We start from the raw sequence: 72,089 nt of genomic DNA, 5'->3' as shown, positions 1-72,089 counted from the left end.
CATGCGCACTCACATTCACATACGCACTCACATGCACACACACTCTCTCTCATGCATTCACACATATAAGTCTATGGGGTGAAGTTTCATTTGCAGAATTGTATTAGCAGATACATTCTATTTTGCTCAAAAAGCACACAATCTGCAGGCAGTCAATCCAAATAACATTTTATAAATTCTGACTTTGGAAATAGAACCAGTCTGACTCAAGATGGGACTGACAGACTCTAACCTCACACCTTCAATGACTTGTCTGAGCTGAGATGTCTTTTTTTTAATAAAACCTTAAATTACCTTGAGAATGTGACTTAAGAGAAGTTCTGGGATTTACATATTAATGACCCGAAACTTGCAACCCATTCAGAAAGACTTAACAGCAATCTAGGTTTGTTCAATATATCATTTCAGGTGCATGACACTGTAATCTTTTGCTATAAATTCTGTGTCTTATGATCCTGCTCCACAGCTACTCAATGAAGGAGCAGCACTCCAATAGCCAGTACTCTCAACTAAACCTGTTAGACTATAACCTGGTATTGTATGATTTTCAATTTTGTCCACCCCTTTCCAACACTGGCACCTCCACATCATGTTATGAGAAATATAATGCTCTGAATTCACTCTCTTGACTTGAAAAGTAATTTTTGAGAGTTGTACTCTTTATATGTTTATAATAAATTGTAATGTGTAGCCAGCAATGTAACTACATGTTTGCAATTAATATTTGTAAACCTAACACTTTATGCTCAGAGGTTAAACTTAATTGTGGAATAGTTCATAGGCTTTTATTTCTCATGCATTTTCCCTTACACTTTAGAATTAGAGTTAAGGATTTATTCAAAAACGTCCAAATCAGTGTCCTAATAATGCCTGTTGTTATGGTTTGGCCTATTGATAAAATAGCGAGGTTGGCATCAATTCCCTTATTTAAAGAAAACCTACACTACTTGAGTCTCTTCCCAATGTAAATAGGATCATAAAAGCCAGGAGGAGACCATTCAGTCCATCAGTCATTGTCAGCTCTCCAAAAGAGGTAACCAATTAATTTCATTCCCCTTTTATCAGTCACCTCAGTTGAGCTTCCTCCAGTTTTACCTAACAGACTAAATATTTCCTTTGAAGCAAAAATATTTTAGAGTTACCCTCAGCAGCGATAGAGCTTCTTTATTCACTAGGACCAGAGAGGAAAGAAAAGTAATATAAACACATTTCTTGGTGGATAATGAAGGTACTTGCAGCATTTAGGCAAAAGTGGTATTGATAAAAGAAAAATAAGCAATAAGCCCATCACAACCTGCAAAGGCAAATGCTGTGATAACTCTAGACATAGGTTACACGTCAGACAGGTTTTGAAGTAAGCATTCAGTAATGGGGTTAAGTCCAATATCCAAATAAAGGGGACAGTGAATACTATGTAGTTTGTTGCTCGCAAAGGCACCTGGATAACATTATGATTACATGAATTAGGATGCAATCTTCCACTTTCAGAACACTTTTATTCCTTATTTCTTCTCATTCAAGACATTACTTGTGGAAGACATTGATAGAAAGAAGAATCAATTGCAAATACCTAAAGGTCTCATGCTATGAACAGCTGCTAGCTGTATCTGAGCCATATGTGAAATATCAGGTCCTGTTAGACAATACAAACACTTAATCAAACCTATATGCACACATTTATATGTGTCATAGCATTTTTAATTAATTCACAATCTGATTCTGTTTTAGGCAGCATTTGTATAAGTTGTTCCTGTTGAGTGTCTGATTATAAACCATATTTTACTTCTCCTTGACTAATTCCATGCAATAGGATTTCATTGTGTATACATCTGTTAAGAATATTTGAGGAGCTTTAACAAGTTCCTGCAAGTAGAAAAAAATACAAGTTCCTTCAAAAGCCAAGGCTGCCATCGTCAGACTGGACGAAGTAATTCTAATTTTTTTCTGTTATAGTGCAATGACAAATGAGTTCACGCATGTCTCTGACAGACTCAAGAATATTCTGTACAAGCTGAGCTAAAACTATAACTGATGCAGCTCTGACATGGTCTTCTCAAAGCAGAACTAGTTGATTGATGAGTAAATGGGTAAAGCTGTTTTAAAAGAGCAATATCTGACATTTTTGAAATTGTTAACAATGTAGAACACTGCCGACAATGTAATATACTTCCAGAACATATAAAACATATAGTATTTCCATGAAACACAATGAAATGTATTTGTCATTGTCTCCTGTCACATAATGCAGTGCTGCTCTGAATGTTGACATACTAAGTCTTGAACACAGTTTTAAGGCCTAGAGTATTTTCCCTACCTTTCTTTTGTAGTTCATGATATTATTTAAACTGCTTACACACTTCACTTTGTGCAAGTTTTACAAGAGCTTAGTGATTCTTTTCTGTCAAACCAGGTCACATAAAAGACTGTGCTCTTGCAGGATTTTAACCTACAGTATAAGGTAGATGTGACACATGTTAATACAGTATTGTTGTGCAGTCATTGTGACACAAAAGGCAAGCTATCTCTAATCTTTCCAAAAACGCTCATGTGTTTAGCATATGTTTTGATAGCACTTCATTGCATCTCACAAATATTTCAAATCTATCCCAGTATGGTTAAACAATAGTGACTATAATTGGGAAGACACAACAAGACTCCACAGGCAACAATGAGTTGAATGACGAATTTCTTGTTTCTAAGAGTCATACAAGTTCAGACAGATTATTAGTCAAAATAATGTAAATATAAATAGAATGTAAAATGAACTATGAAAGTAAACATCCCATAGTGCGAAGAGAATGAGGAGAAACATTAGGAAGATATGGTCTATTCAGTTATTAGAGCATCAGATTCTTTGCCACAGGGAATGGTTGAGACAGTCATCATTGCACATTAGAGTAAATAATCATTTGAAGCCAAGTTGGATAAAGGTTTAAAGGAGAAAATAGAACAATCCAATTGGTTTAAGATTGTTCCAGCAAAGAACAGGTACAGACATGACGAGAAACTTTAAACAAATAAGGCTTACAAATCAGAATCCTGATTCCAAGCCATCTGCCTCTACTGTTAACTGAGCCTGGAATGTGAGTGGGTGACCAGTCCATACCCAGTAGGCAGGTTGGTACTTTATTTACGATAATGAAGCTGCTAGCCTCATCGTTGTTTCAATGGAACCTTGATGGCTGGGTCTCCTGAGTGCTGCACCCAGATCCAGGTGGTCAGTGTCAGCAGATTCCGTGGTGTCTGCCTGGGTATCACCCGAATCGGGCAGCCTACCTTCTCAACCATACCCACAACCTCCTACTTCTCCCACTCCTGAAGCCTCTGGTTCCAACCCTTAGCACCTGATTTCTATTTCCCAACCCAAGGCCTCCAATGCCCCACAGTTTCTGAACTACATCCATCCTCCACTCCAAGCTCCCAGTAAATCAGATTAAGTTAAAACTAAAGGCCAATGACCTGAATGTTCCATTCTAAACTGTAAGCATCTATGTTACTATGGAGCAGTATATCCATTATTAATTTTGTGCTTATGGCACTTTTTCCAAAAAAGGAAAAATTCATTTCAGCTCATTTACAATGTTCATTCGGTTGTTATGCAAACGCATTAAGGACTTACATTCTTTCTTATTGCATTGAAGCACTTGTCTGTCCTTTAAATTCTGTTCCAAATCCATTGTCTTCTCATATGTACTTCTTCTCTCATTGCTCCATTTCAATGAGCAATCACTACTTTCTTTTATATTGATATTTATTTTCATAAAATGCACAGATATTTGATTTTAAAAATCAAACTACAAATGGTCAAATGAGATTTGAGTGAGTTAAAATCTTGGCCATGGTGTGATAGAATTTAAAGAGCTGCAAAATCAGGGGTTCTGAGAATACTGAGAGGTAGTTGGGTGGGAGTGGGGTGGCTTGAATGTCAAATCAGAAAATTCAAATGTATTCTTATTGTCAAGAACGGTTCTATTGTGACATGTCACTATTTTTGTGAATGACGCTCAAACCAACTAGTTGTGAATGTGACACTTTTTTTAACAAGTATGACAGAGATTAAATGCAAAGCAAACACTCTGAACAACATATGATGCAAACTAGTAAATGGGTACAAATTGAAAACAGAACAATGGCAATATGGAAGTAAATTATGGAGCTTGTTCAAGTGCATTTTTTCAGTTCAAATTTGTCAATTAAACCTTGACACAGAAAGCATTTCAGACAATCGTATTTCATTTGCTGAAGCATAAACTAAAGCATGATGTATTTTCCATATCCTATTATTTGATCTGACCACATCCAGTTAAATATTTTAGAATGCCACATTCATCCTTAACTTAGCATTAATATTTTACAATGTAGCAACTAAACAATATACTTGCATAATGCTGTCCAACAACAGAGATAACTTCACAATTGAATTGATTTTAATTGACGAGGAGGCATTATTCTAACAACAAATGCCAAACAGCGAGATGCCTTGATGTTTTTGAACAGCACAAAGCCCCATAGAAAGGCACACAATAAGGTTTCTATTTTGTTCCTGATTTTTGTTGCTATGTAATGAGTTGCATATTGAGCGCACCTGGATGTTTATTAAAGTTTGCTATATTGAGAGCACCTGACATGAAAGCAACTCAAAATCCTAATGGTGTGTGTGTAGGTGGTGGGGGGTAGTATATAGGTCAGGGATAAAAGAAAACATTGAAAACAAATTACTGTATTTACAAAAAAAAATTGTTATCCTTCTAAATAATGAGTTAAAGCATCTTCAATATGGAACTACGAAATTCCACTTATTTGAAATCAACCCAGATCCACTTCAAACATTGGCAGGCTTCTTATCTTGCTTTAATGATTCAGTTCTGGCAAGTTCTGAGTTTTTAGAAAGTTTAGATTCTTGTGAAAATAGATGAACTTAAGATTTAAAAGAACTTGCACTGATATTGCACTTATAACATAGTGCAATATCCCAAAATATTTAGCAGGAGTATGAACAATCAAATTTGACACCAAACTATGGAATATTCTGTTCAAATCAACACCAGGTTATAGTCCAAAAGGTTTATTTGGAAGCACTAGCTTTCAGAGCGCTGTCCTTTCTCAGGTGGTTGTGGTGTATAAGATCGTAGGACACAGAATTTATAGCAAAAGTTTACAGTATGATGCAACTGAAATTATATATTGAAAAAGACATGGATGGTTCGTTAAGTCTCTCATCTTTTAAACTGATTCATGTTGATTTCAGTTCTTCCATATGTAAATCCTAGAACTTCCTTTTAAAGTTGCATTCTCAAGTTAACGTTAACAGTAGGTACCATGTCAGCTCAGATAATGCATTGAAGGTGTGAGGTGCCCTGTGTGATTCTATTTCTAAGAAGGGATTTAAAGAATCTTACATGGATTGATGTAGTTTTTGAGCAAAATAAAATGTAATTCTGCAAGCACAAATTCACCCCACAAACTCCTCTGTGTGTATGTGTGTGTGTGTGTGTGGGGGGGGGGGGGGTGTATATGTGTGTGTGTGAAAGAGAGAGAGAGAGAGTGTAGTGCAGTGGGGTCACCTGTAGTGTGACATGAACCCAAGGTCCCGGTTGAGGCCATCCCCATGGTACCGATCAGAGGCTGATAGACAAGCTCGGTATCCATGGGGACGGCCTCAACCGGGACCTCGGGTTCATGTCACCCTACAGGTGACCCCACTGCATTACATGCTCGCTCTCGTTCTCTCTCTCTCTCTCTCTCTCTCTCTCACACACACACACTTATAAGTTTGTGGGGTAAATTTGTACTTGCAGAATTACATTTTATTTTGTTCAAAATCTGCAAGAATCCATGTAAGATTCTGTAAATCCTTTTTTTTAGAAATAGAATCAGTCTGAACACTGGGACACAGACAGTCTCACACAGGTCACCTCACACCTTCAATGCATTATCTGAGCTGATATGGCACCAATTATTAAAGTTCACTTGAGAATTTAACTTTTTTTTTAAATCTAGGATTTCTATTTGAAAGAACTGAAACCAACATGGTTATTCTAAAAGATGAGAGACTTAACAAACAATTGAGGTCTTTTTCAATGTATAATTTCAGCTACATCACAGTGTAAATATTTGCTATAACATCTATGTCTTACGATCTTATACTCCACAATCATTGATGAAGGAGCAGCGCTCCAAAAGCTAGTGCTTCCAAATAAATCTGTTGGACTGTAATCTAGTGTTGTGTGATTTTTAACGTTGTCCTCCCCTGTCCAACATGGGCTCTTCCACATCATGGAATATTATGGTAGATGGTAAAAATCATGGTCAGAGCTCACTTTGATGGGATGTTTAAAGCAGGAAAAGGGATAGAACAGTGAAAAGACTTAGGGAAGGGAAGTCCAGAGAAAAATAAATGTGCTTATTTTCGCATCTCTCATTTCATGTGAAAATCCATAGAAAATTAAATCTAATGCTACAGCAGGTATCAGCAATTGTCAAAAACCAAGCCATGAAAACACAAGTGTGCCACATTCCTACAAACAGTGGTTATTTTCTGCCACCTAGTGGTGCATTTATATCAAAAGAAAAATACTCTCATCCAAGCACAAGAAATCTAAATATTTATTAAGCAACTTGATTATACTGTACTTAAGCTATCTCAGTGATTTCAAAATCAGTGCAAAAATCATTCCAAATTTCAGTGCAATCCTTTTTGAATTGTCAGGTATATTTTAATGTTGAGAAATAAGATATTACACACTTTGGCAGAAATAATAGAGGGACTGAATATTATTGAAATAGAGAAAGGCTTCTTAAAGCTGCAGCACAGTGAGATTTAAGGGGTCCTTATCTCAAAAAATAAAAACTAGCCAGTATACCGGCATGGCAGGTAATAGGGAATGCAAATAGAATACTGACCTTTATTTCAAAAGATATGAATTATAAAAATAATTTTAAAAAGCTGAGGATGCTAGCAAAGCACAGCAGATCTGGCTGCATCTGCAGAGAGAGAAACAGAGTTGACATTTCAAGTACATTATGTGACACTTGAGATACTGCAGATCTGCTGGGTTTCGCCAGCACTCTGTTTTAAGTTCAGATATCTGGCATTCGCAGTACTTTGCTTTAAAAAAAAAGGCAATTCTTGCTTAATCTACTAAAGACCCTAGTTAGAACACTACTGGAATACTGTGAAGATTATTAGTCCCCTTATCTAAGGAAAGCTGTACTGGTGTTTGAAGGCAGTCCAGAGAAGGTTCACTTGCTTGATCCTCCATATGATAGGATTATCTTATGAGAAGATGTTAAGAAGATTGGGCCTGTAGTCGTTGGATTTCTGACAAATGAGAGGAGATCTTATTGAAACACATCATATTTCTAAGGCATTCTCCAAGATAGATGTCAAGAGGTTACTTCCTCTTATAGAGTCATAGAGTCATAGAGATGTACAGCATGGAAACAGGCCCTTTAGTTTAACTCGTCCATTCCGACCAGATATCCCAACCCATCTAGTCCCATCTGCCAGCATCTGGCCCATATCCCTCCAAACCCATCCTTTTAAATACCCATCCAACTGCCTTTTAAATGTTGCAATTGTATCAGTCTCCACCACTTCCTCTGGCAGCTCATTCCATATACGTACCACCCTCTGCGTGAAAAAGTTGCCTCTTAGGTCTCTTTAATATCTTTCCCCTCTCACCCTAAATCTATGCCCCTACTTCTAGACTCCCCCACCCAAGGAAAAGACTTTGTCTATTTGTCCTATCCATGCCCCTCATGATTTTATAAACCTCTATAAGATCACCCCTCAGCCTCTGACGCTCCAGGGAAAACAGCCCTCACCTTTTCAACCTCTCCCTACAGCTCAAACCCTCAACCCTGGCAACATCCTTGTAAATTTTTTCTGAACCCTTTCAAGTTTAACAACATCTTTCCGATAGGAAGGAGACTAGAATTGCTCACAGTATTCCAACAGTGGCCTAATCAATGTCCCGTACAGCTGCAACATGACCTCCCAACTTCTATACTCAATACTCTGACCAAAAAAGGAAAGCATACCAAACACTGCCTTCACTATCCTATCTACCTGCGACTCCACTTCCAAGTAGCTATGAACCTGCATTCTAAGGTCTCTTTGTTCAGCAACACTCCTGAGGATGTTACCATTAAGTGTATACATTCTACTAAGATTTACTTTCCCAAAATGCAGCACCTCACATTTATCTAAATTAAACTCCATCTGTCACTTCTCAGCCCATTGGCCCATCTGATCAAGATCCCGTTGTAATCCGAGGTAACTTTCTTTGCTGTCCACTACACCTCCAATTTTGGTGTCATCTGCAAACTTACTAACTATACCTCTTATGCTCACATCCAAATCATTTATATAAATGATGAAAAGTAGTAGACCCAGCACCAATCCTTGTGGCACTCCACTGGTCACAGGCCTCCAGTCTGAAAAACAAGCCTCAACCACCACCCTCTGTTCTGTATCTAATTGGTGAGCTCTCCCTGAATTCCATGAGATCTAACCTTGCTAACTAGTCTCCAATGGGGAACCTTGTCGAACGCCTTACTGAAGTCCATGTAGGTCACATCTACTACATTCCGCTCATCAATCCTCTTTGTTACTTCTTCAAAAAACTCAATCAAGTTTCTGAGCCATGATTTTCCATGCACAAAGACATGTTGACTATTCCTTATAAGTCCTTGCATTTCCAAATACATATACATCCTGTCCCTCAGGATTGTCTCCAACAACTTGCCCACCACTGACGTCAGGCTCACTGGTCTATAGTTCCTGGCTTGTCCTTACCACCTTTCTTAATCAGTGGCACCACGTTAGCCAACCTCCAGTCTTCTGGCACTTCACTTGAGACTATCGATGACACAAATATCTCAGCAAGAGGCCCAGCAATCACTTCCCTAGATTCCCACAGATTTCTAGGGGATACCTGATCAGGTCCTGGGGATTTATCCACTTTTATGCGTTTCAAGACATCCAGCACTTCCTCCTCTGTAATTAGGACATTTTTCAAGATGTCACCATCTATTTCCGTAGGTTCTATATTTTCCATGTCCTTTTCCACAATAAATACTGATGCAAAATACTCATTTAGTATATTCTCCATCTCCTGCGGCTCCACACAAAGGCCACCTTGCTGATCTTTGAGGGGCCTATTCTCTCCCTAGTTACATTTTAGTCCTTGATGTGTTTGTAAAAATCCTTGAGTTCTCTATTTGCCAAAGCTATCCTCTTTTTGCCCTCCTGATTTCCCTCTTAATTCACTCTATCTTGTCTACACCTGACATATGCTTCCTTCTTTTTCTTAACTAAACCCTCAATTTCTCTAGTCATCCAGCATTCCCTACATCTACCAGCCTTTCCTTTCACCCTAATAGGAAAATACTTTCTCTGGATTTTCGTTATCTCATTTCTGAAGACTTCCCATTTTCTAGCCTTCCTTTACCTACAAACATCTGCTCCCAATCAGCTTTTGAAAGTTCTTTCCTAATACTGTCAAAATTGACCATCCTTCAATTTAGAACTTCAACTTTTAGATCTGGTCTATCCTTTTCCATCACTATTTTAAAACGAATAGAATTATGGTCGTTGGCCCCAAAGTGCTCCCCCACTGACACCTCATTCACCTGCCCTGCCTTATTTCCCAAGAGTAGGTCAAGTTTTGCATCTTCTCTAGTAGGTACATCCACATACTGAATCAGAAAAATTTCTTGTGCACACTTAATAAATTCCTCTCCATCTAAACCCTTAACACTATGGCAGTCCAAGTCTATGTTTGGAAAGTTAAAATCCCCCACCGTAACTACCATATTATTCTTACAGATAACTGAGATCTCCTTACAAATTTGTTTCTCAATTTCCCGCTGACTATTACGGGGTCTATAATACAATCGTAATAAGGTGATCATCCCTTTCTTATTTCTCAGTTCCAACCAAATAACTTCCCTGGATGTATTTCTGGGAATATCTTCCCTCAGTACAGCTGTAATGCTATCCCTTAACAAAAACGCCACACCCCTCCTTTCTTGCCTCCCTTTCTTTCCTTCCTGTAGCATTTGTATCCTGGAACATTAAGCTGCCAGTCCTGTCCATCTCCGAGCCACGTTTCTGGAATTGCTATGATATCCCAGTCCCATATTCCTAAGCTTGCCCTGAGTTCATCTGCCTTCCCTGTTAGGCCTCTTGCATTGAAATAAATGCAGTTTAATTAATCAGTCCTACCTTGATCTCTGCTTTATCCCTGCCTGCCCTGACTGTTTGACTCACTTCTGTTCTCAGCTGTACCCGTCTCAGATTGATCTCTTTCCTTACTATCTCCCTGGGTCCCACCCTCCCACCTTACTAGTTTAAATCCTCCCAAGCAGTTCTAGCAAATTTCCCTGCCAGTATATTAGTCCCCTTCCAATTTAGGTGCAATCCGTCCTTCTTCTACAGGTCACTTCTACCCCAAAAGAGATTCCAATGATCCAAAAATGTGAATCCTTCTCCCATACACTAGCTCCTCAGCCATGTATTCATCTGCTCTATCCTTCATTTCCTGCCCTGACTAGCTTGTAGCACCAGGAGTGGGAGAGTCTTGGACCAGACAGCAAAATCTCAGAATAAGGGGTCATTAATGAGGGGAGTGAATCTGTGGAATTCTTTACCACCGAAGGTTGCAGAAGTTGGGTCATTAAGAATATTCAAGGCTGAGATGGAAAGATTCTTAATCTGTCAGGTAAATGAAGGGCATGGGGAAAAGCCAAGAAAGTGATTTTGGGGATAAGCAGATCAGGCTTGGTCAAAATGAATGGTGGAACAGACTCCACAGGTTCAATGGCCTTCTTTTGCCCTCTTATTATAGAATTCCCACAGTGTGAAAGCAGGCCACTTAGCCCATCAAGTCCACAGCAACCCTCTGATGAGCATCTAACCCAGTGCCATCCCCCCTACACTATTCCTCCAATGGCCAATTCAACAAAGACATCTATTTCAAACCCATTTACTCCCACAGCCTGCTGGACTACACCTCCTTCAACCCTCAGTGCTTTAAAAACCCGATCCCTTAGTCCCAATTCCTCCGCCTCCAATGTATCTGCTCCAAGGAAGAGCAATTCCTCTCCAAGACATCCCAGATGGTCATCCTCAGATGACCGCAATACCCCCTTATACGTGATCAACAATGCTCTTTAGCACATCTCCTCCACTTCCCACACTTCTGCCCTTGAACCCCCAACCCTTCAACCACAACAAAGATAGAACCCCCCCCCCCCGAACCTCACCTTCCACCCCATTAATCTCCAGATGCTCCAGGAGCTAGTGTATGGGAGAAGGATTCACATTTTTGGATCATTGGAATCTCTTTTGGGGTAGAAGTGACCTGTAGAAGGACGGATTGCACCTAAATTGGAAGGGGATTAATATACTGGATTAATCTGCCGTTTTTGTCATCTACAATCAAACGCTACCACAGACATTGATTTCCATCCCCAACCCTATCTGCATTCCGCAGAGACAATTCCTTCCATTACTCCCTTGTTAGGTCCACAACCTCCATAAACCCACCCTCCATACCCAGCACCTTCCCTTGATTTTGCAAGAGGTGTAAAACCTGTGCCTACACCTCCCACCACACCTCAGTCCAAGGCCCCAAAGGATTTTCTTGCACATCCATCCATGGTGACCTACCGTATACGTTGCTCTTGATGTGATCTCCTCTACATCAGGGAGACAGGAGACCAGCTCACAAAGCATTTCAGGCAACATCCCTGGAGCACACGTGCCAAACAGCCCCTTCACCTTGTGGCTGACCACTTCAACTCCCCCTCCCACTCTACCAAGGACATGTAAGTCCAGGGCCTCCTTCACCACCAAATCCAAGCCACCCAACGACTGGAGGAAGAACGCCTCATCTTTCACTTTGGGACTCTTCAACCAACGGCATCAATATTGACTTCATTAGTTTCCAAACCTCGTTTTCCACACCCCCAACCTTTTCCCAGGCCCAACCGTCCAACTCGGCACCACCTTCTTGACCTGTCCTATCTGTCCATCTTCCTTCCCACCAACCTATCACAATCACTCTCAATTGCATCTATCTACCTATCGTCTTCCCAACTACTTTCCCCCCAAGTCACCCATGCCACCCCCACACTCCAATTTATGTCTCAGCGCCCTTCCTCCTCTACATTCCTGGTAAAAGGCTTGTGCCTGAAACATTGACTGTCCTTCTCCTCAGATGCTGCCTGATCTGCTGTGCTTTTCCAATGCCACACTTTCTGACTTGGACTCTCCAGCATCTGCAGTCCTCAATTTATTCCGAAGGTAGAAGAATTATACTGGACTCAAAATGTCAACTCTGTTTCTTTCTCCACAGATGCTGCCTTACCTGTTGAGTGTTTCCAGCATTCTCTCAAACTGCGTAAGATTATACAAATAGGGTGGAAGAATGAATGGCTATAAATCTTATGTTACTCATGTATCATCTGTTATGTAATGTAACCCATTTTTTAAAATGCCATTTCATCTTTTCAATGGCAGAGGCATGTGAACACCGTGTCATAGAGACATAGAGTCATAGAGATGTACAGCATGGAAACAGGCCCTTTGGTCCAAATCGTTCATGCTGACCAGATATCCCAACCCAATCTAGTCCCACCTGCCAGCATCCGGCTCATAACTCTCCTCCAAAACCTTCCTATTTTTATACACATCCAGATACCTTTTAAATGTTGCAATTGTACCAGCCTTCACCACTTCCTCTGGCAGCTCATTCCACAATGTATCCCCCTCTGCATGAAAAACTTGGCCCTTAGTTCTCTTTTATATCTTTCCTCTATCACCCTAAACCTACACCCTCTAGTTCTGGACTCACCCAACCCAGGGAAAAGACCTTCTCTATTTACCCTATCCATGCCTGTCATGATTTTATAAACCTCTGTAAGGTCACCCCTCAGCTTCCGCCGCTCCAGGGGAAACAGTCCCAGCCTGTTCAGCCTCTCCCAAATGCTCAAATCCTCCAACCGTGGCAACTTCCTTATAAATCTTTTCTGAACCCTTTCAAGTTTCACAACATTCTTCTGTTAGGAAGGAGACTAGAATTGCATGCAATATTCCAAAATTAGCCTTACCAATGTCCTGTACAGCTGCAACATGACCTCCCAACTCCTATACTCATATCTCTGACCAAAAAAGGAAAGCATATCAAATGCCGCCTTCACTATCCTATCTACCTGTGACTCTACTTTCAAGGAGCTATGAACCTGCACTCCAAGGTCTCTTTATTCAGCATCACTCCCTAGGACCTTACTATTAAGTGTACAAGTCCTGCTAAGATTTGCTTTCCCAAAATGCAACACCTCACATTTATCTAAATTAAACTCCATCTGCCACTTCTCAGCCCATTGGCTCATCTGATCAAAATCCTGTTGAAATCTAAGGTAACTTACTTCGCTATCCACCTAACCTCCAATTTTGGTGTCATCTGCAAACTTACTAACTATACCTCTTACGCTCACATCCAAATCATTTATATAAATTACAAGAAGTAGTGGACCCAGCACTGATCCTTGTGGCATTCCACTGGTCACAGGCCTCCAGTCTGAAAAACAACCCTCCACCACCACCCTGTCTTCTACCTTTGAGCCAGTTCTGTATCCAAATGGCTAGTTCTCCCTATATTCCAAGAGATCTAAACTTGCTAACCAGTCTCCCATTGGGAACCTTGTCGAACGCCTATCTGAAGTCCATATAGGTCACATCTACTACATTCCCCTCATCAATCCCCTTCGTTACTTCTTCAAAAAACTCAATCAAGTTTGTAAGACATGATTTCCCATACACAAAGCCATGTTGACTATCCCTAATCAGTCATTGCCCTTCCAAATACATGTACATCCTACCCCTCAGGATTGCCTCCAACAATGTGCCCACCACTGACATCAGGCTCACCAGCCTATAATTCCCTGGTTTGTCCTTGCCACCTTTCTTAAAATGTGGCACCATATTAGCCAACCTCCAGTCTTCTGGCATCTCAACCTGTGACTATTGATGATACAAATATCTCAGTAAGAGGTCCAGAAATCACTTCCCGAACTTCCCTCAGAGTTCTAGGGGACACCTGATCCTGGGGATTTATCCACTTTTATGTGTTTTAAGGCAAACAGCACTTCCTCCTCTGTAATATGGACATTTTTCAAGATGTCACAATCTATTTCCTTCCATTCTATAGCTTCCATGTCCTTTTCCACAGTAAACACTGATGCAAAATACTTTAGTATCTTCCCCATCTCCTGCGGCTCCACACAAAAGCTGCCTTGCTGATCATTGAGGGGCCCTATTCTCTTCCTAGTTACCCTTTTGTCCTTAATGTGTTTGTAAAAATCCTTTGGATTCTCCTTAACTCTATTCGCCAAAGGTATCTCATGTCCCCTGTTTGCCCTCCTGATATCCATCTAACATATAATACACCTGTGCCTTCATGCTCTTCTAAGGATTCACTCGATCTTTTCCTGTCTATACCTGACATATGTTTTCTTCTTTTTCTTAACCAAACCCTCAATTTCTCTAGTCATCCAGCATTCCCTATACCTACCAGCCTCTCCTTTCACCCTAACAGGAATATACTGTCTCTGGATTCTCATTATATCATTTCTGAAGGCTTCCCATTTTCCAGCCATCCCTTTACCTGCAAACATCTGCCCCCAGTCAGCTTTTGAAAGTTCTTGTCTAATACCATCAAAATTGGCCTTTCTCCAATTTAGAATGTCAACTTTTAAATCTGGTCTATCCTTTCCCATCATTATTTTAAAACTAATAGATTTATGGTCGCTGGCCCCAAAGTGTTCCCCCACTGACACCTCAGTCACCTGCCCTGCCTTATTTTCCAAGAGTAGGTCAAGTTTTGCATCTTCTCTAGTAGGTACATCCACATATTGAATATGAACATTTTCTTGTACGCACTTAACAAACTCCTCTCCATCTAAACCCTTAACACTATGGCAGTCCAAGTCTATGTTTGAAAAGTTAAAATTCCCCACCATAACCACCCTTATTTCTTACAAATAACTGAGATCTCCTTACAAATTTGTTTCTCAATTCCTGCTGACTATTAGGGGGTCTATAATACAATCCCAATAAGGTGATCATCCCTTTCTTATTTCTCAGTTCCACCCAAATAACTTTCCTAGATGTGTTTCTGGGAATATCCTCCCTCAGCACAGCTGTAATGCTATCCCTTATCAAAAATGCACCCCCCCCCCCACCTTGCGTCCCTTTCTGTCCTTCCTGTTGCATTTGTATCCTGAAACATTAAGCTGCCAATCCTGTCCATCTCTGAGCCATATTTCTATAATTGCTATGATATCCCAGCCCCATGATCCTAACCATGCCTTGAGTTCATCTGCCTTCCCTATATGGCCTCTTACATTGAAATAGATGCAGTTTAATTTATCAGCCCTACCTTGTTCTCTGCTTTGTCCCTGCCTGCCCTGATTTTTTGACTCACTTCTTTTCTCAACTGTACCAGTCAAAGATTGATCTCTACCCTCAGTATCTCCCTGGGTCACACCCCCTCCCATCTTACTAGTTTAAATCCTCCCAAATAGCACTGTCAAATTTCCCTGCCAGTTTATTAGTCCTCTTCCAATTCAGGTACAATCTGTCCTTTGTGTACACGTTACTTCTACCTCAGAGGAAATTCCAATGATCCAAAAATGTGAATCCTTCTCCCATACATCAGCTCCTCAGCCATGCATTCATCTGCTCTACCCTCCTCTTCCTACCCTTACTACTCATAGCACTGGGAGTAATCTAGATATTACTACTCTCGAGCACCTCCTTTTTAAATTCCTGCTTAAGTCTCTGTATTGTTCCTTCATAATCTCATCCTTTTCCCTACCTATGTCGTTGCCTCCAATGTGTACATTCACCTCCTGCTGGACCCCCTCCCTCTTGAGAACATTCTGCACCTTCTCTGAAACATTCTGGATCCTGGCACCAGGAAGGCAACACACCATTCTGATTTTTCGTTGCTGGCCACAGAAAGGTCTGTCTGTGCCTCTGACCAGAGAGTCCCCAACACAATCGATGTCTTGGAACCTGACATACCCTTCATTGCAATAACAATACCAATAACAGGGCTGTTCGTGCTACATTCCCCTGAGAATCCATCACCCCCTACATTTTCCAAAACAGTATACTTGTTTAAAATGGCAATAGCCACTGAAGACTCCTGCACTACCTGCCTACCTCTCTTACCTTTCCTGGAGTTAATCCATCTATGTGACTGTGTCTGCAACTTTTCTCCCTTCCTATAACTGCCAACCATTACACCCCCTTGCTCTTGAAAATTCCTCATGCCTCTAACTGTCGCTCCAACTGATCCATTCGGTCTGATAGGATTCACAACCAATGGCATTTATTGCAGATATAATCCTCTGAAACATGTAAACTCTCCCTGAACTCCCACATCCGATAAGAAGAACATATCATTCCACCAAGGGCTATTTTTGCTTCTTTCAGTCTGCAGACCCAGAAGATAGCACCATCTTCTTCCTCTACAAAACACTGCTCCAGGCTAATTTAATACTTATAGCTTATATTTTTAAGTTTAATCAAGAGACATATCTCAATAAAACATATAATCAAGAAAGAATTTTGTGGGCGGCACGGTGGCACAGTGGTTAGCACTGCTGCCTCACAGCGCCTGAGACCCGGGTTCAATTCCCGCCTCAGGCGACTGACTGTGTGGAGTTTGCACGTTCTCCCCGTGTCTGCGTGGGTTTCCTCCGGGTGCTCCGGTTTCCTCCCACAGTCCAAAGATGTGCAGGCCAGGTGAATTGGCCATGCTAAATTGCCCATAGTGTTAGGTAAGGGGTAAATGTAGATGTAGGGGTATGGGTGGGTTACGCTTCGGCGGGGCGGTGTGGACTTGTTGGGCCGAAGGGCCTGTTTCCACACTGTAAGTAATCTAAAAAAACCCACTCTACTCATGACTGCAGATTTACAGCAAGGGCCCAAGGCCACACTTAAAACTATTCACTGATCTGTCTCTGTGTTGTGACCTCTCCCAAACAGGTTCCTCCGATGTCCAGGGATACATGAATTCAACAGCAAAGACAGTAATTGTGCAGCTTCACTGCTATGTCAGGGAGTAGTACGGGGTTCTTTCTCTCTCTCCTGCACATTGTTAGAAGAATTATGGTCAACAATTTAAAACTCTGAATTAAATCTTTTTTTTTCAGGTAGCGTTTCTGTTCAGGTTACAAACAACGACATTTAATGACAGAAATATGTTTTTTTACTTTGAGTATTTTTAATTGTGGACTGAAATGAGAAAAAAATTGGTTTTAAGTACACCTCTATGACTATGATTTTTGCATTGTTTGATAGCAAGGAACATGATACACATCATGAACAATGTTTGCATATCTGTGGCTTACAACAGTGGTTGTAGATGAACTGGACCTGAAGGGTTATGTACAAATGGAGCTTTGGTTAACAGCAGTAGCTGGATAGATTGTTGACCAGTGACCAATGAAAAGGGTCTTCTGCCTGCAGAAAACAATTATTTGTCTTATGTCAACTTGGATCTAAAAGATGGGTAAATTATTTACTTTTTAAAATCTTTATCTTTTATAATAACTCGGTATAGTGGGGCTTGACTTACAGCACAGTCTCAATGAGATGTGACGTTATTAATTTGTTGAGAAATAAATGGGTGACCAGTTATCCCAATTTTTCCTTAAATATTCTGCTGACCTGAATTTCAGAAAGTTCAAATATACTTTTTGACTTGTTGTTGTCAAACAAACTGCACTGGGAGTAATCTGTGAAGTTTCATCCTTCTTCCTGCAAACACCCTTTGCATCCCACAGCAAGACAAATGAATTATCACCATCTCTTTGTCGATAACTCCACTTATGATTATATATTTTGAACAATTTACCATATCCATTACATGACCTTCAGCCATTCCTTCCACAGGCTCCTGCCAGTGGTTAAGTACATTTCAATCGTCATGAAACCACAACTTTCCAATGTCTGAGTTTTAACTTTTAAAAAGCTGGTCAGCCTAAATATAAAACAACAGCAATTTTCACTTGTATAGTAGCATCAACTTACAAAAGGATCACAGTTTCACAGTGCAGAATCAGAAAAGGAAAACTAGTTAGTGATGCTTAGCAAACTTACATACTACAATGTAAAGATTTGCACACAAAACTGGTTGAGATAATAATAACTTCCTCGGGGCAGGTAAAATATATTTTTAGATAGTCATGTCTAATTTAAACACAAAATTTACACTTTACAGTGCAGATATTTTTAAACAGTTACATTTTCATACACATTTTAATTAGATATAAGCTAGTACCTTCACAATGAATACTTGGGTTGCTGTCCTGATTTTTCCTTTTCTCATTTGTTTAGAGAGCCTTTAGGCTAGGTAAATTTCAATCTGTTTCAAAATGTTGGATATTAATAGCAGACACTTTCTCTGGTCAGTATTGTCTTACTTTTTCAATATATGTATTACAAAAGGGACAGGAGCGAGAGAGGTTAGTGAGAGGAGCTATTTCTTACAGTTCTTTATATTCAGCTGACAGTAAGAATTGGAGTACCAGGCTGTAGAGATACACCTTTAACTTTTCCTCAATGATGCCTACTTTTGTGAAAACTATTTTTTGAATTCATTGAGACAGATTACTAAAAATTTAGTGGATGCAGGCAAAGTATTTTACTGTCTCCACAGTGAACTTAGTTTAAATCCTACACAACTATGGGATGGAATAATAAAGGACCCTAGCACACAAATTGCTCTGGGTTTAAAATCTTTTATTAAAAACGGGTGCCAGAAAGCACGCACAGCATGCACAGAAAGGCAGAGGTTACAATATGGAAGTGGGCCTCCAACCCAAGCAGTCAACATTAGCAGTTACCCTCCACTTGATAAAATACTTTAAACAAATTTATCTTCCCTGTTTTCATATCCTGTCAGCCAATTGTTTATTTCCTTATCCAATCTTTAAAATGGTGACATAGGAGGAAATTTATATCCAACTCAGTAGTCAGGTTGGGTCTGCCAATGTATCACCTATTTTATAATCCGTCCAATTTTACAAACATACATATCAGCGAGGCACAGTAATAGGCCACTTGGCCATCTGCCATGTTGGATGTTGAACCCATCTTCAAAGAACATTGGCTTGGGGTTCTAGATCAATAGTCTAGTGACACCTCTGCCTCCAAAGCCTGCTTGGTCATCAATAATGTTTGTGCACAATTCAATTATGACCTCAAATTTCACATTCCTACCTACCCCTGAAAACCTTTGGACTTTACTATTTATTAAGCTCAACCAAATTTAATATCAAGCACAATAGTAGAATCAACAATGCACCCCAAAATGTATCCAGTGGATGAGGTTAAAATTACAAGCATAGTTTCGTCTCAACTACGTAGGTGTGACCAAACAAGCAGCTGCCAAGGTAAAGCAAAACAAGAGAGAAAAAGATGTGGAGCCAGGAGATGCAGAAATACTTCCAGCTCCATCGCATTCCTGAGATGAATTTGCTTTTGGTAAATTGACAAGCTAACTCTGGAAGTAGGTTAGAAATAGTGAACTTGATGCAATAGTTAAAATTGGGCGTGATCTTCAACTTTGGATACATCTTGAGTTTCTTGGTTTAAGCACATACATATTTAAAAATATACACCAAGTATGTATAAATAAGAAAAAGCTTATCTTAGGTGTAGAACCTTTAGTTTTGTAATGCATAGCAGAAACTGTACTAATATTGCAATGGTGAAGGCCATTTTGCTTTGAAATCTGACATGGTTATATTGAGCTGAAGCATCAATGCACATGAGATACAGATTATACCAGAAATCAAACAACTTAATGAAAAGTTTTGTTTATTGAGTTACTGTAATTTTTATCACTGATATAAAATCACATTAAGCTTGGAAAATAACTTTAAACAAGAAGAAATTAGGTTACAAAATTGACACACTCAAAGGGCAGAGTATATTTATACAAAAGCAGTATAAAATCTATGCAATGTTCACAAACCATAATTCTCGAGTGAATTTGTTAATAGCATCCTACAGGGAAAACAAAACCTGCTGAATCAGCCAAAAATTTGGATTCAGTAAGATTTGATAATCTGGCTTTGCTGAGTTGAAACAGTTATAACAATTGTAAGTAATAATATTAATTTGCAGTATTGCAAATGTGATTTATTTGTGAACTAATTGGATTATTTGAACATTTTTAATTTTCAGATAGTGATTAACTGTATAGTTGGCAGTACTTTATAATTCTAAGAGGAAAAGAACAAAGCATATTTAAATAACATTCACAATACCATGTTGATGTATGAATAAAATATTAGGAAGGGTCATTCCACATTGAGATGAAGTATATTTTGCTACCAAATACAAAAGCCACATAAAGAAATGTTAATTACAATATGTAGTAATTACAGTCAAACTTAAAATTGTCATTTTCAGACACATAATCCAAGTTAAATTGTACTGTGTATGGTTTAGTAACCAGCCCCCAGCAAGTGGTCATTGCTTTTCAGATAGCTCCTTTTTAACTCAAATGTATAATATGCAAATCAATTTTAAATAGCGATTAACAGATTCATTGTGGACCTATGTAGCAAGAATTTGCATATCAACATCAACAGACTAATCCACAACATTCCATTTTTATGTTCTGTGGTACAAAATGATTTGTATTTGTTTTTGTTTGTTCCATACATTTTTTCATCTCAATGATTTTCGGTGCGACCTGATACAGGTACCAAGATGGGATTCTCTGTCACAAGGGTGATGTCAACCAGTCATATTCTCAGCAGTCTAAGGAGAAGTAACATCCAAATTAGTTACAGAACAGACTTGTTACTTTTCTAGTACAATAAATGTGAATTTTTTTGTATAGTTTTAGTTTTGATATCCTCTTGGCTTATAAGTATATATTAAGAAGTGCTCAATACTGCATTTAAGTTGGTCGACTGTATGACTACAAAATTTAAATTAAGATATCAGGGATTGGTCAGTAGTCATAAAAAAGGATGTTTCTACAGCAGGTAAAACAAATAACAATTTTTAGTCACATTACCATTCATGTAATTTCTGGGTAGAATTGTGTTTGTTCAGGAGCTAGAATTAGTCAAAACATGATTTATGCAAAATAATTTGCCTAAATCAAAGTAGTGTAAAATATTGCAATTCTTTATGCTCTTCTTAAAAAAAAAAGTTACCCATGAAAACACATTTCACTGGGGAAAAAATTATTCCTTTCAGAAAATAACCTTCTTTCCCTGCTACAGTGATCAGACACAAGAAATTTAGTACAATGCATTTGTTTTGTGCCCCAGCTCCTTTGTTAGATATTCTCACACCATGATTTTACATTTGGGTTCAGATCCATTGAAAATACAATGTGCATTTGACTTGATGTGCGCCAAAATGTGGCATATTGACCACAGCAGAAAGGGACATTGAATTATCAGACGCAGCAGTTAGTTCAACGTTTTGAACTGGTGTCCGTATTCTACAGAAGCTGCATCCTAACTCTATTACATGGCTATTTCAAGGCGTGGTAATCATCATTGGATTGACACTCTGCTCTTACCTATGTATGTTAAAACCAGCTCTGTACCTTGCTGGTACTTCAGAAATGTGGAGCATACCTGAAATACAACTGTTCCTTTGTAGCGCAAATAGTCAGAGGAAGTCAAACTATGACCCTTTTTTTACAATAGTAGATGCCATATTCTGGTAAATTTAAATGTTCTATAACTGTTGAGAATTATTCATTAATCATGGTTGGCACGCCTTTGTTTAGTGTGAACCCTGACCTCAACCCTCATCCCTCCCAACAGTGATCAACCTCCTCACCACTTTCATCCGCAGCAGTGATATTACACTACCAAATCCCTGCCTCATTCTCCACAACTCTAGATTCCTCTAGCATTAACCAGACAGGAATCAGGGATTCCAGAAGGCAAGTCAGGACAGCCTGGCACAGAGTGGGATAAACCTTATCTGCCTCCAGTAGGGAGAGTGAGGATGAACACTGAACATGATCAAGGGGTGCTGGACATGGTTATGGAAAGATTGAACCTTGCTGTGGGTATTGTAAAGTGCTTTAGCTGATTTACTGAGAGTTACAATGATAGACATTTATAGTCAGCCAAGTAAGTACAGGGCAAACTGCCAAAATTTGCATTGTTCTGGTTAATTATCGAGCAGAAACTGACAACTGGAATTTTAAACCTCCCATGTAAGTACCACAAATGTTTGCTGGTTGTGTCTTCCTCAGGATCCTGAGGGGCATTAACATCAGAAGAGACCTCTTCTTCTCTCAGCAATGTGGTCATATGCCATAAAATCATGAATCCTACTGGCAGTGTAAACAATTTTTTTGGGGTACTCCATCAAAACCATTCATAATTTGAAGACATCTAAATCTCCCCTCACCTTCACTTTATAAATTTACAGATATTACATCTACTGCATTGGCCTTATCTGTACTTTGAATTTTTTTTTGAAAGGAGTAACAAAGAGGCTATTCAACCATGACCTTCCATTCTGAAATTCATGCTGGCTATTCTTTATTTCATTTCTAGATTTAAGTACCAGTTAATTCTTTTCTCAGCACATTGCTCAGTGTCAATTGTTGTTCAACCACGTAGATCTTCGATCTCAAAATCTGGTTGCAATTCATTCTTAGGAAACTCAACTTACAGGTCCATGAATTGCATGTGTAGTGCAATATTTCACTGCAAAGATATGATTGATTAGATTTTCTACAATGTGGAAACAGGCCATTTGACCCAACAAGTCCACACCGATCCTCCAAAGAGTAACTCACCCAGACCCTGCATTTACCCCTGACTAATGCACCTAACACTATGGGCAATTTAGCATGGCCAATTCACCTGACCATCTTTGGACTGTGGGAGGAGACCGGAGCACCCAAAAGAAACCCACGCAGACATGAGGGGAAGAATGTGCAAACTCCACACAGACAGTAACCGTGGCGCTGTGAGGCAGCAGTGCGAACCACTGAGCCACTGTGCTGCCCTAAACTCAACACATTGCTTTTCTTCTAATCAAATTTTTATTGTTGTATTCACTCAAAAAAATTCCTGAAGAAGGGCTTATGCCCGAAACGTCGACTCTCCTGCTTCTTTGATGCTGCCTGACCTGCTGTGCTTTTCCAGCAACACATTTTTCAGCTTCACTCAAAATGCATCTATATAAACAATCTTCTTTCTCAAATACAAAACAGGTATTAAGAGCTTACTTGTTCCTCCAATTATATCAAGTTTGATAAGTAAACGGTGACATTTTCACTTGTATAAAACAAAACGCCTAATGCCAAACTAGCAGATTCATTCAATCTAATCATCTGCAGGGCTACAGCTACTTTATTGATTAATCTTTCTATCACAGGTTTTATATCCATTAACCATCATTACTTTGTTGCAACAAACAGGTTCTTCAGGTATAACCATCAGTCCTCTATAAGGATGGAAACAGTTCTAAAAGATGTCAGAAAGCTGACACAGGTGTTAAGGATCAAAACACTTTTTTCCACTGAACAATTCTGCAATTGCATCGAATTTTATTGCACATCAATCTTTCTTACTTTGAGTGAATCAGTAGCCTTTCGCAGCTCCTTAATAACCGAAGCCAAGGCTTCAGGATTGATCCCTTGTTCACAAAGTCGGACACAAATTGAGAGAGACTCCATATCAAGACCAGTATTCAGCAATCTTGAGATTTCAAGAAGAACTGAAAGAAACAGATAATAATTGATAACATGATAGCAACAAGTATGAGCCATTTGCATTGGCACGTACCTTTTAATCTCAAGGTATCCAAAAAGTTCTTTAAAGCCAATGAAATTGCTATAAAAGCTAGGAAATGCAGAAAACAATTTACATACAAAAAAGTTCCAACATAGTAACCAGATAATGGTTTGGGGGTGAATACTGGACAGGTTATCAGTGAAAGTATCTTAGAGCTCTTCTTCGCATTTACTCCATGGGAGCTTTATAGTCACCAGACAGGCCTCAATATAACAGTTATCCTCGATTTTATGTTTGAATCTCTGGAGAGGGACTTTGCAACCATGCCCCCAACTGAGGCACAACCGTCACTTATATACTAGCAGCTTACTTTGTTATAGTACTGTTTGCTTCAGCTCTGCAGACATCTGTATTTCAAAACTCATTACAGTCACTCTGAAGACCTTTTGCTGCACTTCAAATCAAAACACTACTGCATTAACTAGGAAAATTCCCAAATACATCAACATTACTTTACACTCTCTATGTGAAGCCAACTGACAGAAGCATCAAGTTTGAACTTTCATGAATAGTAGCTCATAATTGGAAGAGTGAACAAAGGGGGTGTTCATACTCAGCCACTGACAAATCAACTTGATGAAATAATGTGACAATTTTAAAATAACTGCAAGTTACTTAAAATGTGCAAGATGATTAGACTAAATTGCTTATGCATGTGAAAGATTACTGGGAAATTCCCTTCAGGAAGTAATTTAAGACAAAAAAAATTATAACTCTGTAATAGTAACTACCTCAATATATACATTAGCCAAGCATGAGAGATTTGCTTGCTTTGATAAAATGAACAGACTTTTCTCTCTGAATAAAACAATTTCCTAAAGCATTCACAGGCCTCAAGCATTTCATTGAAATTATTCACTAACCCCTCAGATGATGATGTTATAAACAGGTCAATAAGTACACTAATCTCCTCCTCAGGTCCAGACAATAAGGTCACTTAAGAACTGGTTAGTTCACACACCTTACCACGCAATAAAGGTTCTTTATCCTATCCCAAAGGGGAAAAAAAAAAGAGGAGCAAAAAAATGCTTTTTATAATATGCATTCTGGATACTTGCCTTTTATCAACAGTTATTATATTGAAAAGAAGCAGTTCCCAGGCCAGGGATGACAATAATGTTAATGATCAAAGTATAAATAGTGAAGCATCTCCTTCTTTACTACTCCAGTTTCAGATGATTTGCTTAGTATTCAAGGAGAGAGAATGACAGAGTATCTTATGGGGCTGCTCAATTCTGAAATAGGGAACTGACCAGAAAACTTAAATGAACAATCTGGCTCTGTTATTTACCAATGAATATGCCTACCAAGTTTGAGAATGTTGTCCCCATTGAATGTAGTTGGATCCCATTCTCACAGTAACTTGCAGAGATATCACTAACTGCCTGAACTTAAACTGGATGACTTCTATCTGCTCTCTGGTATTTCTCTATCGTAAGGAGGCAAGTTACATCATGAATATAAAGAAAAGGATTAAAAAAAATACTTCTGGCTGCTTCTTCAAAAAGCAGCAACAAGGCTCAAGGGCTCTTACGCACTGGCCAGCTACGGTCTCCCTTACTCATTCATCAACATAGCTACAGATGAAGGCATAAGAGTTATCTAATGACTCAACATGAATCAACAAGACACTGCCTACTTGGCTTTGTCTCAATGGTCTCAGGACTATTAGCTGCTGTAAGACCCTTATACAAAAGTGGGAATACTGCCAAATGAATTTTATTATCTGTGCCTGTTGAGCAGACATCCCAAACATGGAAACATTTCTAAAATGCCCTCTATTAGCAGCCATGCCACCCTGAAGATCTTCAATTCTCCAGCCCAGCCAGCATAGAGCAGCGGGAAGAAAAACGGAGTGAAATGACAGGATAATCCCACTTTGCACAACTGCAAATAATCCCATTTCTCTCTCATAACATGGGACCTTAATAACACAATTAATATGTACATCAGCCTATCATTTGGTTGGTACCATTATTCAAGAAGACGTGATAGGGATAAACCAGGAAACTACAGGATAATGTAGCAGGGAACTGAGTGGAAAAAATTCTGAGGGACAGATTTAAACTCCATTTTGGAGAGACAAGGAGTAATCAAGGATTATCAACATGACTTTGTTCACGTTGATTGAGTTTTTCCAAGGGGGTGACAAGGTGTAGAGTTGAAGATAGTCCAGTTGGTGATCTACATGGACTGCATCAAGACTTTTGACAAGGTGCCACATTAAGACTGGTCTAGAAAGTAAGAGCTCATGCAATCCATGGCAATTTGGCAAATTGGAGCCAACACTAGGTCAGTGGCAAGTGGGAGCCAGTGATACCTGTGTCCATTGATGCACCACAACATTTGTTGCTGCTTGAAGTGTACATCAATGATCAAAATATGAGTGTAGTAGATATGATCATTAAGTTTGAAAATGACATGAAAATTGTTGGTGTTCTAAATAGCAAGGAGGAAAGTCTTAGAATAAAAGGACAATATAAACAGACTAGTCACAGGCAGAATATTAGAAATGGAATTTAATACTAAAAAGTACGAGGTGAAGTACTTGGGAGGACTAACAAGAGAAGGGAGTTCACGATCTATCCTTGATAGCATTAAGGAATTAGATATTTGCTTATGATTAGGTGTACAAAGTGTTACTTAAACCACATTGTGCGCAGTTCCAGTCATTGCACTAGAGCGACGGTGCACAGATTTATCAGGCTTTGCTTGAACTGGAACACTTCAGCTACAAAGTGAGATTAAATAGGACCATAACACACAGGAGCAGAAATTAGGCCAAGAGGTTTACAGGAGATTCAAGTAAAGCATCTTCACCCACAGGGTAAGGGATATTTTGAATTCACGGCCTAAGGATGATCAGGGCAGGAACTTTCACAACCTTTAAAAAGTATTGAGGTGAATAGTTGAAACTCCACAGCATACAAGCTACAGGTCAAGTGCTGAAAAATGGAATGAGAGTAGATAGCTGATGATGATCGGTCAGGACATGATGGGCTTATAGGCCTCTTTTCATGCTAAAACTGACTGAAATGCAGTCAGTCAATCTGGAGAAAGGTGATACAATTAAATTAGAGCTTTATTGAAAGAATAATTAAGACTGGACATTTAAATTTTAAAAACTTTAAAATATTTGAATGCTTCAGATATTTGAAGGAACAACCAAAAGTGGAAGTTCACAGCTTCTGTTAAAAACAAAATATTTTTGAAATTATAATAAATTTCAGTTGATGCTCCCATCACATTTTGTAGAACTAAAAATGTATAACAATTTAAAGTCCTTTAATACAAAGTTCGTGGAAGGAGTGACAATTAAAACTTAAAATGAAAAATGTGGGGTGTTAGTATGCACATGAATTATAAATAGATATGTTCAATATGTGGTTGTATACAAAATGTAACAAGCAGATTTTGCCATATGCGGTAGAAACTTTAGATTCATTAACCTTTACATACATATAATTCAGCATGACACTTATATAAGAAATGCTTACAGCAAATGAGATTCCAGAGTCATAATGACTTGCTGTAAGCCACATTCCCTATACTGTATTAAAACATTAACTTCAGTTGTGTGATAGAGAGAATCAAATACTAGCAGCCCTGAGTTAATTTAATTTGGGGTCTAAAGCAATTTGAGCCATGTTTTATGAAAGTAGTTGGCCTGTCATAACATTGACTTGGAGGATATGTTGGCCTTTAATGATGGTAGAATGATCCTACGTAATACATGTATTATACAAGGTAAATACAAGAACAATTATAGGATTAAACATATAAACAGATGTTATTGCTTTCCAAAGTTAAGTTTAAAAACAGTGATCAAGATCCTCTGGCCTCTGGATACTTGTTGACCAGAAATACCCTGAAGGTCACACTATGGGACATCTCCAAGTCCCAAAAATACAGACAATGTTGCAATTGCTCAGGAAGTTTAAACCTCCTGCGTGCAATTAACTAGCTCTGGAACGACTGGGAAAAAAAGAAGTGACTAGGAGCCAGTAAAGACGCATATGCTGGAGGTCAGAGTCAACAGAAGCTCAAAGAGCACAGCAAATCAGACAGTATCAGAGGAGCAGGAAAGCCATGTTTCTGGTCAAATTCCTTCATCCTGACAAAGGGTTTCAGCCCAAATATTGACTTCCTTTCTCCTTGGATGCTGTCTGACCTGCTATACTCTACCAGCTTCACACTCATTGGAAAAAGTCAGTCTCAAAGATTTGCAGAGTTCCAATTTGCTTAATTTATCCAGACATCAGTCAGTGGTACTTTCAGCTGATGGGAAATTTTGCATTTAGGAAACAAAATGTTTGCTCCTTTATACATTTTTAAGCGTAAATTAACTGACAGGTGATGACTGAAGTGTAGCTACCTTAAAATAAAAACACCAGCCCAACAATTTAAAAATTGTTCCTTTTACAATCATAGAATCCCTACAGTGTGGAAGCAGGCCATTTGGTCCTTCGAGTCCACACCAACCCCTCCAAAGTCCATCCCACCCAGATCCAGCTCCCTAACCTTTCCCTGTAAGCCAAATGCTTTATTCAAGTCCAAGTGCAGTACGTGTATTACCCTCAACTATACAGCTGGTCAGTTCTTCGAAAATGTCAAACAAGCAGGTCAATCATGACCTCCTCTCAATAAAACTGTATTAACTCTCGATTAGCTGCTGCCTATTCATATCCAATTTAATTATTTGCTCAATATTGCTTCCAATAGTTTCCCACCACTGTGGTTAGACTGACTGGTCTGTGGAATTCAGGTTTATCTCCTGATCCTTATTGAATAACAGTACACATTGGCTGTCTACCAAGCCTTTGGCACCTCCCCGGTGGCCAAGGAGGATTTGAAAAAAGTTACTCCTTGGCATTTCCTCCGTTGCCTCACTCAACAGTCTGAATTACATTTCATCTTGCATTATAGATTTAAGTACTTTTACGATTATCAGACTACTGTGCTCAGAACCTCCTTTCCGTCTGTGCTAACTTTTTAAATTAATGTCACAGTCCTTCTCCCTGATTTCTATACCCACAATCACTCGCACTAGTGAACACCAATACAAGGTATTCATTTCGAACCAATTTACATCCCCTGGCTCTTTGCACAAATTACCACTACAATCCTTAATTGGCCATAGTTTCCCTAAAAATCCTATCTTAAAAGTCTTGTAAAATAAGATAGGATTTTCCTGCCATTGTTCTTTTTGCTTTTCTGATTTTCTTTTCAAGTTTCCCCTTGCACGTTCTGGAGTCCTTGGTTTTTGCTACAAAGCTCCTTTTATCTCTTTATTCAATTCTGTATATTCCTTGATATTCAAGGTTCACAAACACAAAAGTTGATGAAAGCACTGCATGTTCTAAACTAGCCAGATAATAGCGAATGACAATAATTCGGGAGAGAAGGTAATTTGATACAGAGTTTTGTTCAGAATTAAACATTGTGAAATTAATGAACAAAGGAACAGCCATGAATGTTATTGCTCGGTGATTTGTTTATACAAATTCGCTGATGTTAAGGCAAAGGTTCTTCATTATCTTATCTTCCCTGCACACCATTTTCTAGGATGTAGTAAATGTGTTCTATAATTCAAAATTACATTTTAGTTTAAATGTTTAAGGACAACATTTAAGGCTATAAACTTTCTCATTCTCATTCCTTCCTTTTGTCATTTCATGACAACGACATAGCTTATACAAGTATAATTAGTCCATTTGGTCAATTTGTGTTCTTAATAAATTAAGTGCCTCCTCTGGCGAGTTGTTCGGAGGAGCAGAGTCTGAAAGATACTGGATTCTAACATGGGAGTTCGAGCATGGAGGTACAGGAGTGGACAAGGGATGATTAACCAAATTCCTCCTTGGCTTAGGGGAAAAGCAATGTAGGGTCCATTGCATGCACGAGTGGATGACAATGTTTAGTTCTTGGTCTCATCCTAGGAATATCAGTACATCCCACACGATCCATCCACACAGTGACCATAGCCAGCAAGTAACACTCTATCCATATGAATCGGATTACGGTCAATCTTCCCTGGTCTTGACCCATTTTGTTGTTAAGACCTGTCTCATCCGAAATGTCCTTTGAGAAATCATCGATGTAGGTGCAATATTGCGGGCCGATGACTGAACAAGCACCTCCTTCTTTCGCAAGGAGGGAATCCAGCACTAACCAATTCTGAAGCATCATCATCATTGTCTCCTGTAACTCTTTGTTCACTAGCTTCAGAGCATGGGCAGTTGAGTTGGCAAGTTTTTCAATGTCATATGCAAGGTCACTTATCTGATCTAGGGCCATCTCAACACCCCAGCCAGGAATAAGACCACCCAGCAACCTGGAACACCAGGTTTGTTGATTAAAGAAGTTGTGCAAGTCCAGTTTTGTTTTTCCTCTACTTTTTGATCAGAACTGATTCGCATGTTGGTGGGCGTTCCATTCATCATCTACTTTAGGTACTTCATTGTGGAGGGTAAAAAATGGTAAAGTGTATACTAGGACACAACGTGTGTACCAGTCATTGGGTATAAATATGGACAGACTTTGTTTTCACATAGCCAGTGGAGGCTAAAAGGATTTCCAAGGGCGCATTTCTGTGAGTGAATGACCAGTCTACTCAGAGCAAGAGCTGAATCTTGTAGACAGTGGGTGCTACCATTTGAACCAAGGCCTCATGATCCAATGGTAGGGACGCTACCACTGCATCACAAGAGCCCCAGTTCCTCAGGGTAGGAATTTTTTGTATTTTCTAATCAAATCTGTTCAGAGATGTTATAGCTCAATTCCAGAGCAGGTTGGGAGTTGAACCAAAGCCTCCTGGCTCAGACGTGACACTGGCACTGTCTCACAAAAGCCTATTTTTCTAATCAATCTGGTTAGAGATGTTAGTACACACTTCTGGAGTAGGTGGGACTTGAATCTGGGCCCCTCAGTCCAGGAAAAGGGACACTACCACTGTGTCACAAGAGTCCCAGCTCCTCAGGGTAAGTATTTTTGTATTTTCCTAATCAGAGGTGTTATTGTTATTCCTAATCAGAGCAGGTAGGACCTGAACTCAAGCGTCCTGACTCAGAAGTAGGAACACAGTGTACACGTTTTGGGCAGAGCTCAAAGGAAGGAGATTTGTTCCCACCCAGGATCAAACTGTGAGGCGAACATGATAACCATTACACGATCAAAACTGTGCCAGGTCCTCAGGGTATTGGGCTAAGCCACACTACAGTCAGCTGCTTTATCAATCACCTTTTCATTCAGAGACATTTACTGGTGACTGCATGTGATCTGTTTAATTCACAATTGCACAGATAATTAAGTAGTTGTACATACATGTAGCAAGACCAAGACAACGATCAGGCTAGTGCTGACAAATGTTAAGTAACGTTCACACTATAAGTGCTAGCAACAATCTTCAGAATCTATTTTCCCCATCCCATAATCAATTACATTATGATCATCATAGAAGGCACGACTGTTACCATTTCTGTAAAAACATAACATTTTAAAAAGTGCTGAAATTCTGAACTGCAGAAAGAACTGAGTTTTCAATTTTTATTGTAACCAACTACAAATCAAGACAGATCAAACATTAATTACGAGGTAATTAATTAACGTATAGAATTAAATTTTAAAAAAGGTATTTTAGTATCTCATAACTCCTTATGTGTTATCTGTTCAAAGGCAGGTCCTTCACTAACAGCAGCTGTCCCATAATATGAAGCTAAATGGGATTGTTTTCATTTGCTCATAACTTCTTTCACTAATAATCCAGGGCAAATATTCTCTTCTTTGCTCTTTTCCCTGAAAATCTTCCAAATCTGATTCTTAAATGTGTCCAGTCTCTAACTTTTCCTAACTGTGCTGAAGAATTCACTCTGTTCAGCACTTCATTTCTTATTCATGTCCAGGTGTTTTTTCTCCCCACAATTTATTCCAAACCCATGCTTCAAAGCTATTTAGCAAGTTGATCTTCTGCAAGTTCTGAATCTCTCATATGTACAAAATAATGCTTCCAAACCAAACTCCCGACAATCACTCAGTTATGTATTATATTTTCTGGTTAGCAATCATCTTTTATCAAAGGTGGCCCCTTTCATTGCCATCCTTGTTCTCATTTCTTTGTTGCGCCTTCCATGTACAGATATGGGAAATAGGAAGCCTTTAGAAAGGAGATAATGAGAGTCCATAGACATATCCCTATTAGGGTGAAAGGAAAGGCTGGTAGATGCAGGGAATACTGGATGATTAGAGAAACTGAGGGTTTGGTTAAAAGAAGGAAGCATATGTCAGGTATAGACAGGATAGATCAAATGATTCCTTCGAAGAGTATCAAGGCAGGAGGAGTATACTTAAGAGGGAAATCAGGATGGCAAAAAGGGGACATGAGATAGTTTTGGCAAAAAGGGTTAAAGAGAATCCAAAGGGTTTTTACATATCCATTAAGGACAAAAGGGTAACGAGGGAGAGACAACAGGGCCCCTCAAAGATCAGCAAGGCGACATTCATGTGGAACCACAGGAGATGTGGGAAGATACTAAATGAGTATTTTGCATCAGTGTTTCCTGTGGACAATGACATGGAAGATATAGAATGTAGGAAAATAAATGGTGACATCTTGAAAAATGTCCATATTACAGAGGAGCAAGTGTTGGATGTCTTGAAATGCATAAAGGTGGATAAACCTCCAGGACCTGATCAGGTGTACCCTAGAACTCTGCAGGAAGCTAGGGAAGTGATTGCTGGGCCCCTTGCTGAGATATTTGTATCATCGATAGTCACAGGTGAGGTGCTGGAAGACTGGAGGTTGGCTAACATGGTACTGCCATTTAAGAAAGGTGTAAGGATTAGCCAGGGAACTATAGATCGGTGAGCCTGACGTCAGTGGTGAGCAAGATGTTGGAGGGAAAGGCAAGAACTGATTAGGGGTAGTCAACATCGCTTTGTGCATGGGAAATAATGTCTCACAAACTTGATTGTTACTTCTTCAAAAAAAAACAAAAAGAGGACTGATGAGGGCAGAGCAGGAAATGTAATCTATATGGACTTCATTAAGGTGCTCGACAAGGTTGTCCATGGAGATTGGTTAGCAAGGTTAGATCTCATGGAATACAGGGAGAACTAGTCATTTGGATACAGAACTAACTCAAAGGCAGAAGAGAGGGTGGTGGTGTAGGGTTGTTTTTCAGACTGGAAGCCTGTCACCAATGGGGTGCCACAAGGATCATGTTATTAGATTAGATTAGATTAGATTACTTACAGTGTGGAAACAGGCCCTTCGGCCCAACAAGTCCACACCGCCCCGCCGAAACGCAACCCACCCATACCCCTAACCTAACACTACGGGCAATTTAGCATGGCCAATTCACCTGACCTGCACATCTTTGGACTGTGGGAGGAAACCGGAGCACCCGGAGGAAACCCACGCAGACACGGGGAGAACATGCAAACTCCGCACAGTCAGTCGCCTGAGGCAGGAATTGAACCCGGCTCTGCTGGCGCTGTGAGGCAGCAGTGCTAACCACTGTGCCACCGTGCCGCCTAGTGCTGCATCCACTACTTTTTGTCATTTATATAAATGATTTGGATGCAAACACAGGAGGTATAGTTAGTAAGTTTGCAGATGACACCAAAACTGGAGGTGTAGTGGACAGCGAGAAAGGTTACCTCAGATTACAACAGGGTCTTGATCAGATGGGCCAAAGTGCTGAGGAGTGGCAGATGGAGTTTAATTTAGATAAATATGAAGTGCTGCATTTTGGGAAAGCAAATCAGAACAGGACTTATACACTTAATGGTAAAGTCCGAGGGAGCGTTGCTGAACAAAGAGACCTCGGAGTGCAGGTTCATAGCTCCTTGGAACTGGAGTCGCAGGTAGATAGGATAGTGAAGGCAGCATTTGGTATGTTCTCCTTTATTGGAGAGAGTATTGAGTATAGGAGTTGGGAGGTCATGTACAGAACGCCAGTTAGGCCACTTTTGGAATATTATATGCAAGACTGCTCTCCTTCATACCGAAAGGATGTTGTGAAAGTTGAAAGAGTTCCGAAAAGATTTACAAGGATATTGCCAGGGTTGAGCTATAGGGACAGACTGAATAGGCTGGGCTGTTTTCCCTGGAGCGGAGGTTGAGGGGTGACCTTATAGAGGTTTATAAAATCATGAGGAGCATAGATAGGTAAATAGACAAAGTCTTTTCCCTGGGGTGGGGCAAGTCCAGAACTAGAGGGCATAGGTTTAGGATGAGAGGGGAAAGATTTAAGAGAGATCTAAGGAGCAACTTGTTCAAGCAGATGGTGGTGTGTGTATGGAATGAACTGCCAGAGGTAGTGGTGGAGGCTGGTACATTTGCAACATTTAAAAAGGTATCTGGATGGGTAAATGAACAGGAAAATTTAGAGGGATATGGGCCAAGTGCTGACAAAAGGGACTAGATTAGGTTGGGATATCTGGCCGACATGGATGTGTTGGGCTAAAGGGTCTGTTTCTCTGCTGTACATTTCCATGACTTGATATATTTTGATTGCTTCAATTCTAATTCTTTTTCTATGATGCATTGAGTGGCAGCAATCTACAACAAGGAAACCCTTTGATCCAACTCATCTATGCTGACCAGTTTCCTAAATTAATCTAGTCCGATTTGACAGCACTTGGCCCATATCCCTCTAAACCCTTCCTGTTCAAATACCCATCCAGATGCCTTTTAAATGTTGTGATTGCACCAGCCTCCACCACTTCCTCTGACAGCTCATTCCATACATGGACCACCCTTTACATGAAAAGATTGCCCGTTCGGTACAATTTTAAACCTTTCCCCTCTCACCTTAACCTATGTCCTCTGGTTCAGGACTCCTCTAACCCAGGGAAAACAACATGTCTATTTACCCTACCCATACCTCATGATTTTATACACCTTTATAAGGTCACTCCTCAGCCTCAGACGTTCCAGGGAATGTGGACAACTAGTGGCTCACAATGGGATGGTTGTCATAGAAGCCCTTGTGATGACAGGGCCTGCAGTGTGGGGATGGATACCTAAAATCATTGAACCCAATATTGACTCCTGAAGGCTCCAGATGCTCAAGTGGAAAATGAGATGCTGACTTTTGGCTTGCATTGAGCTTCGTTACTGCAGCATGCCTGAGACAGTGACGTTGGCCAGGGAACACCTGTTGTAATTGCAGCTAATGAGAAGCTCAATCAATTTTGCAGACAGAACGTAGGTGTTCTGCAAAGTGATCATCCAGTCTCTATTTTGTTTCCTCAGTGTAAAAGAGACCACATGGTGAGCAGTATAATAGGTTGAGTGAAGTGCTGGTAAACCACTGCTTCACCTGGAAGGTGTGTCTGTATCCTTAGATAATAAGGAAGGAAGAGGGAAATGGGCAGTTGTAACACCTTCTGCAACTACATAATAAGTTGCCATGTGGATGAGGGGAGGTTTGGAAGTGGACTAAGGTGTCCATGAGAGAACAATCCCTGCAGAAGGCTGACAAGGGAAGGAAGGGGTGGTGGAGGAAATGGTGGTTTTATGATCTTTGCGGTGTGGGTGCTGGTGGGGTGGCAAGTGAGGACAGTGACACCGTATCGGTTTTGAGCGAGAAGTGATGGGATGAGGGCATCAGTGCGCGAGATGGGTCAGACACAGCAAATGCCCTGCAGTAGCAGGGAATCTTCGGCTGAAAACAAAGGTGGAATGGAGTCTTTAGGGTGAGAGGGGAAAGGTTTGTATAGTTTAGGTAATAATGGGAATCAATGGGCTTGTAGTGGATATCAGCCTATCCCAAGAAATGAAAGCAAATGTTAAGGAACTGAAGGGAGGAGCTGGAAGAGAAATTGATAAATCTTTCTACTTCTGGATGAGGGAAACAGCACCGATGATGTCATCAACATACCAGAGAAAGTATTGTGGGGATGGCCTAAAGTAGGACTGGAACAAGGAATATTCTGTGTACCCTACAAAGAGGGTACACATTACTATTTTGCTGATACCTATGGCCACACTTTTGATCTGAAGAAAAGGAGAGCAGAAGTTAAAAAAAAGTTGTTCAACAAGGAAGGACCTTCTCGGAGGAGTATGGAGGCATTATAGGGACAGTTCAGGCCTTCTTCCAGGAAGAAGTGGAGGGCCCCAAGATCATCCCGATGGTGGTTGGAAGTGAAAAGGATTGCATGTTCATTGTGAAGAGGAGGTTGGAGCCCACAAACTGGAAATTCTGAAACTGATATGAAGTGTCAGAAGAATCACAAATGTTAGTGGGAAGGGGCTGAATAAGGGGAGGAAACAAAAATCAAATCAGGTAGGAAGAGAAGAATTCTGTGGGGCAGAATCAGGCAGAAACAATGGGTCTGCTCAGGCGGTCTAGTTTGCAAATTTTCTCCGTCACATCTTTTCTGATGATGCCAGCTTCTGCAACGGGGCCTCGGAAATGCCCACTTCTTTCTCAACTGAGGATTCCTTGCTAGTGGTCGATAGGGCCCTCAGATGTGTTGAACCAATCTCACTCACTTCTGCCCTCACTCCTTCTCTTCCTACCCAGAACATGGATCAGGTCCCCTGGTCCTCACTTGCCACTCCACCACCATCAAATCCAAAGGATCATAAGCCACCATTTCCACCACCTCAAGTGGGATGCCATCACCAGGTATATCCCCCTTTCCTTCCTTCAGGAGTCATCTGCAGGCTCTGCCATTTTGGGATACCTTTCTGCACTCCATTCCCAATACCTCCCACACCCCCATGGCATTTTCCCATGCAATTGCACAAGGAGTAACACCTGTCAATTTACTTCTTCACTCTCAGCACAGAAGGCACCAGACACTTTCCAGGTGAAGCAGCAATTTACTTGCACTTCACTCACTCGTCTACTGTATTTTTTTGCCCAAAACGTCGATGTTGCTGCTCCTCGGATGCTGCCTGAACTGCTGTGCTCTTCCAGCACCACTAATCCAAAATCTGGTTTCCAGCATCTGCAGTCATTGTTTTTACCTACTATATTCACTGTTCACCATGTGGGTTTCCTCTACAATGGGGAGAAGAAACACAGGTTGGGTGACCACTTTGCAGAACACCTATTTGTATAAAAATGACAACTTTCGATTGCCTGCAACTTCAACACACAATGTTCCTTGGCCAACATTTACGTCTCAGGCTTGCTGCAATGCTCCAGCAAAGCTCAATGTAAACTGAAAGAACAGAATCTCATTTTACACTTGGGGACCCTGGTGCCTTCAGGATTCAATATCAAGTTCAACAGTTTTAGGGCCTGAGCACCTTCTTCCATGTCCTTTACCCACCGCCACACCCAGGCCCTAACATCACAAGGACTTTTATGACAATCAACCCATTGTCAACTACTAGTGGTCCCCTTTAACAACTGACTCTCCCAGGCTGACCATTAGCCATTCCTCAGTTACACCCAACTGCTGTTTTCTTTCGCTCTCGCTGGGCTCATCTCCACCTATCCCTTACTCCCATTGCCTACCCACCTCATCTTCAGCAGATATGCCAACCTTTAACTCAGTCCAATTAGTTCTGAAAAGGAGTCACCGGATGGGAAACGTTATCTCTGCTTTCTCTCCACAGATGCTGCCAGACCTGCTGAGTTTCTCCAGCAGCTTCTATTTTAGATTTCCAACTTCCACACTTGTTTGTGTCTTTATAAGCATCAAAACATGTCCAGATAGTTGTAAGGTACGAAGTGGAAAATATATAAATAAAGGCTCATATTGAATCAAATCATATTGATGGAATCATATATAAAGAAGACTTGTTCAACTTGGGACAGCACAAGTGGTTAGCACTGCTGCCTTATGCCGAACCAGTGACCCGCTATCAATTCCACCCTTAGGCACCTGTCTGTGCGGAGTTTGCACATTCTCCCAGTGTCTGCATGGATTCCTTTCAGGTGCTCTAGTTTCCTCCCACAGTCCAAAAGATGTGCAAGTTAGGCAGATTGGCCAAGTTAAATTGACCAGTGTCCAGAAACTTACAGGGATTGGGTGGTAAAGCTCTTTGCAGGGTTGATATGGACCCAATGGGCTGAATCGCTTGCTTCCATACTGTAGGATACAATGAGGGGCATAAATTGCATGGTCCTATATTTTTGAACATGCCTAGGCCTTTTCCCCTGGGGTGGGGGAGTCCAGAACGAGAAGGTGTAGATTTAAGATGAGTGGGAAAAGACTTAAAAAAATAACTAAGGGGCAACTTTTTAAACACAAAGGGTAGCACGTGCATGGAATGAACTGCCAGAGGAAGCAGTGGAGGCTGGTACAATTACAACATTTAAAAGGCATCTGGATGGGCAACTGAAAAGAAAGGGTTTAGAGGGATATGGGGCAAGTGCTGTCAAATCGGACTAGATTAATTTTCACTGTGCCTCTGTACACGCGACAATAAATTCAATATCTGGTCAGCACAGATGAGTTGGACCAAAGAGTCTGTTTCCGTGCAGTACATCTCTGACTCTAAATTAGGGTGACAGGTACTGTTCATGCTTAGATGGCTTTGCCCCGAAACACAAAAATGTAAGAAATAGGAGCAGTACGTCATTCCACAGCCCACACTGCATGAATGAAAGCAAGAGAAATCCAGCCCTATGGAGTTAAATTTGCCATTTAATGAGGCCATCGCTTCTCCTTCATCACAATTCCTGCACTATCCCTTTATCCCTGGATGTTACTTTTAAATCTGGAAAGCTATCAATCTTGAAAATACCCAATGACTGGGATTCGCGTGTGTGTGTGTGTGTGTGTGTGTGAGTGAGAGAGAGAGAGAGAGAGAGAGTGAGAGAGAGTGTGAGTGAGTGGAATGAGGTTGAGAATTGCTGAGATTTGCCATGCTCCGCGCGAAGAGGTCCCTTCTCATCTTACTCCTGAAAGGTTTGCCCCTCATTCTGAGGCTGTGACCTGCAGCTTTAGGCACTGGCCGGGGGAAGAAGCATCACTCCTGCAGAATCCTTTCCGCATGTTGTGAACGGAGATCACCACTTCCCGTCTCCGAGGAAGACATGTCTACTTAAGGAGCTGTCTAGTTAATCTTTTCTCATAGGAAACATCCATTTCCCCCACTCCTCCCCTCTCCACCCCCTCCCATCCATCCATCCATCCGCGAAATAAAAAAAAAAGTACTGGAGAAGATCAGCAGGTCTGGCATCATCTGTGGAGGGACAGCAGCGTCAACGTTTCGGTACCCTCCGTCTCCCACCCAGGAATTTAGCGCGGTGAAGTCGCAATGGACTCCCTTAAAGGCAAGAAAGATCGGTAGGAGGATCAGAACTGCTCCGGGTGCTAGCCCAGCCGACTTCAGCCACTCGGTTCTCTCACAGACTCACCGTCCATGGTCTCCCTCACCGCGTTCAGATTAGCGGCGTTCGCCATTGCTCCACCTTTCACCCGGAACCACAGCCACCCAGTCCCCGCCCATTACATGTTCACACCTCAAAATAAAATTATAAAAGTCGCCATAGCGGGCGGGGAACTGCGGCTACAAGTCGATTGAAGTGACCGGTCGGTGTCCAGCCGATAGAAACTTGGGCATCTTGTTGTCTCTCTGAGGGCTTTCCTCATGGGTCACAGCGGCCGTTTAGAATCCCAGCGGCCGTTTGAATCTGATTGGTTGATGCTGGTCCTCACCCGCCGATTAGCTGCCGAGTCCTCGCCCGAGAAGACATTTCGATTGGCTAACGCCAAGAGCGACCGATGATTGGTCGCTATCCGCGGCCATGCGTGTCGTCCGATTGGCCGACACCGCCGAAAGCAGGTGATTGGCTGTCCGCCGTCGCCGGTGGAAGCTGCTGATTGGCCACTGATTGCAAGAGGGACATTCAAGGCAACGAACTCTGTGAGAGGAACGTTGAAGGTAAGATATACTTAAATATCATGTAAAATAGAGAGAGTCTAAGTTGGAATATTGTGTAAAATGGAAAGAGACTGGGGTAGATTATCGAGTATATGTAAGAGAGGTATAATATCATCAGTATCATATAAAATGGGGAGAGACAGGGAAAATGTCAATATCTTGTAAAGTAGTGAAATGGATAACTTATGTTGTTATTTAAACTATAAAGAGACTGGGTGAAATACCATTAAAGTCATGTAAAATATAGAGGAATTGGGATCATACATCATCAATAGCATTTAAAACAGAGACATACTGGGTGAAATATTGTAAACTGAAGAGAGACTACAGTGAAATTTTCATCAATATCACGTAAAATAGAGGTGTGAAATATGAATATAACGTAAAATAGACAGATAGGTAAGATATTTCTCTATCTTGCAAAATAGAGAAATAGGTAAACCATTGCTGATGTCATGTAGTTGCTGTTGTTGACGATTTTTCGGAGATTTGAGAGGATAAATGCAGAAAGGTTGTTTCTCTGAGGGAGTTAGGAGCAGAGGGTATAATCTCAGAATAAGGGGGTCGCCTATTTAAGACAGGGATGTGGTGTAGTGAACCTGGAATTTTTTTTATACAGAGGGCTATAGAGGCTGGGCAATTAAGCACATTTCATATATAGCATGTGAAGCATATTATGTACATTTAATATAATATAATATTCTGTATGTATCTATAGGAGAATCAAGGGTTATGGGGAAAAGGCAGAAAAGTGGATTGAGGATTATCAGATGAACTTGACCTTAATGAATGATGGAGCAGACTTGATGAGCTGAATGGCCAACTTTGCCCATATCTTATGTTCAAAAACACTATGTGTCCCTATATCTCAGACAAGTGGTTCAAGAAAGTGGCTCGGTGACTTCAGGGCAATTAGGGATGGACAATAAATGCTGCCTGAGCCAGTAATGCCCACATCCCACGAATACAAATTTTAGGAAAATGAATTGTCTTTTAATATAGCATGAAAAGCTGTAATTATTTGTTGCGCATAATATTTGCTCAACTAGAAATTAGTTCCAGTTCTATATATGTGAAGAATCCTAAACTGCATAAAATGTTTCTTGGACAATGGATACAACAGCTAAGTGAATTGTACAGAGAATTAGTTAATGTGGCTCCACAGAAGCAAGATATCTAAGCAGAAGTGCTATGGTACATGTACTGGTGCATTGCTACTGTCATGATATGCTTAGGCTAATTAGTATGTTAAAGATATCTGATTACTAAGGAAACACCTCTTTAAAAATTAAAAATTGTTCTTCCAGCTTGTCTGGGTAAGAATGAGGGCTGCAGAAGTGATTAGCTAATGACCATGGTACGCAAAGCCATTTGAGGGTGGAATAAGAATGAGTGTTGTGATAGTAGGAGACAGTATAATGAGGGAGATTAACAAAGTTCTGTGCATCAAAAAGCGTGAGTCCAGATAACTTTCCTCACTGGTCTCGTGTCTCAGTATAGCTCCTCAGGGCTGGAGAGGAAGGGAAGGATCCACTTGTCGTGCTAAATGTCAGTTCCAATGATATAGGCAGGACAAAGGAGGTTTTGCATAGTCAGTATGAGGAGGTAGGTGCAAGATTAAAAAAGCAGAATCTCAAAAGTCATAATCTTTGCATTATTACTTGAGCCACTGATAAACTGGCATAAGGCAAATCTGACTCCTCAGTTGAATATGTAGCTGAAAGACTGTCATGGGAGAAATGGGTTCCAGTTCATTTGTACGAACACCAGTGCTGGGGAAAGTGAGACCTGTACTGATTGGATGAAGCATTTTGGAAATTTTTCAGTTTTAATACTTCGTCTGAAGAAGAGTCATATCAGACTTGAAATGTTAACTCTGCTTCTCTCTCCACGGGTACTGCTAGATCTGCTGAGTTCCTACAGCATTTCTTGTTTTCAGTGTCCAATATCTGTAGTTTTTCGTTTTCATGAGAAATTAGGCGTAAGATGGTGTTTTTCATTTTGTAAAGATGTGCTACTGGATTGATTTGCTTTTGATTTATTTTTGTCACATGTACCAAGATACAGTGAAAAGTGTTTTGCATGCTCTACAGGCAGATCATACTATGCAAAGTGTAGCAGAACAGAGTGCAGAACACAGCATTACAGCCTCAGACCCACTGCACAGAGAAAGAGAGATCAACATTAACATTTGAGAGGTCCATCCAAAAGCCTGATAACAGCCGGGAAGAAGCTGTACATGTATTCAAGTTTTTTATATCTTCTGCCTGACAGAAGAGGGTGGAAGAGTGTATAATCAGGGTCTTGGTTATGTTGGTTGCTTTCTAGAGGCAATGGAAAGTGTAGATAGAGTCAATGGATGGAAGGCTGGTTTTTGTGGTGGACTGTGCTGTGCTCACAACTCTGTAATTTCTTGCTGACTTGGGAAGAGCAAATGCCATGCTGCATTGTGATGCATCTGGATTGGATGCTTTCTATGGTGGATCTCTAAAAATTGGTAAGTCTTTGTGGACGTGTTGATTTTCCTTAGCCTTCTGAGGAAGTAGAGGCATTATTGTGCTTTTTTGAGGTCCCAGTACCCTGCAACAGTCAATGGTTTATAATTGATATAAATTAGACGTACCTTACGGCACATATGGGCTGCCAGAATTGCTGATAGATACAAGGTTATTAGAAATGTAAGATGTAAAGTGGACTTAAGAGACAACATAAAGATATTTATAGGTAAGAGAGTGGATAAGGATGTAGCTAATGGAATATACTGTGTGATGGTCAGAGAATGTTGAGATGCAAAGAATCTGGTGATTTGCAAAAGGATTGTATACACTTACAGCAAGTAATTCGGAAAGCTAATGGAAGTATTATTATTAATCCTAAGAGGAACTGAAGTCAAAGTAGGGAGGTTATGCTTCAATTAAATAGGGCGTTGATGAGACTCATCTGCACAGTATTGGTCACCTTGTTTAAGGAAGGATGTAAATGTATTGGAGGTAGTCCACAATGAATAGGTTGTCTTGAATGGGAAAGGCTGGGCAGGCTAGGCTTATATCTGCTGGAGTTTAGAAGAGTAAGAGGCAACTTGATTGAAACACATAATATCCTAAGGGAATCTTGATTGGGTAGATGTGGAAAAAATGTCCCATTGTATGGGCGAAACTAAAACTAGGGGTCATTGTTTAAAAATCAGGTGTTGCTCATTTAAGAACAGAGATTAAGTGATTTTTGTTTTGAGGTTCATGAGTCTCTAGAACCCTCCTTCTGAAAAGATGGTGGGAGCAGAGTCCTTTAATATTGTAAGGTAGATATTGATAGAATCTTGAGCAAATTTTTGAAAGGTGTCAGCAAGAATACCTATAAATATCTTTATGTTGTCTCTTAAGTCCACTTCACATCTTACATTTCTAGTAACCTTGTAGCCATGAAAGTGCTGAAGAGCCTGCTCCTGGTTTGTCAAAAAAAAGGATCTTATTACTAATTTCAATTCAATGAAGATGGTTTAAAGAAGAAGAGATGCGATCAGTTATATGTACATTTGTATAGTGTTTTTTTAGATGGAAAAGTGTCCCAAAGTTGTTTTTAAAGACATATGCGAAAAACTTGCCATTTATAAAATATATATTGTTTGTTTATTTCATAAAGATTCTTGTTTCCCAATAATAGAAGTGGAAAGCTGCTATATACTGTAAGAAAGAGTAATGGGAGATCTGAAGAGTGAGACCAGGATACACGTAACGCCAGACACACCTGGGCGACCTCCTGTCTCAAATCCTTTTGAGAGCCCGAGTGATTATGCAACATTGCATGAACCTGTGGTCCCCAGTCCCTCAGTCTTCAGATTAGTGAAAACACCTGATTCACAGGTAAGTTTGATACTCCTTAAAGATTTTTTTCTCACATTGAATGCAAAATATTGTAATTTAATTGACTTTGTACACAACACAAATTAGCAGTGCTGAATTTTAAGTTGTTTTATTTTTAGGAGAATGAATTTTTACCATATAAAAATTATATTTGAAAGATCAATGCTTGAATGTATTGGCAAGTAGTAAATTGAAGTTATGATAAAGAGATGGATAGGAGTTAGAATTTCCTTATGCTTGTTTGGGATCACTTAGTCTGTTGCTAGTTTGAAAATTGCCTGGAAGAGTGCACGTTCTTCAGTTTAATCCATATCACAACATTGTGATTGGCACTGAGGGAAGAGCTTGTACCCGTTTTGCCTTTCACTGCATTTCAACGGTGACTACAATCCAAAATATGTTTCATTGGCACTTTGAAGTTTGCTGAAGTGTCAGAAACCAGTGTATAAATGCAAGTTATTTCTTAATTACATTCGATAGCTTGAAAATATACAACTTTCCTTACTTAGACACCTGGAAAATTCAGATGGTCCATTGGAGAGCTTGCCATCCTGCATCCAATTGAAATTGATCCAGAAGATGTTCACCAGCAGTCTGCATACATGAGCTGCACCAGGTTACCAGTTTTCTCTATTATGAGTTGCATACAGTGCAGCCATTAGATCAGCATCTATGTTACTAGATGTTCTTTCTCATTTTTATATATGAATTAGATTTTTGTTTGCCATTCAGCTGGGTAAGATATGAGGCATTCTAGAGTCATTTTCCTGCTTGAGTTTCAATTCAGTGAGTTTTGACAATATTATCATCTCCTCAACGAGTTCAGTATCTCATCAAGGCTCCTCCGACAGCACCTTCCAAATGCATAACCTATATCACCTAGAAAGATAAGGACAGCAGATGTACGAAAATGATCACCTCCAAGTTCCCCTGCAGTCACCACCATCCTGACTTGATACTATACCGCTGTTCATTCATTGTTTGGGTCAAGAACCTAGATCCCTTTTCCTGTCAGAACAATGGGTCTCCCTACACCTCAAAGACCACAGCCATTCAAGAAGGCCGCGCACCACCAGGACAAATGGGAATGGACAATAAATGTTTGCCGAGCTAGTAAAATCCACATCCCATGATTTTACTTTTAAATTACCCATAAGAACTAGGGTTGTGAGTAGGCAATTCAGTTTTTCAAGCCCACTTCACAATCGATACGTTTGATATGATCATGGCTGATCTCCCCTCAGCCTCAACTCCACTTTCCTGCCCAGTCTCCATGATCCTTCAACCTGTTACTTAAGGAAAAATCTCCTCCTTCAATTTACTCAATATCCCAGTATCCACTGCACTCTTGGGTAGTGAACTCCACAGATTCATGACCGTTTCACAGAAGTAATTTTTCCTCATTTCTGTTTTAAATCTGGTATCCCTTAGTCAAAAACAATGACTCTCGATCTAGATTGTCCCACATGAGGAAGCATTCTTTCTATGTTTACTTTGTCAATCTCTTTTTGCATCTTATATCATCTCATTCTTCTAAATTCAAGAGTGTACAGGCTTAAACTGCTCAATCTTTCTTCATAAGACAAACCCATTATCTCTGGAATCAAACTAATGAACCTCTTCTGAACTGCTGCAATACAATTCTATCCTTTCTCAAGAAAGGGGATCAAAATTATGTGCAATGCTTCAGGTGTGGTCTCACTAATGCCTTATACAGTTGCAGTTACCTGCTTTTACACTTTACTCTTGTAGTAATAAATGCCAAATTTCAATTTGCCTTCATTATTCTCTACTGTATCTGCGTATGAGTTTTCTGCGATTCATGATCTTGCATTTAAGACTCTGTAGTGGTTTAGATTTGCTTTAACCTGTATTGATTTTAAGCTTAACTCCATATAACAGTGTACTAATACCAATATATTGTTTGTTTCCAATAAGGCAGGTATTTGAATTGTGGGTCTTTCTGATTATGACCCCAACAGATATAAATTGTGCAATCTCGATAGTTTATCACTTGCATTGATTGAGAGACAAAATCTCTTATCACAATATTTTTTTATTTCAGTATTAAGTTGAAAGCCACGGTAATTGACATGACAATATTTCGTGTTCAAAAATTTGTATTAAAAAGTTGAAAACAAGCATGGAATTTCTGGTTAAATTACCAGTAGAAAAATATTTTTCTTCGTAAAAGTGCTAGTGTTAGCTTCAATGTTAGCAGACTTGTAACAGTAATATTACATTTAAAATTGTATTTTTTTTTGTTTATACTTTTAGATTAGATAATGATATTGAGGCAAGAAAACAAAAAGCCATTGAAGAAGTAAGTGCTCAAACCAAAATAAAGAAAATGTTTTAGTATAACACTAATTTGCAGTAGAATCCTGTCAGCAAATTCTACTGACAAACTGGTATAAATTGTCTTCTTAAGCAAATGGTTTCAACACAGTTCTTAAAGTGTTAGTCATTCATCCACATGCACTGACATTGACCACATAAGCCAATTTTTTTCATTGATCTGCAATGCATGACAAATGTGAATACAATCCATGGAGAAAGTTCAAAGGTTTGATTCTTTTTTTTAGAACTAAGTACATTTTAAGCAGAGCACAATTTGAAATTTTAACATTTTCTAACTGAATAATGTTAACTTTTTAAAAATTTCTTCATTAAAGTTACATTCAGTATGTTGTAGAACTGAAAGAGGACATTCGTTCCAACATTGTATCAGTCAGGCTGTCTAATTCTGCAGCAAATATTTTTCCTTTCAGCCAAAAGTCTTCCCTTTATCCAAATCCTATTTGAAAGTTATGTCAGAATCCATTTCCCATCCCCTTTTACAGACTATTGCAGTGAGTTGAAAGGCATAGAAGGTTTGAATAAGAGTGATTTCACCTCTGGTTTGTTGCCAAATCACTTTAAATCACGTAGCCCTTCCAGTTACCTGCTGTTCTGCCACTGGAAACAATATCTTATTTCATCAATCATATTTCCTCATAATTTCAAGCTCCATTAAATCTCCTGTCATCCTGCTTTTAGAAATGTTGTAGCTTTCCTGGATTGACCCCACAATTGAAGGATTTTGGTAAATATCTTATGTGTTCTCCCTAAGACTTTGACATCCTTCCTAAAGTGTTTATTTGATCACTTTTTGGATCTCTGGCAGGGTTTTCATTAGTAAATTATCACTTGTAATGACTGAGCTACTGGACTTGGATTTGTATTACACAATGCGAGGAAGGTTGTTTTTAAAAATGTTTGTCAGTCGCAATGTCAGTCATATCATTTTGAGGAGATCCTATTGGATTGGCCCATGATGAATGAATGATTTTATTGTCATGTGTACTTTACAGTGAGAGAAAATGTGGAAAGTGAAAAGCTTTTCCACTGTTGCCATGATCTGGTGCCATTTTGAATAGTTTAAGAATGAAAAAAAAATAAAGCTCAAAGCGATTCCATCTGTCCTGAGCCAGCTCATCATCAGCACGATTATCCCTCCTCCATTGCCCCACCACCACCAATGTTGACGTCACTACTCTTCAGACAGCATCAGACGCTGCTGGGCCAATTGTCTTCTGCCACCACCTCGCTGCTGCCTGCGCTGGACCCACCAATGTCAGTATCACATCTCTCACCACTGGGCCCACCCTTGTCGATGTAATTGTAATGCCCTTCCACCACTGCATTGCTACCTCCAATTGCTGACCCAAACAACGACTACTTTGCCGATCCTCGGGCGCCATCTTTTACCACTGGGCCTACCTCACCAATGTCACCTCCATTAATGTAGCAGCCACCAATTCTGATACTGTGTTCTGTGCTCACCTGGAAAAGTAAGTAAGAGCTCACTTGCAACAGCCATGAGGTCTGTGCTTGACCCATTCGCCGCTGCCATGAGATCCGTGCTTGACTCTTTCACCGCCAATACAAGTCTGTGCTCGGATTCCTGCTGCCTCCAATGCCATCCGTGCTCAGAACAAGCGATATTAAAGGGAAAAGAGGGGGGGAAAACGTGGTCAATGAGCCCTGCCTCAGGAGTCTTACTCTTGCCACCGTCTTGTTAATGAAGTAACACAGTTGGTCATGTGTATTAGACTCATACAGACATACAGCATGGGAACAGACCCTTCAGCATAACTCGTCCATGCAGACCATATTTCCTAAACTGAGCTAGCCCCATTTACCTGCGTTTGACCCATATCCAATATACCTTCCCCTATCCATGTACCTACCTGAATGTATTTCAAATGTTGTAATTGTATTTGCCCCTACCTTTTCCTCTGGCAGCTTATTCCATACACACTGCCTTCAAGTCCCTTTTAAATCTTTCCCCTCACATCTTTGAGGAATTGTTAATTGAGAAAAATGTGACTAGTTTGTGCAAAAGTTATGATGTTCCATGACACTATTTAATCAGCATAAATGGATTCATAATGACTTCACTGGGAATAGACAGACCATCTGCATAAGTTGCATTACAGACAACAGTGAGGATTTACTATAGTGGGCAGAATTAATGAAATATTGTGCCTTTTAGTTATTTATACCAAAGGGGACATACATAGAAGATTGTATAGTGGAGTGGTTTGCCATAGAAACTTCCTGCTGTATCATTCTTTTTAAAAGATATACTTTAAGATTTATAGCTTGTCCCATGATCCTCATGTTTTTTGCTATTCAATAGCTGATCACAGTAATTAGAATTTTTCTTCAGCTTAGGCAGTACTGCTATGTCAAGTATTGTGTGGACGATATCACACCCCATTTTGTAGGAATAGGGTTTTGCTTACAGGAATGGTCTTAAGCAGAACTATTGAGCAATATCTGGTAAATGTCTAAACTTATAAAAGATTGAGCAGTGATCTGATACCATAATGTAACATTATTTGAAGTTGAATTTAATGTTTCAGTATATAGTGTATCCTAATATTTTGATTTATTTGTAGTTTTTTTTGAATAGTGTCATCGTCCCTTCTCCTTGGACTCAAGCTGAAGGAAAACAGATTCTACAATCCCATCGAACCAAATGTATGTATGTTTGTTTTAGAAGTATGTGAATTTCAGTGATTACTTTTTAATTTGATTTATGAAGCAAACTTCTTTCTAAAGGTCTTCCTTCACAAAAGTAGACTTTGCCAAAGAGGATTGAAGTTGTGTGGATAAGGACACAGCTTATATTTCTCAATCGATCGTTTTGCATGATATTTATTCTTGGCTCACTATATTGGATTCTGTCAAATTCAATAATTAAGTAAAAAAATTCAAAATCTCTATCTATCTAAAATAGAAACAGTAAACACAAAGGTAAAGGATTTGTTTGATTCCAGGAGCTGTGCTAAGTATGCAAGATTTACAAATGTTCGGGGAACTAAAAAGTAAATGATGAATAGTCATGTTTGGTTCAGCACAACAAGTTATATCAGTGTAGCATTATCTACCTCAGTAAAATTTGAACATGTAATTTATTGTTTGTTTAATTTCAATGACAGTTGTTTAACTAATAAAACTCAGGTTATTTTTCAGTGAATAAATTTGACTTTTTTGATCAGATTTCCAAGATAATTTAACAGTTTGCTGAGTCACTTTGTCTGGTAATTCCTAAGGCACTCTCCTAATAGTTGTATGGATAAATATCATAAAGAGTGGAGCAAGCCCAGATTTACATGTCTAATGGTTAAGCGGTATAGACAAAAATATCTACAGTTCCTGTCCTGAGGTCTTCAGTCAGCTGTGTGTGGATGTTGGGTCAAGCTCACCTCTGCCTATCTATGTATTGTCAAATACTTTTCTGACACTATCTAAGCTTATGCGTGACATAACTCAGGACTGCTGTGTATTGGAGTTGTGTCCCATTATGAGCTTAAGGTATTCATGTGTTCGTGCACTTTTAGTGGAAGTGGGGTCTGTCAGTTGGTGAATGGGTGGCAAGGTGGAGAATTATTAATCAAAGTAAATTCAGACTCTCTTTGTGTTGTGTCTTCAATATGCATGTGTTTTTGCTTTCCTGTTGGCGGTTATCTCTTCCTTCAATCCTATTGCTGTTTCTTGCTTGTGCTGAATTATCCTGATGAGTGCAAGATGAAAGACTTTGAAAAAATGTCTTTTTTCTTCCAGCAATACTCACGTTCTGTATTCTAATCCAGCATTTATTCTGATTCAGTTTGTAGCTTTAGGTGAGGTTCATCTGTTTTTAAAATACAACTTGATTATATCTTGACCCTTAATAGAACATGCAGTGCATCTAAAGCAATTGTGTTTAATTGTCATTCCTTAAAGGTTCATCCTGGGAGAGGAATTCTTCAGTTACATCGAAGGAATCTGTTAGATTACCTGGGATGCATAATGGTTAGTAGTTATGCATTAGCACAAGGAGTTCTACAACTCAATTGTTGCAATTTAATCAATTATTTATTGTGTGTTCAGAACAAGTACCAATCTGAACTAAGAATGTTTTTTTCAGTGAACCTAAAATCAACTTCAATCACATAACTTATTTTACAATTTACAAAACATAACGCATTAGACATTGGACAAGTAAGACACTAACCCCCATTTTCTCTTTAGTTTTACCATCTCATTAATTTAGTTCAATTAAAATGTAGTATCTGGATTGATATATGTTTTGTACGCAAGGGGTGCACATACACGAATATCTCCATTGGAATGATGGAGGATTCCATATTTTCTTTTTATGGGAAAATAATCTAATTCAGTGTGAACTAGTACTTGCACAGGATATGATGAAGTAAAATTGTAACAAACCAAAACTATCTATTCATTTTTGTGCTTCATATTTGCTTTGGACTACTTTGTGTTTTTGCTGATTTTTCCTTTGGGGATGGGGGGAGGAGAGGATTTAACTATAATGCTTGCCCTTGATTTTGAAGAGTATTATTGAAATCTTTTTAGTCATGAATTGCCCTGCAATATAATTATATCCAATGTTGGTAACACCTGAACATATTAGATAACAAGCACTCGATGTATATGCAATTGAATTATCAAAGTTGTAGTACTAAAACTCTATGCATTCAATATCCATAGTGATATGAGAACTAAAGTCACATGGATCCTTGAAAGTCAGAGCACAACAATGCATCATTTTGTATACAGTATTTTTATATAGGAACAGAGTAGTCAAATTTCATAATCTGCTTTTTTAAACATTTCCCTTTTTAAGTAAGACTGTAACTTCCTGTGAAAATAAGTTTGGACTCTGATTTAATTATGGTTTGTGTTTTCAACCTTAAAACACACTTTTTGCAAAGAATTTCTTGAAGAAAGTGTTCCCTTTTAAGTCTTCATTCTTTGTCAACTGTTTTGAAGTTGATTTCTCGTAAGGTCCAGCCAGGTTTGCTCTCCAAGTATGTTTAAACTGTTACCTTTTGCTTGTCAATATGCAAATTTGGAAGAATATGGTTTGATAAAATATAACAAAGTGTAACCTTATAAAATGTGCTTATAAAGTAGAAGTTTAAAATTTTGTCTGCATTTTTTGATGTGTGCCCTTAAGATAACTTGCCACAGGTAGTACTAAAAAATCTTCACTAAATTATTTCAGCTACCTTAAAAACTATTTACAGTCTCAGCACAGGAAGGTTATGAATATTGAAAATGTTTTCAGCATAGTTGGAGGCCATTGAGTCAGCGTCCATTAGAACAGAATCCAAGAAGTATTACAGTACAAAAGAAGGCGATTTGGCTCACTAAATGCAGTACTCTAAATGAGCACCGTGACTTGCTATCAATCCTGTGTTATGATACAGGGACAGCAAAATAGTGAAATTAAATATTCAATGATCTCAAAATTGTTAAATTGTTCCTATTTATACTTTATGAATCACAGTTATCAGACAGCAAGTTTATCAGTTAAATAGAAATGAACAATTTATTGTTACTACTGTAACTTCAGAACAAAGCTAAACTACAGGTAATCTAATTAAGGTCTATGATTTAATCCCATTTTTCATTGATTGTAACCCCCACATTCAATATTAACAGATGCAATTAAGGGATAAATATTTTTGAGTTGTAATTTTCCAGTTTGATAACAGTTGCAACTATGAGTATGGAATACTTGAACAATGTGTTTTATTTCAGACACAAAGGATTATATCTTGCTTGAATTCTGAAGTCACCTGTCAATATAAATAGCTTCCAGCATGCTCTGAGAAATATTGACTTATTTCTTATAAACTGGGATTCTTTTCTCAGAATATTTAATGATTCTTGAACTGGAGAGTAAACCAACTTCTCAGTACACTGCCTTCTGCTCAAAATAAATCTCGGCAAAGACCAGTCTAATCTAGGGTTTCTCGCTCTTTTTTTGAACTTTTTTTTGTGGTTGGCTGGCCAGCAGTGGACTCCCCTTAATTGACCAATGATACATCCATCAGTTTCTATTTCTTGAGCTTAATACATCCTGATGCCAAGCATCTGCAGTGTACTTAGAACAATGATTAATCGCAGTTACTTTTGCAGGCCAAGTCACATTTGCAAACAGTAGTTTGTTCTTTCCATTTTTAATAAACTTATTTCCAAACCAAAAATGGGAAAAATAAAGAAACTCAATGATGGTTTCAATATCTGTTTCTCTCCATTCTTTGCACCTTTTTTCCCGTTTAAATAATCATTCAATGATCTCTTGGATGCCTCAGTTGAACTTACTTCACCACACTTCCATACATTTCATTCCAGACATGAACCATTTGTTTTGTGAAAGGCTTTTTTTTCTCACATCACACTTGGTTCTTTTGTATGTCACTTTACATCTGTGACCTCTTGTTCTTGACCCTTTTCTGAGGATAACAGTGTTTTCTTATCGACTTCGTGCATTTTGAAAACCTTTATCAGATCTGCTCTTAACTGCCTGCTCTCCAAGGAAAACAATCCCAACCTCTCCAATCTGTCCTCATAACTGATGTTCTTCATGTCTGGAACCATTCTTGTAAATCTGTTCTGCACATTGTTTAATGTATTAACATCTTTTTCATGGTGTAGCACCCAGAACTGTAGACAATACTCCAGCTGAGGTCTAACAGATGTCTTCTACAAATTCAATACTATCGATTTGATGTTGTACTCTATTTCCCTATTAATAAAGCCTGCTAATAGGTTATGCTTTACTAACTGCTATTTCCACCTGTCTAGCCACCTTCGATAATCTCTCTGCTCCTGCACGTTCTTTAGAATTGTACCTCTTATTTTGTATTTTCTACCAAAATGCATTACCTCCCACTTGTCTGCATCGAACTTCACCTGCCACCTAAACATCCATTCCACCGATCCATCAATGCCCTATCAAAGTTCTACACTATCTTCCTCCCAGTTTATAATGCTTCCAAGTTTTGTATGATCTGTTAATTTTGAAATTGTCCCCTCCACACCAAGATCTTGATCATTGACATATTTATAGTTAGATTGGAGAACATATAGGAACAAGTGTAGGCCATTCAGCCCCTCAGGCCTACATCATCATTCAATGAGATCATGGTTGATCTGTGGCCTAAATCCTTATACCTACGGTTGGCCCATAACCCTTAAGACCAAGAATGTATATATTCCAGATTTAATATTAACAACTGATCCAACATCCATTGCCATTTGTGGAAGAGAGTTCTAAACATCTACCACCCTTTGAATGTAGAAGTGCTTCCTAACATCACTCCTGAATGGTCTGGTCCTAATTCTCAGATTATGGTCCCCTCGCTCTAGAATTGCCAAACAGTGGAAATAGGTTATCTTTACCCTGTCTTTTCCTGTTAAAATCTTGAAGACTTTGATCAGATCACCCACTAACCTTCTAAATTCCAGAGAAAATAGGCCTGATTTGTATAATCTCTCCTCATAACTCCTTAAGTCCATGTATCATGCTTGTAAACTTGAAATTGGTATAACCAAGGATCACTGTAAGATATAATTTTGTTCCTAATATATTGTGTAACTCGATGATTTGGACAAGAGATAGGGCCACATATATATTTTTCCAGCCCAAAAAAGAGTCCATGATCATTACTCTTGTTTCCTATAGCACTGCCGATTTTTAATCCAATCCATCGTTAAAACAATTTAAAAATAATCCCCCTCCCCACACTCTTCTTCAAATCTGTCATCTTCCTTTCTGTAAATATTTTGTTTACTTTTTCCTTGAGAGCCATGAATGGATTTTGCCTCAATTACATTCTGTGACAAAGCCTTCTATGCTCCAACAGCACTCTACATAAAATACATTTCTCCTAACATCCTTTCCTTCTGGTTAAATTGATAACTCTTCTGACACTGACTTAAGAGGCAGAGGCAATGGTCTTTATTCAAACTGTCAAAATCTTTGATAATTTAAAATTGCCTCTTCACCTTTTTTGCTCCATTGTATATTGTCTCATCTCCTCTCTCTTTATTATAACTGTAGTTTCTGTGTTGTATCATTCATTAATCCATGGTATTCAGACTCTTTCTGTTGTGATCTACCCAAAATTTAAAAATGATACTTGAATTTTGCCTTGTGAGATTATTGTCTCATTTCTCTTAAATGTTAAGTTCCTATTTCTCAAACTAAAAACACTCGTTGCTGTATTAACGGCTTTATCTACCTGCACATGATTCATTTGTACTCTTGTTCGGCCATAAGCTTCATTGTCCTTTTCATTAAGCATATTCTCCAATTCTCATTTTGATTTCTAAAATTAATTACCTGTATTTGTCACCATTTTGCTAATTTGACTCTGCACAATTCCTTTCTAAACCTCTACTTTTGTGTTGTCATTTTTTATAGTCATCTAGTTACATGGAGGACATCTCCCTATATTAAGGACAAAATTGGTTCTTACACTGACCCTTGGTTATATCACTTGCAAGTGTTCTCTAATCTAACAGACATAAGTACCAACCTTTCACCTCCTGTAAACAAGGTGCTATCTTTCATCTTTATATGATGTACCTGAATGTTTGTGTTGTGCTACTTATGAAAGTACACAATCATTACATTCCCTTTGGCGCACATTCACTTTTCAAACATCTGTCTTACAGTTGACAAATGTGCCTTTAACAAATTTAATCTATCTATTCTGAATTATCTTTTGAATTTCTAAATACTTAATTGGACCTCAAATTACGGTTCAAACAACTTATACACAACTTATATCAGACTAACTGGTCTGTTATCAGATGGTTTATTCTAACAAAAGCAATATAGTGACAATACTGGCACAGTGAGACAGCTAAAAAAAAAATTCAGAGCTTCTGCTCATATTATATGTTAAACATATTAAATATGTCAATAAAACTGAATGATGCTGTTAATCTAAATATGATCCATACTTTAAGGAGATTTATGTAATAATTTAAATTCTATTTTTTCTGTGTGTAGCAGCTTGTCAGACCGTGTTGTCCTTACCTGTAGACTTTGATCTGGAAAAAATAATAGGTAAGGTATAAAAATTCATGTATTTTTTTTGAAAGTGATCACTCAGACTGACAAAATGTTGAGCTTATGTTTACTTTTATAAGTTGTTTCTGCTGCACTCTCTCGCTCTCTTCCACTCCCTAAAAATAATAATCTGATTTAATTAATTCTTGCCCTATCTTAATTGAGTGATAAGGACAATTTAGAAAAGAACAAAATGTTTGTCCTTTCTAGATCACCTTGTTATGTAGATCCCTTTACCAAAAGGGTTTTTGTGACAATCCCATAGGATGTCATTTGTGACTTAAAGAGCCATTGAGGTCCTGTAGCAGGAGCGGACACTTGATAGGAGGGATTCAAACATTGAGTTTCAGGAAATTTGTGAGGAAACAACACAAACACATTTTGCAAAGGAAAGCAAGATTAGCGATGGGATGATAGTTTCTAAGGGTGGAGGAGTCAGATTGTTATTTTTGAATATTACAACTTTTTAAATATGTTTTATCTCTTAGTTCCCTCATGAACAGATGAGTCTCCCTTTGTGTCTTATGATCTTTAGAAAGAAATCACCAAGATTATGACTAACTATAAGCAGAGCAACAGGAGTTGGGCACAATACTTCCCGTTTTTTTTATTCAATATGATATAATAATAGCTATTTTTGTAGAAAATTCAAAATTCCTACAGTGTGGCCTTATTAGGTTCACTTACACAACATTGCTGAATTTAATGCATTTTGTAAATTTTAATCTTACTGTAAGTTTATTTCTCTGTTCAGGTGAACATTATAAATTGGAAGACCCTGCTGACCAATCTCATGAAAGTTTGAGTGCATCTTCACTTCGGAGAAAGCTGTTTATTGATGGTGAAAGAAGCTACTCTGATAGCTCCTCCCTTCCTTCTCCAGAGGAAAGTCCATGTGGTGGATCTGCTCAGCCTCACGTAAATCTAAGGTCATCAGATTCTTCTCCATTTCGATGCAAAAGCCCAACAAAAACTCCTAGTTCTGTAAGTACTATATATAGCTTTGAATGTCAGTTTTGGGACACGTACAACAGACTATAAGGGCAAAGAGATTGAAGAATGTAGGGTTTCAATGTGTTATTCGGAAGACAGTAAAATGTGATTGTATGCCTCCAGTCTAGTTACCTAATGAGGGAGCAGCACTCTGAATCAACGTGTTGGACAATAACCTGGTGTTGTGTAATTTTTAACTTTGTCCAGTCCTTCACACAATGTTCTGACTTCTATCTTTGGACATTAACTTCTAGAAACACGATTTAAACACAGACTATTTGTGAAAATGCTCTTTCAACAGTCAGTTATAAATCAGCATTGGCAAAATCTTGGCAGTAGTGTGTTGTTTGTATGGCACGCATCTCTGAGATATCGCACGGTCCATAGCAAGCGATTTTGGTGTTAAAACTATTTGTTGATGGCCATTAAAATGAGAAATTCTGATGTATGAATTCATCACAAGGGAACTGTGAAAATGTCGTGCCATTAGCTGGCTTCACTGAATTTGTCTTTTCTGTAGTTAGTTGATGAATGTTCTTAAGTTCATAATATTTTAACATAAAAGCCCATCTTTAAGTGGACCTTGTTTGTAATTGACTCTGACTCTGAAAATAAAATTGTCCTGGCCTGTTGTGTTGTTAACCAGTGGTAGTTGCAGAATGTCTTTCAGGAAAAAGCAAATTTTCTTAAAAAGCAGAGTTTGGTACTGTAATGACAAAATTAAATTCAGTTTCCAGATCTTTGAAGACATGCTTTTGAACACTTGTTTTCACCACCTGATTATTGCTTGCTTCCACCTACTTGGTATACGACATAACAAGAAAATCTGTTTTTGGAGCCAGAATGGGACAGAATCCTCTGGGGAAAAATGTTTCAAGGCATTTTGCATTTAATTAAAAGTTTGCTGTTCCTACGTTTTTCCAATAAAATTCCAAGTTCTTTAAAAATAATTTCACATTGTTCTAAAATCCTGCACTGGAAAGTGCTTTAAGACTGAAGAAAGAATTCTTGAGCAGCTCCTCTGTAAACTGCCCAAGTTCAGAAAACGTTTTCAATTAACAATCTTCCATGTTTTTCTGTGGTTGTGTTTGGAAGCAGGGAGTGGAGCAATGATGGTGGAGAATGAAGATTCTGTATGAATTTTTCTCACACTGACAATGCAAAACCTTCCTTTCAAGGAAGGCAGTTGAGGAGCCTTGCATTTGATCCTGTAGATTAACAAAATTTTAATCATGTCTGCTAATGAGAAAATTCTATTAAACCTGAATGATTACAAATGAAGTTTTTAATATTTTTATTTAATTCTGTCTCTGTGATCTGGTCCAACTAGAAAGGTTTTGAAAGCAAAAGACTAATCATGTGGTTAAATTCTTTCACTATAATAATCCCGAGAAAAGCACACTAGAGTAATACAAGAACAGACATTGCTGGAGAAACTCGATAGACCTGGCAGCATCTGTGGAAAGAAATCTAGGGTCACTGGACCCAAAATGTTGACACTAATTTCTCTTCACAGATGCTGCCAGACTTCCTGATTTTACCCAATTAATTTCTGCTTTTATTTCAGATTTCCAGCGTCTGCAGTTCTTTTCTTTTGTGCACTATACCAATAATTAATTGCAAGCCACACGATACAATGTGGTAATGTAAATCTATCCTTTTTAATCTTAGGGGCAATTTTCATCAAGTCCTATCCGTGATGCTGTAAGAGCGTGCAGTTTAGGGAGCCTAACAAGCCCCATGTTTCCAGGGAAGACCTCACCAAATACTGCATCACCAGCTTTATCTCCGATTGAATCTCAGTTTGACAAAATGCCAGTTTCAGGTTTGAATTTGACATGATTTTGAACTTAGAAATGGTAGTTATTGTATGAATGGGTTGTTTTGAAAGTGTTAAACTTTGAAGCTTTAGAACAGATCTGACCATTGATTTGTAAATGATGGTGTTTATAACTGATGCTAGTCAGTATAATTTTGTAAGTAACTAGTCAGTTTTGTATTTTACAGCTTATGTAGCATAGACCTAGTTGTTATCTATTAGGAGATAGCAATGTCTCTTAACTTGTATTACTCTCATTGACTGATCTTAAGATCATGTAACCTGCCGTTATTATGTAAAAAGTATTGCTTATTCCTCAAGTACATGCCAGTTTCTCTGAAGACCTCTTTTTGGCTAACCCTTCACCGTTTAATACTAGAGATGGAGAGGTCCAGGAAGGGGAGGGAGGTGTCAGAGATGGTCCAGGTAAATTTAAGGTCAGGGTGGAATGTGTTGGTGAAGTTGATGAATTGCTCAACCTCCTTGTGGGTGCACGAGGTGGTGCCAAAGCAGTCATCAATGTAGCGGAGGAAGAGGTGGGGAGTGATGCTGGTGTAATTACAGAAGATGGACTGTTCTACGTAGCTAACAAAAAGACAGGCATAGCTGGGGCCCACAAGGGTGCCCATGGCTACCCCTTTGGTCTGGAGGAAGTAGGAGGATTTCAAGGAGAAATTGTTAAGGGTGAGGACCAGTTAGGCCAAACAGATGAGTGTGTCGGTGGAAGGGTACTGTTGGGGACGTCGGGAGAGGAAGAAACGGAGGGCTTGGAGGCCCTATCATGGCGGATGGAGGTGTAGAGGGACTGGATATCCATGGTGAAGATGAGGCATTGGGGACCGGGGAAACGGACATCTTGGAGGAGGTGGAGGGTGTAGGTGGTGTCTCAAACATGTGTGGGGAGTTCCTGGACTAGGAGAAATAGGACAGTGTCGAGGTAGGTAGAAATGAGTTCAGTGGGGCAGGAGCAGGCTGAGACAATGAGTCGGCCAGGGTGGTCAGGCTTGTGGATCTTGGGAAGGAAGTAGAACCGGGCAGTGCGGGGTTCCCGGACTATGAGGTTTCAAAACTGTGTGGGTGGGAGTTTCCCCGGCCCCCAATGCCTCCTCTTCATGGATATCCAATCCCTCTACACCTCCATCAACCATGACCAGGGCCTCCAAACCCTCCATTTCTTCCTCTCCTGACGTCCCCAACAGTACCCTTCCACCGACACTCTCATCTGTTTGGCCTAACTGGTCCTCCCCCTTAACAATTTCTCCTACGAATCCTTCCACTTTTCCTCCAGACCAAAGGGGTAGCCGTGGGCACCTGTATGGGCCCCAGCTATGCCTGTCTCTGGCTACGTAGAACAGTCCATCTTCCGTAATTACACCAGCACCACTCTCCACCTTTTCCTCCGCTACATTGATGACTACATTGGCGCCACCTCATGCTCCCACGAGGAGGTTGAGCAATTCATCAACTTCACCAACACATTCCACCCTGACCTTAAATTTACCTGGACCATCTCTGACACCTCCCTCCCCTTCCTGGACCCTTCCATCTCCACTAATGACGACAGACTTGACACTGACATTTTTTACAAACCCACCTACTCCCACAGCTACCTGGATTACACCTCTTCCCACCCTACCTCCTGCAAAAATGCCATCCCGTATTCCCAATTCCTCCGCCTCTGCCGTATCTGCTCCCAGGAGGACCAGTTCCACCACAGAACACACCAGATGGCCTCCTTCTTTAGAGACCGCAATTTCCCCTCCCACATGGTTAAAGAGGCCCTCCAATGCATCTTGTCCACATCCCGCACCTCCGCCCTCGGACCCCACCCTTCCAACCGTAACAAGGAGAGAACGCCCCTGGTGCTCACCTTTCACCCTACCAACCTTCGCATAAACCAAATCATCTGCCGACATTTCCGCCACCTCCAAACGGACCCCACCACCAGGGATATATTTACCTCCCCACCACTTTCCGCCTTCCGCAAAAACTGTTCCCTCTGTGACGACCTGGTCAGGTCCATGCCCCCCTACAACCCACCTTCCCGTCCTGGCACCTTCCCCTGCCACTGCAGGAATTGCAAAACCTGCGCCCACACCTCCGCCCTCCCCTCCATCCAAGGCCGTAAAGGAGCCTTCTACATCCAAAGGTTTACCTGCACATCCACCAATATCACTTATTGTATCCGTTGCTCCCGATGCGGTCTCCTCTACATTGGGGAGACTGGACGCCTCCTAGCAGAGCGCTTTAGGGAACATCTCAGGGACACCTGCACCAATCAACCACACCGCCCTATGGCCAAACATTTCAACTCCCCCTCCCACTCTGCCGAGGACATGGAGGTCCTGGGCCTCCTTCACGGCCGCTCCCTCACCAACTGACGCCTGGAGGAAGAACGCCTCATCTTCCGCCTCGGAACACTTCAACCCCAGGGCATCAATGTGGACTTTACCAGTTTCCTCATTTCCCCTTCCCCCACCTCACCCCAGTTCCAAACTTCCAGCTCAGCACTATCCCCATGACTTGTCCTACTTGCCTATCTTCTTTTCCACCTATCCACTCCACACTCCTCTCTGACCTATCACCTTCATCCCCTCCCCCACTCACCCATTGTACTCTATGCTACTTTTCTCCCCACCCCCACCCTCCTCTCATTTATCTCTCCACCCTTCAGGCACTCTGCCTGTATTTCTGATGAAGGGCTTTTGCCCGAAACGTCGATTTTACTGCTCCTTGGATGCTGCCTGAACTGCTGTGCTTTTCCAGCACCACTAGTCCAGAATCTGGTTTCCAGCATCTGCAGTCATTGTTTTTACCCATTTAATACTAGTAAGTCCCATAGACTTATAATAGATGAAAGGTTGGTGGCAGTAAATCTATCCAAAGAAGATCCTTCACAACCCGGTGCCAGCTGTGGGCAACTCCTACATTACACTTGATTTATTTTCTTAAGAAGAGAATTTGAAACCCCAGATTACTTTTTTCCCCTTTTTCTCCCATGCAAGTGAAAACTTTCTCATACTGGACATGGTCCTTTTGCTGATGACTTTGCAGCATAATACTTACTTTTAACAGTAGTTATTTGATACTTCTTAAATGGGCTTGATGTGAGCCAAAGTGCTTTTTGAAAAAAAAGTGGATAAAACCCTTAAAAGCTCATGTGTATACATTCATTATTGAGGCATTAGTTGATTTACAGATATGGCTCTTACCTTCGCTGTAGCATTACAATGACTATTTTGTTGATTCTGCTTGTATATTTACAAGAAAAATAATGCGGAAAGCCTTCGTGACTGATTGGAAACCATAGATTGGAGAATCTGTTTTACAGGTTTATGTTGCTGACTATATTCTTTAAACATTGACCACTTGTTATAATTTGCTACAACTCAAATGTTCCATTTATGCTTTAAGAATCACTTTTCTTTGAATTCACATCTCTCTAATACATAAATAGAATGTTTTTCTCCAATATTCATTAAAGATCTGATAAGTGTTTATTTGAAAAAAGCTGTTCTTTGCATAATCTCTTTTTCTTTCCGCCTTTATGCAGAAGAAAGGAACTTTACTTCCATGTCTCCTGTTGCTCATGCTGCAGCTATTTTAGATGGGAATTTTGACCACTGTACAGAATCACCTTTCATAGAAGGATGTTCACCAATTAAAATGTGTCCACCTATGAATCCCAGACTTCACAGTGATCCTTGTCACATTTCTCCTCAAACGTTAACTCTTCAGCAAGAACACAAAAGTGAGGAGAGAACCCATTCTCCAGCACAAGAAATAGATGCAGAAGTGTTCTCTTTACATCTGGGAGCAGAAAATAAGACAAATTGCATTACGTGTCTCAATCTCTCAGAAGTCAATGAGAATATTTTAGTGCTTCGAGATGAGAATGAGGATCATACTGTTGATATGGCTGACCTAGGTGCACCTGAAAGTGATGATAACAGTTGGGTAAAAGAATCAGAAAGCAATATTAGTATTCCAAGGACCAGCTCAACTGGAATTGCTTTTAATGTGGATAGCCCTCACATGTATATGTCACCTCTTGCAGAAAGCAGTGCTATTCCTTCTGAGAGCATTAGTATGCAGGTAAGGATTATGTTTAGAGCAGTTACATTTAAATTACCACTCCAATTGATTCTGAAGCAATCAATAAAAATAGTTTAGTTTTGCAATTTTTGGCTAAATAAAATTGCTTCCGATTGTATGTGTAAAAATAATATGGTTAGATATGCATTGCCAATATTGAATTCTCATTCTGAATGTTAATGTATGTGCCATGCTTTTAACATTGTTTTATTGATTTTCTTTTTAAATTAATAGGCTGATAGTGGATATAATACACAAACCACTTCTGCATATAGCTTAATGGATGCCATTGGAACAGATAGCCAGCTTGGTAAAGAGCATTTGGAACTACAATCTCTAGTTGGAACTGTACCTCCAAATAAGCTTAATCTAAAATCTAAGGTAATGCTCCTGCATCTGTATTCTGTTTATGAAACAAATCCATGTAACTAAATGAAAATGCTCAGTTTGGTTAGATGTAGAATTGAATGGTCAAAATACTGTACAGATCATACATGCCAAACCATATGATTAAAATTTAATTAAGAAGGCAAAATATTGAAAATGAACTTAATTATTTTACTTCTGTGCTGTGGTTTTAGCTAAGAATTATTCGAGCGAACTTGCATTTCTGTTCTCAAATCTGTGGGCAACACTTTTACTTTTAAGAATGATTGTGACTAAATTTAGTGGAGATGTGAGGAGGAGGGACAATATTTAATGAAGGTCAGTGTTGGAGAAATTTAGTTAATTATATTTGTTTGATATTTTAGTCCAGTACTACTTTGGACTCATTGGCCACCTCACCAATTAGATTTGTAACATTTTAATTTTTGAATTGACAAAAAATTTGTTCTAATTAGAATTAGCTTTTTTTGTGAGAAAAATCATATGCATTTCTTTAATTCCAGGATGTCCTTTGCTCTGAATGTAAAGAGAACAAAGAAATTATGAGATTGAATCCAGCTGCTAATTCAAAACCCTTTCATATCAGTAGGCTGCATTATGCACATGATGTGGTGCTAAGCCAGAACATTTACCTGAATACTTGGAAAAACCCTTGTGAACAAACGCTGAATAGAATTTTTGAAAAGAATGGTATGGAATCTTGACGGAAGTCATCTTTAATAGTTTAATTTGTAAAGAGAGTATGGAATTGCAAAGTGCTCAGGTATAATAAGTAAGAACTGGTTAAAGATGATGTCATTTAGCAACTAGGGATGTTATACTGCACTCTGCACTTTGGGATGATATGCTTCTGGTCACCTTCACAAATAATGATTTATGCCGATCTGGAATTGTTGTTGCAAATGACCGGGCATGTGAACTCTCCAATTATAGACTCAAAGTTTAAACTTTAGTGCCATGGCCTGTGATATAGCGTGAAACATAAACATTTACTCTTTCTAACTTTATAAGGATGTTTCTTTTAAAATGGAGAAGGAGGTAAGTCTTTTTTTTTCCCAAATTCAATATTATAATAAGAGTCTGCCTGATAAAGTTATAAATCTGGCATATATTGTGAAAATTTCAGCACAAAAGGTAGCCATTTGATCAGTCATGTTGTTGCTAACTCTAGCTCCACATCAAAAACACCTGGTCTAATCTTTTCTGTTCTTTTTCAAAGACCCTTGATACTATTCATATTTATATAATTTTGTCTTAAATGCTGTGACTGACGTGGTTTTTGTATTAAAATATGTAATATTCTAATAACCCTTTATTTGGAAAATATTATTTTAAGCACTTTGAATTGAGATAGAATTATTTAATGATACCATAGTGAAGGTGTCCACCGTGATCAGCAACCACAATATGATTGAATTTTGCATTTAGTTCAGAGGGGGAAGTGGGTCTGAGGTGATAATTGTTATAAACTTAAGTGAGGGCATGAAAGCAGAGCTGTCTAAAGTGAGTTGCTACATTAGGTTAAAGAATAAAGATGAAGTTGTGGGGATATTTCAGAATACCCAGAATAAATACATTCCAAAGAGTAATTTTTTTTTTAAAATGCAAGGGACAAATCCACAACCATGGTTGAGTAAGAATGTTAAAGATAACATCAAACAAGCAGTTAATTATAATGATTAATATTACAGGTGGCAACTGAAACAAAAATGATCAGCAAAAATGATCAGAATATAAAAGCAAATAATGGTGAAAGAAGTAACAAGGATGGAAAAATTAGAGTGCAAGAAAGAGTCATCCAAAAGTAAAGCAGACTGTAAAAGGTTCTATAATTTCTTTTTAGAAAGTCAAGCAAGTATTAGTCCTATAGAAAATAAGTGTGGAGAATTGATAATGGAAAATGAAGAAACAGCAGAGGAATCAAGTAGGTAATTTCCATCAGTCTTTACTATAGAGAATATAAGTAATATCCCAAAAGGAGCAATAAATCAGAAAATGGAAGAGTGAGAGAGGAGTGTTGAAAAAACTTGCAATCACCAGAGAAGTGGTACTGAGTAAGTTGTAATAACGGTCAAGTGCTTGGTTCCTAATGGACTACATAATTACAGCTGAATTTCAGAGGCGAAACTGACAGAGGGAATCCAGCATTCCTTATCCCTACCAGCCTTCCCTTTCACCCTGACAGGAATATACTTTCTCTGGATTCTCATTATCTCATTTCTGAAGGCTTCCCATTTTCCAGCCGTCCCTTTACCTGCAAACATCTGCCCCCCCCATCAGCTTTGTAAAGTTCTTGCCCAATACCGTCAAAATTGGCCTTTTTCTAACTTAGACCAGATCCAAAAGTTGAAGTTCTATCCTTTTCCATCACTATTTTAAATCTTATAGAATTATGGTCACTGGTCCCAAAGTGCTCCCCCACTGACACCTCAGTCACCTTCCCTGCCTTATTTCCCAAGAGTAGGTCAAGTTTTGCACCTTCTCTAGTCGGTACATCCACATACGGAATCAGAAAATTTTCTTGTACACACTTGACAAATTCCTCTCCACCTAAACCCTTAACACTATGGCAGTCCCAGTCTATGTTTGGAAAGTTAAAATCCCCTAACCTAACCACCCTAATAATCTTACAGATAGCTGAGATCTCCTTATAAGTTTGTTCTCAATTTCCCTCTGACTATTGGGGTCTATAATACAATCCCAGTAAGGTGATCATCCCTTTCCTATTTCTCAGTTCCACCCAAATAACTTCCCTGGATGTATTTCTGGGAATATTCTCCCTCAGCACAGCTGTAATGCTATCCCTTATTAAAAACTTCACTCCCCCTCCTCTCTTGCCTCCCTTTCTGTCCTTCCTGTAGCATTTGCATTCTGGAACATTAAGCTGCCAGTCCTGTCCATCCCTGAGCCATGTTTCTGTAATTTCTATGAGTTCATCTGTCTACCCTGTTAGGCAGGCCCCTTGCATTGAAATAAAAGCAGTTTAATTTATTAGTCCTACCTTGTCCCTGCCTGCCCTGACTGTTTGACTCACTTCTGTTCTCAACTGTATCAGTCTCAGATTGATCTCTTTCCTCACTATCTCCATGGGTCCCACTTGCCCACCTTACTAGGTTAAATCCTCCCGAACAGCTCTAGCAAATTCCCCTACCAGTATATCAATCCCCTTCCAATTTAGGTGCAATCCGTCCTTCTTGTACAGGTCACTTCTACCACAAAAGAGATTCCAATGATCCAAAAATGTGAATCCTTCTCCCAGATACCAGTTCCTCAGCCATGCATTCATATACTCTATCCTCCCATTCCTGCCCTCACGAGCTCGTTGCACTGGGAGTAATACAGATGTTACTACTCTTGAGGACCTCCTTTTTTAAATTCCTAACTCACTCTGTAATCTCCCTTTAGAATCTCAACCTTTTCTTTTCCTATGTCTTTGTTTCTATTGTGGAGAATGATCTCTTGCTGGTCCCTCTTCCCCCTTGAAAACATTCTGCACCCTCTCTGAAACATCCTTGATCCTGGCACCAGGGAAGCAACATATCATTCTGACTTTTTGTTGCTGGCCACAGAAAGGTCTGTCTGTACCTCTGACTAGAGAATCCCCTAACACAATTGATCCTTGGTATCAAGACGACATTTGATAGATTATGGCATTAAGGAGCCCTAGCAAAACTTCAGTCAGTAGTTGGTTGGAGGTATACCTGGCACATAGAAAGGTGGTTGTGGTTGTAGCAGCATCTTGTACCTCGGACATTTCTACAGGAGTTCAGGGTCATGTCAGAGGCTCAACTACCTTGAACTGCTTCATCAGTGACCGTTCCTCTATCATAAGGTCAGCAGTGGGGGTATGTTCACAGCAATTGTACAACGCTGAATGCCTTTTGCAAATCCATAAATACTAAAGCAGTCTATGTGTAAATGCATGAAACATTAATGATATCCAAGTTTGGTCTGATAAGTGATAAATAACATTTCTGCTACACAAATGCCAGGCAATGATCATCTCTAACTATCACCCCTTGACATTAAATGGTGTTTCCATTACTGAGATATTTTGTATCATTGATAGTCACAGGTGAGGTGTAGAAGACTGGAAGTTGGCTAACGTGGTACCACTGTTTAAGGAGGGTAATAAAGACAAGCCAGGGAACTATAGACCAGTGAGCCTGATGTCGGTGGTGGGCAAATTGTTGGAGGGAATCCTGATGGACAGGATGTACATGTATTTGGAAAGGCAAGGACTGATTAGGGATAGTCAACATGGCTTTCTGCATGGGAAACCATGGCTCACAAACTTGATTGAGTTTTTTGAAGAAGTAACAAAGAGGATTGATGAGGACAGAGCAGAAGATGTGATCTATATGGACTTCGATAAGGTGTCTGACAAGATTCCCCAAGGGAGACTGGTTAGCAAGGTTAGATCTCACGGAATAAAGGGAGAACTAGCCATTTGGATACAGAACTGGCTCAAAGGTAGAAGACAGAGGGTGGGAGTGGAGAGTTGTTTTTTAGACTGTAGGCCTGTGACCAGTGGAGTGCCACAAGGATCAGTGCTGGGTCCTCTTTTTTTTTTGTCATTTATATAAATGATTTGGATGTAAGCATAAGCGGTACCGTTAGTAAATTTGCAGATAACCCCAAAATTGGAGGTGTAGTGGACAGCAAAGAAGGTTACCTCAGATTACAGCAGGATCTTTATCAGATGGGCCAATGGAATGAGAAGTGGCAGATGGAGTTTAATTCAGATAAATGCGAGGTGCTGCATTTTGGGAAAGCAAGACTTGTACACTTAATGGTAAGGTCCGAGAGAGTGTTGCTTAACAAAGAGACCTTGGAGTGCAGGTTCATAGCTCTTTAAAAGTGGAGTCACAGGTTGATAGGATAGTGAAGGAGGAGTTTGGTATGCTTTCTTTTATTGGTCAGAGTATTGAGTACAGGAGTTGGGAGGTCATGTTGCAGCTACACAGGACATTAGTTAGGCCACTGTTGGAATATTGCGTGCAATTCTGGTCTCTTTCCTCTCAGAAAGATGTTGTGAAACTTGAAAGGGTTCAGAAAAGATTTACAAGAATGTTGCCAGGGTTGGAGGATCTGAGATATGGGGAGAGGCTGAAGAGGCTGGAGCTGTTTTCCCTGGAGCAGAGGCTGAGGAGTGACCTTGTGGAGGTTCACAAAATCATGAGGGACATGGATAGGATAAATAGACAAAGTCTTTTCCCTGGGGTTGGGGAGTCCAGAACTAGAGGGCATAGGGTTAGGGTGAGGGGGGGAAAGATATAAAAGGGACATAAGGGGCAATATTTTCATACAGAGGGTGATATGTGTGTGGAATAAGCTGCCAGAGGAAGAGATGGAGGCTGGTACAATTGCAACGTTTAAAAGGCATTTGGATGGGTATGTGAATAGGATGGGTTTGGAGGGATATAAGCCAGGTGTTGACAGGTGGGACTAGATTGGGTTGGGATATCTGGACGGGTTGGACTGAAGTGTCTGTTTCCATGCTGTACATCTTGAAGACTCTAATCAACATCCTGGAGTTAGATCAAATATTGACCAGACACTGACCTGCTCATGCAATCACAAGATTCATATGGCTAGTCAAGTTCAGAGGCTAGGAATCCTGCCGTAAGTAAGTAACTTCCACCTCCCTTAGCCTATCCACCTCCACAAGAAATGAGTCAGGAATATAATAGAATAGTCCCCAGTTGAGTGGGTAAATGCAGCTCCAACAACACTTCAGAAGCTTGACACTATCCAGGACAAAGCAGTTTGCTTGATTGGTACAACATCTACAAACACACATTGTCTGCACCACTGATGCTCAGTAGCAGCAGTGTGTACTGTCTGTAGGATATACTTCAGAAATCCACCAAGGTTTCTTAGTACCTTTTGAATTGACGATTGTTACCATCTCAAAGGACCAGGAAAGCACATACATGTAAACACCTCCAGCTGCAAATTCCCTTTCAAAGCACTCACCATCCTGACCTTGGAAATATTTTGTTGTTTCTTCAATGTCACTGGGACAAACTCCCAGAACTCCCTTATTATTGGCATTATCTACACCAAATGGATTTCTGCTGTTCAAGATGCCAGCTTCCCACCACTTCAAGGGCAACTGAGGATAGGCGATAAATACTGGCCTGGCCTGTGATGCCCACATACCATGAATTAATCAAAATAAACCTCTGGTATTCTAAGTGGCTTGTGAGATAGTAATGCATTTATTTTAATTTTCCTAAACAGGAGATACAAAGCAGGAAACAAGACGCCCAGTAACTAAGCATCTGTCATAGCTTCTAACATTTTCCTTACTATTAAAGAAGTTTTAGCAGTACACGTCAGTCAGTCCAAGGTTATTATTCAGCAGTAACATGATTTTATGAAAGGAAAATTTATGTTTAATCGTTCTTTGAAGAATGAATATTCACAATCTATGAAGGAGAACTAAAGTGGCATTTTATAAAGTACCACCTCAATGATTATTATGGAAAGTAAAAGGTCATTGTGTGGGAGTAGCATTTTAGGATGTATAAATGATTAGCTGATTAACAGGAAACAGTAGATATAAATGGTCTTTGTCTGGTGTGAAGGATGTAATAAGTGGCATGTCACAGACACTGGGACCTCAAGTCTTTAAATTTTAGATTAATGACTTGGATGATGGAGTGAAAGGTGGGGTTGTCAAATTTACTGATCAGCAAAGATAGGTAAGAAAATAAGACGTGTAGATGACAGAGGCCACAAATGATATGGATAGGTTAAGTGAGTGGGCAAAGATATGACAAATGAAATATAATTTGGAAATATGAAATTGTCTGTGTTTTGGTAGGATGTGTTGAAAGTATACAATCTAAATGGTGATACACTCACCGAATGCAATTCATGCAGTGTATGTTTGCATCTATATTCTTTGCATTAGTGGCCTTATGCACAATATGCATTTTCTTGAACCTAATTTAACCAGAAATAAAAATTGTGGGAAAAGCTTCGCAGGAGCTCAGCATCTGTAGAGAAATCAGAGTGAACATTTTGAATTGAGTGACCCTTCCTCAGATCTGATGGTAGCTAGGATCCTAAACATTAACTCTGATTTCTTTCCAGACACTGCCAGACGTGCTGAGGTTTTCCAGCAATTTCTGTTTTTGTTTCTGATTTACAGCATCTGCAGTTCATTTGATTTTTTTTTAACCAGAGATAGATTTTCTGAAATATACAAATGTTTTAGGGTAAATTGGGGTAAAATTTCTTTATCGATGCTAAATAATTGTAAACCAATTCACTTGAATTTTTCCAAATCTTTTTCTGTTTTCAGCAAATGGGTCAAACTGTTATTGTTTTTCATATTGAACTTTAATGTTTACTACATGCAATGAAAACAAATAATTTTATAGATTATTTGATCAGAGATACCTGGGGGATTAGCAGTGCTTATGGCATGTCAGATGTGGGGGATGTAGATCAGAGTGTAGGGAATGGGAGGCTGGCCAGAAGAACATTAGACACTTTCATTTGATTATTCTGAAGTCTGTGGTAAATGCAGTCAAACAGATGTGCTTAGTCTTGGTAATTTCTTTTTGATTAGCTTGTTTGGACATGTAATGACACATTTCCAAGGCAGCTGGGACTTGAACCTAGACCTTCTGGCTTAGCCATACAAATTCCTCCTCAGAGGAGTCTCTATTCGAAGTTTACAAAATTGGAAGATTTGTTTGGAGGTTGACAGCTATTGTAGTCCAGACCAGTTAGCACAAAGTTTGCAGCAGTGACCTTTGATTAATACTGACCTTGCTGAAAGTGCACAATTAGAGAACAGGATCAGGTTAAATTCACAATTAAAGGCCACTTGAGGTGGAGGGTAGAATAAAATCTGAAATAAGTTATTGCTTACATAATAGGGTGAGGGATGGAATTTGTTTTAAAATTGGAAGTTTGGAGGGATTTAAGGTAGTGCATGTCACTTTCCTCTAACTTTGTTCTTTCCTTACAGGAAAATATTCTCCATCCAGACTACGTGATGAGAAATTATGTTTCACAAAACAACCCCTTGAAATGACTTTGGAGGAACCTGAGCCCATCACTGATAACCCTATGTCTATGTTTTAACTGAGTCATGACTGAAAAGTACATTATTATAATCAGTATTCTTTGTTAAATTTAGAAGGATTTAAAATGAATTTATAAATGCTACAATTGGTCTGATTTTACTAATAACCTGAAAATGTCTGAAGTGCAATTCGAACGACTGGCGCACTTCTAAAAAAAAATTGCATGTAATCAAAAAGAGGCTATTTATAAAGTACCTGAATTTACTGATCAATTATTTGTAAAATCATGCATTTAAAGCAACAGCTTTAGTCTATGCATTTTTTCCCACTTAAATTTACACAGACAAGTATGACTATTGGGGATTTTTGCTTATCAAGCGTGTCGTTATGGCCAGGTATATGGTATATCATTTTATTAGGAAGAAAATATATTTAAAGAACTTTTTCAACAAAATCTAAAATCAATGGCCATTCACCATCCCTTCAATGACTTGTCACTTGGCTTTATGAATAGGAACATCTAAATTAGGACCTTGGCACTCCAAGAATTGTCAAATGAGCTTGGATGCACAGAGAGGCTGGTACAATCAAGTTTAAATTTGACATTAAAAATATACTCTTAATATTCTGTTTTTAAAAAAATGCTCTGATTCCTCTGAATCAAATATTTTTATTAAATGGCAAGAAAAATCTTATGTTTACATTTTAGACCTAAATGTTTAAGTGGTCTACTAGCAATATTTTGTGGAATTACATGTGCCTTTTTAAAAATCAGTATTTAATAAAAACAAGTGTCTAATTCCTGTGTTTCAATTTTTTTGACCTTACATTTGAATGCATAATTTGTCTTTGCATACTGCAAAAGTACACTTCAAAATTTGTTACATAATATGTAGGGAGTTGCCCTAATAATTATTGTAGACATTGGTGTTCAGAGAGACATCATTTTAAAGACCTGTGGCAAACTCGATTCCAAGAGAGTGGTTTAGAAAACAATGCTTTTTTTGTGTAAACATAAAATTTTCCAATTCTTCCCTTTGCCTCTTTAGCTCAGTTGTAGCTCACCTGAGATGTTACTTTTGCTAAAGGGTAGGACGTCATTTTGTTTAAGGCACAATTTTACACTGCTGTCCAATTAAAGCATCTGTTTTAACAGATTTAAATGTTGAGTGTAGCTCAGTTCAATTACTCCGTAAATTATCTATCAGAACACTACTCATTTTGTCAAGAGTGAACAATAACAGAGCAAGATCAAAGCTGAGAATTTTGAGCTCTCAATCATATTCTTTCCAAGCATGTTCAAGTGGAGGATGGTAGTACAGACCCCTGGCATTATCTTGTCCCTGACTTAAGCTTCAAATCCCACATTCTGTCATTTCACTTTAATTTCAATATCAGAGTGGCTGTTGACAACAGTATTGTCAGTCAACAAGATGAGATTGGGAAGGACTTCTTACAGGAATAACCATTAGCAACCTATCTTAACAGATCACTGCAGCAAATCATTTATCTCACCTATTTAGAAAGATCTCAAATAAGGAAAATAGAATTTGTGATCATAACTAGCAATTGTTCTTGATAAAAGTGGATTTCTCCAACAAAATGCAGTAAGTGGAAGTTGATAGTCATTTGTAACTGATTCTGCAAATACATGAATCTGTCACCATTACTCTGCCAGGTATTACTTACTGTCCACATCTTTATGTATGCTTATGCTGTAAACCTCACCACT

General features: G+C 39.3%; 2 protein-coding genes across 4 annotated transcripts; one reads left to right on the top strand and one right to left on the bottom strand.

Annotated features, from left to right (window-relative positions):
* Nucleotides 1-19,886: 19,886 nt before the first annotated feature.
* mzt1 (mitotic spindle organizing protein 1) lies at nt 19,887-39,476 on the bottom strand. The gene is made up of 3 exons (XM_072577985.1): nt 39,204-39,476; nt 23,655-23,800; nt 19,887-20,854 (listed from the first exon to the last, which is right to left on the bottom strand). The coding sequence occupies exons 1-3, from the start codon at nt 39,247-39,249 to the stop codon at nt 20,831-20,833; spliced, it is 216 nt and encodes a 71-aa protein (XP_072434086.1). The 5' UTR covers nt 39,250-39,476; the 3' UTR covers nt 19,887-20,830.
* Nucleotides 39,477-39,626: 150 nt separating this feature from the next.
* Nucleotides 39,627-71,156, top strand: bora (bora aurora kinase A activator). 3 transcript variants are annotated; one of them, XM_072577981.1, is made up of 14 exons: nt 39,627-39,730; nt 43,391-43,590; nt 44,100-44,206; nt 45,868-45,913; nt 48,537-48,618; nt 49,867-49,935; nt 54,956-55,012; nt 55,770-55,999; nt 57,680-57,833; nt 61,381-61,922; nt 62,157-62,303; nt 62,813-62,999; nt 64,153-64,233; nt 70,300-71,156. In XM_072577981.1, exons 2-14 carry the CDS (start codon nt 43,426-43,428, stop codon nt 70,413-70,415), a joined length of 1,983 nt encoding a protein of 660 aa, XP_072434082.1. In that variant the 5' UTR covers nt 39,627-39,730; nt 43,391-43,425; the 3' UTR covers nt 70,416-71,156. The 3 variants fall into 3 exon arrangements, with proteins under 3 accessions (XP_072434082.1, XP_072434085.1, XP_072434084.1); XM_072577984.1 differs by having other exon boundaries at nt 64,153-64,237; XM_072577983.1 differs by lacking the exon at nt 64,153-64,233.
* Nucleotides 71,157-72,089: the final 933 nt, after the last annotated feature.

Source organism: Chiloscyllium punctatum, chromosome 9, assembly GCF_047496795.1.
Source record: "Chiloscyllium punctatum isolate Juve2018m chromosome 9, sChiPun1.3, whole genome shotgun sequence".
Taxonomy (NCBI): Eukaryota; Metazoa; Chordata; class Chondrichthyes; order Orectolobiformes; family Hemiscylliidae; genus Chiloscyllium; species Chiloscyllium punctatum.
The sequence above is the reverse complement of the archived record's forward strand: the minus strand, read 5'-3'. Positions and strand labels throughout refer to the sequence as shown.

Excerpts from the sequence above, each read along its gene's own strand:
- mzt1 (XM_072577985.1), bottom strand. The coding sequence starts at position 39,249 with ATGGCGAACGCCGCTAATCTGAACGCGGTGAGGGAGACCATGGACG. Across the intron at positions 23,801-39,203 it reads GGTGAGGGAGACCATGGACG|TTCTTCTTGAAATCTCAAGA; the intron begins GTGAGTCTGTGA and ends TGTTTCTTTCAG. Across the intron at positions 20,855-23,654 it reads AGGCTACTGATTCACTCAAA|ACTGCTGAGAATATGACTGG; the intron begins GTAAGAAAGATT and ends ACTTCTCCTTAG.
- bora (XM_072577981.1), top strand. The coding sequence starts at position 43,426 with ATGGGAGATCTGAAGAGTGAGACCAGGATACACGTAACGCCAGACACA. Across the intron at positions 48,619-49,866 it reads ACAATCCCATCGAACCAAAT|GTTCATCCTGGGAGAGGAAT; the intron begins GTATGTATGTTT and ends CATTCCTTAAAG. Across the intron at positions 57,834-61,380 it reads TGACAAAATGCCAGTTTCAG|AAGAAAGGAACTTTACTTCC; the intron begins GTTTGAATTTGA and ends GCCTTTATGCAG.